Below are 72,089 nucleotides of genomic sequence, written 5' to 3'. Positions count from 1 at the left end.
GAGGATTCCCATGTCTCCTGCAATGGGTTCTCTCCAGGTGGAGGAGCCAATAATTCTGACGGGGATTCACACAGCTGTAGAGCATCCCTCTCCTGCAGAGACTCCTTCACAACCCGTCTTACTATTGACTCCAAACGCTGGTCTGCACCATCCCTTTCATCTGCAGCTTTGGAGAAGCAATGATCGCATAAGGATACGTCCGAAGGAACAGGCATCCTGCACCCCCAGCATGATTTTTCCGTACGCTTGCTGGAGTGAGCAGCAGGGGGGTGAGAATAATTCTTATTATGCTGTTCAGATCTTGACCTATGCTGGCTAGATCTTGAGGAGGATTTATGGCGGTGTGATCTTGATGATCCACTGCGTCTAGAAGTGTTAGGTTGTGGATCAGACCCAGAAGGGCTGTAAGGGTAAAACAGACAGAGAGAGAAAAGGATAAACAGTCAATCCTACCTATGCCAAACACTCTCTCCAATATATAAAAAGCATAAATACTAAAGACCTACCTAACATGAGCGGGCTGGCCACTAGGAGGCAGTAAGGCGTCCATATTCACAATAAACCCACAGTTTAAGAAACACTGCAACCAAAGAGAAAAATAAAACACACATTTTTTATTTTTTTTTATTTTTTTTTATAAAAGCATTTCCCCAGCCTAAGGGACATGCTCTTACCTTAAACCGCCGCGCTGACAGCCCCGGGAAGTCGCTGCGACCACTGCAAACATTCCCAGGGTTCTGACAGCTTCCAAAGCCTTTTAAATTTGGCGCCCGTGATGTCCTCGCCGACGTCAGACGCGAGGCGCTCGCGCGCATGCGCGGGAACCAAGCCTCGGTCTCATACCGGGTTCGCACATGCGCAGAACGCCTGCATAACCCGGAAGTAGGAGAGAGGTTTGCTGGAACGCGGAAGCGAACGCAAACGGCATGGAGGAGACCGCAAGACAAACAAAAGAAATACACACAAATACAATGCTGCCATGGATAGATAAAAGGCTCACCACTCCACCAACGATCACCTGGCCGAACGGACTGGAACACACACACCATACCTCCAGCAGATAATGGTCACCCATAGCAATGGGACACAGACCGTGCGCACTCAGGTAGGAAATCCTTTCTTCAGCGCTACTCTGCAAATACTCTCCATACCCTGCTTAACAGTCAGGGCCTATCGGAGGAAAAATTCTCAGTCAATCAGCCAATCGATCGTCGTGAAGTTTTATGTCCAGGAAAGAAACCATCTGGTCCTACTGGGGAGGACAAAAAAGGAACACTGATAGTAGCCGGGAGCAAAGATTTATGGGAGTTGGGTCCTATTGGGTAATCGTGGAGGCGGGGCTACCCACACGTATGCTGCCATGGAGCCTTTCAGGAAAGAGGGATTTGAGGTCTTTTACACCCCCGATCCCTCCATAAAGACTACGTGTCATGGCCTATTACTGTCACAAGGGATGTTTACAATTTTCAGTCTGCAACTCCGATCTAGGTAAAGTCCCCATGCGCGTCGTTCTTTTTCCATTTATATCGCAAAAAGTAAATCCACATTTCTGTCTTGCCCTCTTCATTATCCCAATATACGCCGTAACTAATGAAATAATAACAGCACAGCTAGAACAAGGACATGTTGAAAGGCTGGCCGTAGGGGGGGGGGGGGCGTTTTCGTCCAGCCATCCATCCTCCATCACACTCTCCCCACTGCTTCGTGTGGCCAGCATGCAGCCCGCCCGCTTTTCCTGGCGGTCGTGCCGGGGGTGAGTGGGGGGGCGTTTCGTCTAGCCATTCATCCTCCATCATACTCCACTCATAGCTCTGTGTGGCCCGCGTGCAGCCCGCCCACTTTTTCCCGGCGCTCATGCCGAGGGAGAGTGGGGGGGCGTTCATCCGGCCATCCATCCTCCATTTACAATCTCCCCATAGATCCATATGGCCGGCGCGTGGCCCCCCCGCTTTTCCCGGCGCTCATGCGGGGGGGAGGGGGCAGCTGTTCGTCCGGCCATCCATCCATCCACGGATCTCCCCACAGATCCGTGGGGTCAGCGGGCAGCCCATCCACTTTTCCCGGCGCTCATGCTGGGGGTAGCGGGGAGGGGGGGCTGTCTGTCCGTCCATCCATCCATCCATTTCACGATCTTCCACTTCCACTTGCCCAGCGTGCTTGCCTGGTGGGGGGGGCTGTCTGTCCTTTGATCAGTCCATCCATCCATCCCACTATCTTCCCAGTTCCACCTGCCCAGCGTGCTCGCCTGATGGGGGGCTGTCTGTCCATCCATCCATCCATCTCACAATCTTCCCAGCTCCACTTGGCACGCCTGGTGGGGGGGGGGGGTCGTCCACCCGCCCGCTCCTCTCCTCATGTATGTCTGGCTCATGAGGGGGAGTAGGCCGTTGTTTTTTTCTCCCGATGCTCACGGGGGGATGGGCAGTCTCCCGCCAGTCGCTCTTTTCTTCCCCATAACTGGCATCTCTGTAGCGGTGGGAGTGGTTATCTGACCACCCACAGCGGCCATGGCAATGGCCAGAGGCAAGGCCAGGTTTGTTGCTTGTACTTGTTGTTGTTACTGTTTTTGGTCAGTGTTGATATCGCAGCCAGCGTTCTGTCCAGCATCTGTCTAGCGTTTCTGTCCAGCATTTCTCGTCATAGCGTTTCTGTCCAGCATTTCTTGTCATTGCCTTTCTGTCCAGCATTTCTGTCCAGCATTTCTCGTCATTGCATTTCTGTCCAGCATTTCTCGTCATAGCATTTCTGTCCAGCATTTCTCGTCATAGCGTTTCTGTACAGCATTTCTCGTCATAGCGTTTCTGTCCAGCATTTCTTGTCATTGCACTTCTGTCCAGCATTTCTCGCCATAGCGTTTCTGTCCAGCATTTCTCGCCATAGCGTTTCTGTCCAGCATTTCTCGCCATAGCGTTTCTGTCCAGCATTTCTCACCATAGCGTTTCTGTCCAGCATTTCTCGCCATAGCGTTTCTGTCCAGCTTTCTCCATCATAGCGTTCTGTCCAGATTTCTCTATCATAGCGTTCTGTCTAGCATTTCTGTCATATCGTTCTGTCCAGCATTTCGGTCATAGCGTTCTGCCCAGCATTTCTGTCATAACGTTCTGCCCAGCATTTCTATCATAGCGTTCTGCCAGCATTTCTGTCATAGCGTTCTGCCAGTATTTCTGTCATAGCGTTCTGTCCAGCATTTCTGTCATAGCGTTCTGTCCAGCATTTCTGTCGTAGCGTTCTTTCCAGCATTTTCTGTTGTAGCATTTCTGTCATAGCGTTCTGTCCGGTATTTCTGTCGTAGCGTTCTGTCCAGCATTTCTGTCCAGCATTCCTGTCGTAGCGTTTCTGTCCAGCATTTCTGTCGTAGCGTTCTGTCCAGCATTCCTGTCGTAGCGTTCTGTCCAGCATTTTCTGTCATAGCGTGCTGTCCAGCATGTCTGTCAGTGTTTCTGCCCCTGGATTCCTGTCATAGCGTTCTGCCCCTGGATTCCTGTCATAGCGTTCTGCCCTTGGATTCCTGTCATAACGTCCTGCCCCTGGATTCCTGTCTTAGCGTTCTGCCCCGGCATGCCTGTCTCAGCATTCTGCCCCAAGACTTCTGTCTTAGCGTTTTTCTGCCCCAGGACTTCTGTCTTAGCGTTTTCTGCCCCTGGATTTGTGTCATAGCGTTTTCTGGCCCTGGGATTCGGTCATAGCGTTTCTGCCCCAGGGTTGCGGTCATAGTGTTCTGCCCCAGGATTTCTGTCAGTGTTTCACACCAGGATTCTGTCACGGTGGTCCGTCCCAGCATTTCTGTCACAAGGGTCCGCCCCAGCATGCTGCCCCAGCATTTCTGTCATAGCATTCTGCCCAAGCATTTCTGTCTTTGCATCTTTACCCCGGTATTTTTGTCATAGTGTTCTGCCCCTGCATTTCTGTCATTGCGTGCTTTTCTGTCATAGTGTCCTGCCCCAGCTTTTTTTCTGGCTCAGCGTTCAGTCTCAGAAATTCTGGCTCGGCATTCAGTCTTAGCATTTCAGTCATAGCGTTTCTGCCCCAGGATTTCTGTCTTTGCTTTTCTGTCTCAGCGTTCAGTCTCAGCGTGTTTTCGGTCATTGCATTTCTGGGCAGGATTCTGCTGTTCCCTCGCTGTCTCAGTTTTTCTGTTGAATGAATTAATTAAATACTTGTATAGCGCACAATGCGAACTGAATCGCCTCTAGGCGCTGTGGCGAGATTTGATCATCTGCTAAAAGAGGAAGGTCTTGAGTTTTTTCCTAAAAGCCAGGTGATTTTCTTCCAGGCGGATGTTGATTGGTAGAGCATTCCATAGCCGAGGCCCTTGGACAGCGAATCTCCGATCCCCTTGGATTTATACCGGGCTTTGGGCACGAGGAGGAGGTTTTTGTTGGCTGATCGAAGACTGCGGTTTGGTGTGTAATGATTTATTTTCTCCATTAGGTATTGCGGAGCTTCTCTATGCACGCATTTGTGGGTGAGGCAAAGGGTCTTGAATGTGATCCGATTTTTTACAGTTAGACAATGTAAGCTCCTCAGCGAAGGAGAGATTGATTCCCAGGGTTTTTTTCCTGTTATCAGCCTTGCCGCCGTGTTTTGGATCAGTTGTAATCGCGCAAGTTGATATTGTGGTAATCCTATGTAAAGCGAGTTTGCGTAGTCCAGTCCTGAATTAATGATTGTTCCAACTACCACTGCTTTGTCATTCTTTGGGATAAAAGGGATGAGTCTGCGAAGCATGTGTAGCAGATGGTGAGATCCACTGACTACAGATCCTATTTGCACATCCATTGACATTTGTGTGTCTAAAATAACCAAGAGACTCTTCGCTTTGGTCTTTGGGGAGATAGTCTGCCCAAAGACGGTTGGTGGAGACCAGGAGGTTTTGGTTGCGGGCTTATGATTTGGGTGTAAGATAAGAAGCTCTGTCTTTGATTCATTCAGCTGGAGGGAGTTAGTGGTCATCCAGTCCTCTATTGATTTGAGGCAGTTTTCAAGTTGTTGTTGGTGATCTTTTTTTCCATTGATCCGGAAATAAAGTTGCGTGTCGTCAGCGTAAGAGTGGAAGCAGAGATCTGAGCATCTGATGATTTGGAGGAGTGGGCGAATGTAAATGTTGAAGAGAACGGGTGATAAAGGAGAGCCTTGAGGGACTCCGCAGGTGACTGCCCGAGTTTCGGAGAGGAATTTTCCTAGTTTCGCTGTCTGTGACCGATTTCCTAGGAAGGACGGGAACCATTGGAGATCTATGTCTTGGACTCCGGCTACTTCTGTGAGTCGGACGAGTAGAGTATTTTGATCTACTGTATCAAACGCTGCACTTAGGTCTAGCAGTATGAGGAGACACGGCTCTCCGTCATCTGCTGCTTCGAGGGCGTCATCCCAAATCTTGAGGAGAGCTGTTTCTGTTCCATGACCCGGGCGGAAGCCTGATTGCAGCGGGTCCAGGAGTTTCTGAGTATCCAGGTGAAGTTGTAGCTGATGTACTACAGCTTTCTCCATGATCTTAGAAATGGTGTTGAGGCTTGTAATTGGCCTACTGTTGTTTGGATCCTGAGGGTCCAGGTTTGGTTTCTTGAGTAGAGGTTTGACGATGCTTTGTTTGAGGATGCTGGGAACAATCCCTTCGTGGAATGATCGGTTTATGAGGTGGGTTATGGTTGGAGCCACGATGTCGGAGCATTCTTTCAGTCGTTTTGTGGTGATGATGTCAATAGGTGAGGTACTGTCACGCAGTTTATTAATGATGTTTTTTGCGGTGTTTACGGTATTAGGGGATAGTAAAAATTTCGGCGGTTGTGGTATGTTGGTGCAGACATCCTCTTTATGTATTTGCTGGCTGAGGTTGGATGTTTTCTTCTGACAAATTGTTTCCCTGATGGTTTTGACTTTATCAATGAAAAAATCCGACAGTTTGTCACAGTAATCCTGGGATTCGCTTTCTGGGGGTTCTAGGCACACCGGATTCATTGATTGCTTAACCAATTTAAACAGTTCCTGTGGTTGGTTTGCGGCCGTTGAGATTGTATATGAGAAGTGGTCTTTTTTGGCTTTGAAGATTGCTTTCCGATAATTCTCTGTGAGACCTTTGTAGTTAAAGTGGTTTTCCTCTGTGGTATTTCTTCTCCATGTTCTTTCCGCTCTTCTGCGTTCTTGCTTTATTACGGCGAGGGAGCTATTAAACCATCCAGAGCTTTTCTTCCTGATGAGAGCCCTGCGTTTTGGTGCTACCGAATCTGCTGATTGCAGCAATGCCCTGTTCAGGAAGTTGAGTGTTTCCTCCGTAGAGTGGTTTAAGGTTATTGTAGTTATCTTGTTGGACAGAGTGGATTTGAAGGATTCGGAGTACAGTTTTTTATGCAATCTGGTCCAGTGCGTTGTTGTTACAGGTTTCCGTTTTTCGTTGGTGATGTTGGTAGCTATTTTGAATTTGATGGCGTGGTGATCCGTCCATGGCAGAGTTATGTTGTCGAGTATGTTGACGTCAATGTTCTGTTTGAAAATGAGGTCCAGGGTGTGTCCTGACCCATGCGTGGGAGTCTTTATCAGTTGCTGGAGACCCAGTTCTTCTAGTTGATTGATGCAGACAGTCGCGATGGGGTCTTTAGGCTCGTTTGCCCAAAGGTTGAAATCTCCGAGTGCCAGGAAATTTTTGAATTTTAGGGTGTGCATTGCAAAGGATTCCGTGAGGGGTGAAAGAAGATTGGACTTTGGTCCCGGTGGTCTGTAGCACAGTAGACTATGAGTGGTGTCATGGGGTGTTGTTTGAAGATGTAGCGTCAGGGTTTCCATAAAAGGCACTGGGTTCTGAGATGATGGTTTAGTGAGATCCAGGTGACCTTTAAAGATCACTGCTAGGCCTCCTCCTTTTTTCCCTATCCGGTGTTTGGTTAGGATCCTGTAGTTTTCCGGCACCAATTCGGTGAGGATGGTGTTGCAGTCAGAGGTTAACCAGCTTTTGGTGATGAAGAGGCAGTCTACATTGTTCTCGATGATGAAGTCGTGTACTTCCAGTCTATGTTTGACTGCAGACCTGGCATTAATCAAGGAGCAATCTAATTGTAGTGGTCGAGTAGATGTATTCCTGTGGTTGGGAGCTGCTTGTCGTCTGGTTTTTAATAGTTGTTCTCTTTGAAGTATTTTTTGTATGGAAGATGGCAATGTGGTGTTGATGTTCCTTAGTCTGTGCAGAACTTCAGCTGAGTATTTGAAGTAGCACATGGTTTGTGGATGCTGTTGATGGTACTATGGGCCTAAGATGATGATCCTGATCAGGGTATTGATCCTGAGGAGGGGCTAGGTATCAGACTTGCCGCCGTGCTTGAGGCTATTAGCGCGCAAGTTGATCAGGGGATGCCTATATGGATGCGGAAGGAGTTGTTGTATTCGGTTGCTGGCTGTTCCGGCTACCTTTACTTAAGGTGAAGGTCTCCGCTCAGAAAAGAAGTCTGGCTGTGATCTGGAATAGTCGTCCTAGGATAGCGTGAAAAATGGAATGGAGGCCGGAGGTAGGGGTATGCTAACCTACGGTTGTTCCTGATTGTTCCAGAGGAAGGCGAAAAAACCCCCTGACAGTTGCAGCCAAACGCACCAGTGGGGCAAAAATTCCTTCCTGACCCCCGTAGGCGGTCGGACAGAGTCCCTGGAACAATCACTGGGGGGGAGTGGAGGTGCGAGCTTACCTGGCTGCGGTGGTCCCCGTTAAACACTCTGGTTCCGGTGAATCTGGCTTGCTGTTAGCCTGACGTTTCTGGAGAGCGGTCTGGTTGCCCCTTGCAGTGGGATCTTTAAAATGGAGGGGAGGATGGAGGTAGAATAGAGGTTAGAGACTCCTGTCTTAACTCCTGGTTATTAACTCTCCACTTTAGTTCAAAAAATCCACTTGTGTTCACAAAATCCACATGCACATGTTATAGCGTTTCTGCCCCAGGATTTCTGGCGTTGCATTTATGCCTCAGCGTTTCAGTCTTGGTTTGCTGTCATTGCGTTCTGCCCCTGGATTTCTGTCTCTACGTTTCTGCATCAGCATTAAGTTTCAGCGTTTCTGTCATGGCGTTGTCTCTGTCATAGCGTTGTTTTCTGTCATAGCGTTGTTGATGCCTTTGTGTTGCTGCCCAGTATGTCTGTCATAGTATTTCAGCCTTGATGGCATACTCTGGTAGTCCTTTTGTCTTCATTGTTTGTCATGTCCTATCGTGTCTGTGTCATGTTTGTACCTGGGTCAGGTAGTTAGGGCTCACATGTCAGGATCTGTCACGTCTACAGATCCATATGGGCTGAGGTTTCGTTTGTTAATTGGTTGTTGTCCACAATCTTCTCGCTCGTATACCATACGTCATACGATGCATGTGCATTCACCACATCCATACGATTACCCACCACGGCCTGTGGGTACACTAGCCCTGAGTTTTCAGTTAATTACCTGTCTCTGTGCTGCAGGTTACTCAGGCTCACTTACCACTCACATGGGGGCAGGGGGGTTCATCGTCAGGTTCATTCACGCGCAGTGGTATTGACATTTCTGCTCATGTTTCATTCTTAGGTAGGCGGGGGGGGGGGGGGCATTGTTGTTCTCCTGTCTGGTTGTCTGTCATTTCTCTAGTTTGTGTTTCAGGTTGGGAGGTCTTGTCATCCATACCAATATCAACCATGCTTGCACTCACTTCCATCAGCCCGGCCGTTGTTGGGGGCTGGTTGATTGGTGCTGATGTCTTTTCGCCACTGGGCTCTCACCCTTGGGTCGGAAGCAGTCGTAATGTTTTCTTCAGTTGATGTTCTGTTGTGTTGAGGCCCTGGTTACCACCCAGGGATGTATGGTCTCTCGCAGGGTGTGTGCTAAGCCACGTCCCCATGACGGTCCTTGGGTGGTAGGTTGGGCAGATATCTGAAATCTGTCATGTCTATATCCATTTCAAAGCTAATTTCATGCTGGCTAATATTCAAGGCAGTCAATTGTACCCTGCAGATATTCAGACATATAAATACTTATAGAAAACTGTATCCAGGATTTTGTCATAAACATAGTGACATTCCGATAACCACCTCTTAGACCCGTATGATTGGTCAGATGGTATCTGTCAACCCCCCCCAATGTGAAAAGTTAAATGCAACCACATTGTGATGGCTCTCATTTTAACATAAAATCAATGAACACCTACCTGGACTTGAGAGAGCCACTGTACCGTTTTTGCTTATTCATTGGACTCTGCAGCCCAGGACATTGTTAAAGCGTTAACCATCCCCAAAACAAAAATCCTGTTCCCTTAACCAACTCAGCCCCAGAAGGATTTACCCCTTAATGACCAGGCCATTTTTTGTGATAAGGCACTGCATCGCTCTAATGCCGCGTACACACGACCGGACTTTTCAACATCAAAAGTCCGACGGAATAATTCCGGCAGACCGTTCGATCGTGTGTGGGCTGCAGCGGACTTTTGATTTGCAAAAGTCTGACAGACTTTAGAAATGGAACATGTTTCAAATTTTTCCGCCAGAACTCCGCCGGACCCAGTTCCTACCGAGAAATCGGCTCGTGTGTATGCTAGTCCGACGGACAAAAACCGACGCTGTTATATTCTTAATATCTAAATTTTAATTGGCTTTATTATACTTTATTTAGAATATGAATATTCCATACTGTGTGAAAGAAAACTTTGAATCAATTAATTCTATGTTATGACTTGCGATAATTGAAAAAGTAAACATTTAAAACCTGTCAGGATTTTGAGAAATATTGTATATTTTATATATATGCTTTTAGAAATCTATGTATGTAAATGAGAGGATGTTTAAAGTCTAAAGCTTTCCCTTCCCCCCTACATCCTGTCATTAGAATAACATATGGTAGCTTTACTATGGTAACCACTCATTAGCCCACACTTTTGTAAAGGAGGAGCTATCTTTCGGCGCGAAATTAGAAGCTTTCTGATATAATCATAAGATTGGAGAGCAGACTTCCTCTTGAACATTTCTGCAGCTAGAAGGAACATCTCAGAAACACATCTTAGCTAAATTCAGCATTCAAAGGGTTATTCCGCCATTATAGACAATAGAGGCCACATGGCATAACCTGAAATCTTCCATATACTAATGATTATTATTGTACTATTTTTGTAAGTATTCTTTTCTATTTAAATGTGTACAAATAAATGCACATTTTTGAATTACGCTGACTAAGAACTAATTAAGGAAATTGTAAATAAGCGTTGTAAAGTTTGGGGATACTAGCTCCGCTGGACCTAGTGCATAAACCGGTAAAAGGTGAAACCAAAAAGACCTTTGGGGTGTAGAGTGGTCTAGGGGTGAGTGGACCCTCGGTTAAGGTATCTGCCTAGAGTATTCTTCAAACCCAGCAGGCCTGGAGACCATTCTGATCAGGTAGTATTCAAACACACACACACACACACACCATACAGTTCTCAAAGTGGTCTGACAATTTATTTCCGGACTTCAGCTCATAAGGGCAAAATGACCTCACAAAGAAAGCCCAACATGCATAAAACAATATACACCCCCAAATTCATATAGAAACTGGCCACAGGAAAGGCCGGTAGAAAAAAATAGATGGTTCTCGAACATTTGTTCTCAATAAGAGGAACTTAACTTAACTCTTAATTTAACTCCTAACAGACTCTATTTGAATATTTATCTTAAAATGGATACTCATATTATAGGTTACAATATCTAAGATGGCAGGCAATAAGCTAAAACAAACATTAAGCTAAAATATCCCTTCAACCCCTGCAGCTAAAATGGCTTTCTAGCAACTCTCGTCTTAAATAAGATGTATTCAGCTGCTAACTTAGGGCAAAGTCAATGACCCCCCCCCCCCCCCCCTTTCAGGTGGACTAAACCTAACAATTTGGAATTTTTCCACTTGAACAAAACAAAATTAAAATAAATGAATGAACAAATAACAAAAACAGAAAAAAATAGCAAAATTAGAAGAAGAAAACAAAAAGGAAATAAAGGGGGAAAAAAATCCAGAGGCTTATCCTTGAAAATACTAAAAATACAACAAGGACCTCTATAATATTTCATACATTAAGGCCAAATCTCATAGCAAAGAAACATTAACCAGAAAGTTCTTACCATCCATGCGACTCATTAACCACTTCATTACCCACGTATAGTCAAATGACGTCTGCAGATGGGATCTCCCATCCTGGGTGGGCGTCGTATGTCGTCCTCGGCTTTCCGCCACTACTGCAGGTCCCTCGGGACACAACCATTCCCCGATGAGGGTAATGAGCAGGTGGCAGAGCTTGCGAAACAGCGTGACCAGCTGTATGCAGTCACAGCTGGTCACTATGCAGATTGCGGTGCACGCCGCATCGATCAGGGTTGAGGCTTTTCCCTCTGACAAAGCCTAGCCCCGATCAGGGTAAAGAGCCAATGAAAAGCTATTTATCAACAGGAAAATCCCTCTTCTGGTATAAGAAAGTCGCCATTTACTTTTTTCATTTAGCCATGTATAATTCTTTCATCATCTAACAAAAATCAACAGAAACACCCAACACCTTCCTAAAGTTTATTGAAGACATTGTCACTGCCCTGATATATCAACAAGTATCCCCCCAGAAAGCATTCACTCCGATTGTGCCGGCAGACTACGAGCGCCATTTTCTTGACCATATTCCACCATTAGGATCTGGAGAACGACACCAAAATAAATGTCAGGTGTGCACCAAAAGAGGAGTTAGGAAAGACACCAGTTTCCATTGTCCCCAATGTCCCTCCCAACCTGGCCTTTGCAGCGGACAATGCTTCAGACACTATCACACTCTTGTAAACTATTAGGCCATATTTCTAATAGACTACCCATTCCCCCGTTTTCAATATCTGTCCTGAATATTTCCCTGGTGCCTCAACCAACCATATAATTGCCTTCCATGTGAACTGACCCTGGCCTGTTTATCGACTATGCCTCTGGCTGCCGTCTGCATTGTTTAGCTAACATGTTTCTGCCTTTTACGTGAACTGACCTTGGACTATGGACTATGCCTCTGCCTACCGTCTATTTCTGCCTCTTACCTGCACTAACCTGGGCCTATTGACCATGTTTATGCCTGCCCCTTGGACTGATCTTTCACCCTGCTACATAGGGGTCTCACAAATGTGTGGGGCTCCAGAATAGTGTTCTGATTTGAGAAAAACAGTTTTTGTTTTTCTGTGTTCCCAGAATAGGGTCTGGCTTTCAAGAGGCTTCAAAGAGATTTGAGTGGGAGAAGCCTCTACCCCGTCCCCATTATTTCCTGACCGATGCCCTAAGCTTTTATGGTTCTGCCTGCTCCCTGGGAAAATACTTTGGCTGTGCTGACCATATCACTGCCTGCTGCCTATACTAACTTTGGACAGTATTCCTGCCTGCTGCATGGATGATCCCTTAGCTGCTGCTGACCCTGCTACCCTGCTCCCTGTACTTTGGCTGTGCTGACCATATCACTGCCTGCTGCCTATACTAACTTTGGACAGTATTCCTGCCTGCTGCATGGATGATCCCTTAGCTGCTGCTGACCCTGCTACCCTGCTCCCTGCCTGCTACCTGGACCAATGCTTTGGCTGTGCTGAGAACATCTCTACCTGTACTGTGGACAGTATTCCTGCCTGCTGCCTGGACCGATGCTCTCCTCTGTGGACCACTGTACTACTAAAACTGCAGGTAATCTTGTCTTTACCCTTTGTTCAGCAGACTGTATATTGGTTTGTAATTGGTATGTACATTACATGCTACGAGTTAGAAATATGAAGGGCCTTCAACAATGTAATAGTTTGTCAAGAATTTATGTGTGTAATTTATACTCCTAGAATGCCTAGAGGTGCTAGTTGGATGTTGGGCCTCTGTATGTGGCCAGGCTATGTAAAAGTCTCACACATCCCTAAGGCTATGTCCCAGGTATTTGGTGAATTTTACAAGAAACTTTATAACTGCTTAAGTTCAGATTCTACGTCCCAATTCTCCCAGACAAAATTTGATGATTTTATGTCCTCCATAGATCTACCCAAACTGTCCACTGCACAAAACTCCACGCTCAACGCCCCTATTACTGTGGATGAGATAGCGGAGGTGATTAAAGCCTTGCCGGCTCACAAATCCCCAGGCCCGGACGGGCTCCCTTATATTTACTACAAAATCTTTGCTCCAATTCTAAATCCCTACTTGCAGACTTTATTTTCCTCTTTGCTCAAAGGTTCCGTCCCACATTCACAGTTCCTACATGCACACATAACCGTCATCCCTAAACCGGGTAAAGATCCGTCACTCCCAGATAATTATCACCCTATTGCGTTATTAAATTCGGATTATAAGATCTTCACTAAACTACTGGCCAACAGACTTTCCCCACTACTACCGATGTTGATTCACAAAGACCAAGTAGGCTTTGTCCCAACACGACATGCAGGTGATAATACACGACGGACTATAGACCTGATAGATCTTTTGACTAAAACCAAGCAATCCGCCATTGTCCTAAGCCTAGATGCACAAAAAGCTTTTGACCGCCTAAGTTGGCCGTTTATGTTTGCGGCCCTTTCCAGATACGGATTCTCAGGACCCTTTATACAAGCCTTGCAAGCTCTATACTCTACACCTTCCTCTCAGGTTCAATTGTCCTCATACTTGTCGCAGCGGTTCCCCCTCACCAATGGCACTAGACAGGGGTGCCCTTTGTCACCCCTGTTGTTTATTCTAAGCTTAGAACCTCTAGCTTCAGCCATCAGGTCCCACCCAGACATCCGGGGGGTATCGTTGCGACAACAAGAATACAAACTATCACTTTTTGCTGACGATATTCTACTGACACTCACCCATCCCCTCATCTCCTTACCTTCCCTTCAGACAATTCTCTCCACCTTTGGTTCTCTCTCAGGGTTTAAAATCAGCCAGTCAAAAACAGAAGGCCTACCCATTAACATTTCACCAACATTGCTTGACACCCTCCAACGCACCTTTAGCTATCGTTGGTGCCCTTCTTCCTTGAAGTACTTAGGAGTTCATCTTACTTCCTCGTACGACTCCCTCTATCAAGCTAATTTTCCTCCCATGTTTGCAGAAATAACCCGTCTCTTAAATCTGTGGTCCCCTCTTCCTATTTCTCTCCTCGGTAGAATTAATGTCCTTAAGATGTCGATACTTCCTAAATTACTGTATTTATTTGAAACACTTCCAATCCCAGTCCCAATATCGCAATTGAAACTTCTCCAAAGAAAATGCCTCAAGTTCATATGGAATAATGCATCCCATAGGATTGCACGCTCCGTAGTCTACTCTTTAAAGTCTAGAGGTGGACTGGCGGCGCCAGATATCATTAAATACTATTACGCCTCTCACCTCCGGGTATTGACTTCCTGGATCTCTAGAAAGGCTCCGAGCAGGTGGGCTGAGATTGAGATGGGGGTCATTGTTCCAGTACATCCGTGCTATATGTTATGGCCTTCCTCTGCTAAATTTATGCCTCAATTGAGATCCTTATGCCTAGCACCAATGCTTTTCACCCTTTCCATTTGGAAGAGATGTGCGGAGCAGTTTTCCCTATCCTCTAAATGTCCCCCATTTCTAAAGGTACTCTTTAACCCGGATATACCCGATGGTCTGTCTTATACAAGGATGCTTCCCTGGACTCAGGCGGGAATCTTTCAGTTGCGACATCTCGTACATCCGGCTACACGTAAACTTATGCCTTTCTCAGACCTGCAAACAAAATATGACCTGCCTACCTCCCTTCTATACTCATACATACAGTTTAAACATTTCTTCCACTCTAACTCCCCCTCTCTATCTTTGGAGAAACCAACTGATTTTGAGGCCCTGTGTGCCAACGGCCCCTATGAAACCAAACAGATTTCCTCTATATACAAAATCCTACAGGAAACCCCACCTCTAACAGAACTCACTCATAATTACATGAAAAAATGGTCCCGCATACTGCAACGACCAATCTCTCTATTAGACTGGGGTAAAATATGGAAATCTACATCCAAAACTTCACGTTGTGTAGTGCAGAGGGAAACCGCTATTAAGATCTTGATGTTTTGGTACAGGACCCCAGACTTGCTGCATGCTCGCAACCCAGCCATCTCCAATATTTGCTGGAGATGCAGCGAGTCTATAGGTTCTCATTTCCATATATTTTGGGATTGCCCCTTTATTAGCCCTTATTGGACTAAAATTCAGGATCTTTTACAAAAGGTACTAATGACACCTATCCCTCTGAATCCCATGCACTTCCTTCTAGGCCTTCCTTTTCCGAGACTGTCTAAACCCTCGCGCAACCTGATGTCCTTTATCCTTCTGGCCGCTAAGAGAGCAATTCCTAGACATTGGCTATCCACCACTCCCCCCACATTCCATCTTTTTCTTTCCATAATGGCAGATATACGTAGGATGGAACACTTGACTGCTAAAACGGAAGATACACTACCCTCCTTTTATAAAATATAGAAGAAATGGGACGACTCTGAGTTCCCCCTTGAGTCTGCTAACCCTTAAACCTCCTTATTCCCATGATGCAAACGTCTGATTAAGTTGTACCTTGCTATCTTTTTCTTTCTTTTTTTTCTGTATTGTTGTTATTCGTAACTATATATCCTCTTCCGCTTTCATTTATCACATGATATGGTATGCTAATTGTACTTGAATGATCCATGGTTGGAAGATGCTTACTTTATGAACATACCTGTATGTACGCTCAATTTCGTACGTTTCTATATACATGGCTTTGTATTATCGAAAGTTGAAATGCTTTTTCTTTATACTGTATTGTACCTTTTTCTTTTTTTGGAAAAAACTTTATAAATAAACAATAAAAAAAAAAAAAAAAAAAAGTCTCACACATGTGGTATCACCTTACCTTACTTATTTATTGGAAATATCTTATAAATTTACAACTTTGTATTAAAAAAAAATGCGTTTTCATTTATTTTTTCCACATTTTCCAAAAACTTCTGGAAAAAAATGAACTGTTCAAAAGACTCATTATGCTTCATAGATTATATATTGGGGTGTTAGCTTTCCAAAACGGGGGCATTTTGTGGGCGTTTCCATTGATCTGGTGTGCCAGGGACTTTTGTGAGATGCTGTATATAATTTTATTTTTTTTTACAATCGTTTGTAGATGCAAAGGCGGCTTAACGGAAATTTTTAGATGCTGTCACGTTAAATCGTTCAGGAGAGGTTAAAAAATGTCCTGTGTACATGAACTCTAACCAGACCTCTAAACCTATGATCCCGACGTGGCCCTGAATGTCTAACCTGGTTCTAGCTTATCCTGGATATCAAGCCCCAAGCTAAAGTTAATTATACATTCCTAGAACAGAAGGGACAGGGCCAACTAGAATAGCAGAAGCTGCATATAAACAAGTTTACCTATCAATATACTGGTAGGTGACCACAAGACCTACAATATAAAATAACAACAAGGACGGGACAGGGGTAGATCCGGGGGGGGGGCAACGTGGCAATGCCCCCCCGAGAAATTAGATGTGGGTGGGTGAGAGTGCGGGCAGTCCGGTGCTGAACCGAGTACGTTTTCCACATCAAAATCAGTTTCCCCTGTCCTTGCTTTCGGTCTAGGCTGAGATCGGAAACCCAACCCCTCCAGCCCTCTACATCGCTGCTCCTCCTACTCTCCCCTGAATGCTAATCATCCTTCTACCGCCCCCGTGCATTTGGGGGACAGTAGGAGGAGCAATGGCGCAGAGGGCTGGAGGGGCGGAGTTCTGATCTCAGCCTAGAGCCAGGGCAGGGGAAACAGATTTTGATGTGGAAACCGACATCATCTCTCCCCCCTGCCCTCACTGTGCAGGCAGCTGCGGACAGCAGAGAGATTACATCATCTCTCTGCTGCCTGACTCTGGGACACAGCAAAAGACAATCCCTTAGCAGCAAGTGACACTCCGCAACTTGTGGCAGGTGATGTGGCAAGTGACAGTCCGCAACGCATGGCAGATGACATGGCAAGTGACAATCTGCATCTGGTGGCAGGCAAGTGACGTGGCAAGTGACAGTCCGCAATGTGTGGCAAGTGACAATCTGCAACCTGTGGCAGGTGACGTGGCAAGTGACAGTCCGCAATGTGTGGCAAGTGACGTGGCAAGTGAAAATCCGCATCTGGTGTCAGGCGACGGTGGCAAGTGACACGCTCAGGGCTCCTACTAATGCTGCATTATGGTGAGTTGAACCAATTCATTCTATATAACAATTTGATAATAAAATAATGCGCTTCAATCATCCTGACACCATAACAACCATGGTGCCGGGATGATTGAAGAGCCAACACCAGTCATTTCCCAGATATATTGCCTGCAGAAAAACGTATTTTCTGGTAGGGCACCTCCCGAAACTTGACTCTGAATCCACCCCTGGGACGGGGCAGAGATGCTCTGTCTGTCACATGGGTTTAGATATAGACTCAACAGCTGCAGATAAACTATGAGATCATAGGACAACTTGTATAATAGTCCCTATTGACTTGGGGTTTAGCAGCATGGACCGGACATGAGACTTTTTCTCTCTCCACTTTCTCCTTCCAGGATTTCACAGCTCAGGAATAGGAAATGTATACATCATTTATTTACAGTCATTTACAAATTCACACAGTAGTGGGCAACATATGCCTTCATGTGTTAATATACTTTGCAATAATGCACAAAAATGTGATTTGGCATTGAAAGCAGAGCTTCACCCAAAAAGGGAAGTACTTCTTTTCATCCCCCAACCACTCCCACCACCATATTTTGAAGTTTTTCCTTTTTTTAGGGAGCAGGTGCCTAATTTTCACCAGTACCCACTCCCACTTGGCCAAACAGAAGTTATCCCCCTTTCTGCCCTCAGCTTCCTGTGAGACGTCATGTCCCAGGAGGAGGAAGCTGTGGATCCATTCAGAAAGTGCAGTTGTGCCTCATGAATGTGCAGCTGTGAAGTTGCAGGAAGTTACAGCTGGATTCCCACAATTAAGATGGCAAGGTCGGGAACCCGAAAACTGGCACAGGACTATCCCTGTTGAGGACAGTGATGGATTCCTGGATTGGTAAGTGCATGTTTATTAAAAAGTCAGCAGCTAAAATAATTTTAGTTGCTGACTTTTTTTTCCAGACCAAAGATCCTTGGTCTGTGAGCAATACAATACAATACAACATTTCCAGCATGCTTATCAGCTGTTCCAATAAAATACAAAAAAAAAAATCTAAACTGTTAAAAATATTAGATTTACAGTGTGTGTGTATGTATATATATATATATATATATATATATATATATATATATATATATATATATATATATAATTAGGGCTGTGGAAATTAAAGATTAATTCCCTGATTAAGCGTTCATTTTTTTGATCGATCAAAATTATTTTGATCGATCAAAAAAATCACTTAGATCTTTTTTTTCTACCCATGACCCGGCGTCCTTGCTGAGATCTAAGGAGACATGAGAGAAGTTTAATGGTCCATAACCCTTTTGATACCCGCTTGCATGACCACCTGTTTGCACAGGGGTCCATGCCATAAGGTGAGAGTGATTAGTTAAACCAGAGGTGGAGGGATTGTCACGATACTGTGGAAAAAAAAATGACTTACGTCAGTGCTACAGTTTGAATTTAAAACGTATTTGTGTGAACTGTGAAGTTGTCATGGATTGTGGAAACTAACTAGTGTCGGGTTATTGTATATAGTGTATACCACATTTATCACTGACTAATGCAGAGTTGCAATGCAAGGAGATCAGCTAAAAGTAGTTGGATCTGTATGTGTATTATAATTACTCGAAATTAGTCGATTAATCGATTAAAAAAAATCGATTAATCGAACGCGAACATTTTAATCAGTAACAGCCCTATATATATATATATATATATATATATATATATATATATATATATATATATATATATATATATATATATATATGTATGTATGTATGTATGTATGTGAAGTCACACTGCCACTTCAAGGCCCCTCTGCAAAGTGTGGTCCCTAACTCTACTCTAACGTAATTTCCAAATCGAGACATTTATAGCAATAAATAAACTGAGCGTCTGAACTAGTTCAAGAATGTTGTTAAAAACAGAGGTTTTTGTTGCATATATATGCAATCATATGTGGTCTGTGCCTGCAAGGCTTTTTATGTGGGCAAGACCATCGGAGAACTACGCCTTGGAATGGGTGACCATCTATACTATTCATCTGGTGGGAAATTAACCTTGGTGGGACGTCATATTGGTATTTATCATATGTGAAGCCCCAAAGAGCTCCCAGCTTGGGACATGCTGCTATCATACAATGGTGAGCCCCACTGGATCTATCCTTATCATTTGTACTTGGTAACAGTGACACCTCAGGATTTCTGTGTCCCTTCAAAAATGTTTTCAGGGTTAATGCCTATGACTATTCTAAGTGTTGGGTGCTTGTAGAACTCAAAAATATTATTTTCACCATTTATTGTGAGAGTGATGTCATATTATTGCAGACAATGTTTTATTGCTGGTTTGATGCACATCTAATGCCAAAAGAAATAAAAAATACCAGCCTTCCACCTCCCCTTATAACCAGTCCAACACACACCTGAAAAAAGTACCAGCCTCCAACCTCCCATTTTAGCTGATCTAATACATGCCTTGAAAATACTGGCCTCCAACCTCCCCTATAGCCAGTCCAACACACGCCTAATAAAGGACCAGCCTCCAACCTCCCTTTTTAGCTGATCTAACATGCCCAGAAAATATATAGTCGATGGAATGCCTAAATAGATATTGATATCTAATGTTGGTATCCTCATCCTCGTTAATTATGTCAAATTTTTGTCCATTTAAATTGATCATCTCCTCTTTGTTATTACCTGAGAGCTATTAAATTGAATTTTTTCTGGATTAGAGCTCCTTAATTCCGTAAGCTGATTATAAAGATCGCTGTGCCCAATCTGTGGAACTGTGTTTTATTTGTTTTGTTATTTTTAATTGTTAATTTGTTTTTGATTTATCATAGATTATTCCATTATTATCTTTGGTGAGATTTTTTTCTTTGATACTCTGTGAATCACTACATAGAATAGAATATTATTCCTGGTAAACATTGTATCTGTTTAAGGAACGTATTTGTATAAATCCATCTGGCATGGCTGACATCGGGGATCGTCCACTAGCAGCTCACAGGCATTAGGAGTTAATCTCCCAGGGGCAGACATGCGCCTCTCCATCAGAACGGAGCTCCGCCCCCTGATTAGGGGAGGACCTGTCGGTGCTTCTGGCCCAGGGATGTTCCCATGGTTACCAAAAGCTGGTGCGCGCAGTAAATTCATGACGCATGCGCACTAGGAGTGGCGGGCCCCGCGACGTCACCGCTCGGCGCCACCGATAGTGGGTGATATACGCCGGGTTGGAGGCTTTAAAAGGGCGTCTTTCAGACTGCCCGTTCAGAGTAGGCACCCACCCCGGGGACCACGCCAGCAATCTCCATAGATACAGGTAATAGCTGTTTCCAATATGGCTAGACCTTTATCACTATACTCTCTATGCTCCATAACGATGGTTGAGAGGTAAAATTACTAACTCTAAGGCTTTCTACCAATAACCTCTATAGGCTTAACATTGCCTGACTGTCTTTGCTGGCTTGGTGTGGATGATCGGAGTGGTCTCCCTGGATTGGTCATTTTATGCTAGTCACTACTAGTATTCTATTTTTTTGTAACTTTATGGTATTGTCTGATACTTTCTCCTCCTTCTCTTCCCCAACCCCCTTCTCCTCCCCCCCCCTCCCCTCCTTTCTTCCCTTCCCCCCCCCCCCTCCTCCCCTCCTGTCTTCCTTTCCCCCTTCCCCCTCCTTTCTTCCTTCCCCCCTCCTTTCTTCTTTCCCCCGCTTTCCTTCCTTCCCCCTCCTTCTTCCTCCCCCTCCCTTCCTTTATTCCTTACCCCCTCCCCTCCCCCCCCCTTCCTTTCTTCCTCCAACCTCCCTTTTTAGCTGATCTAACATGCCTAGAAAATACTGGCCTCCAACCTCCCCATAGTGCTGATGGCACCTGTGGCCTTTGTATTTCTCCCCATCTGCTGCTTGTGAAAGAGAACCCACAATAAAGCTTCTGATCCTCTTCTGATAATTCGGTCTTCTGTTCAAGTTTGGCAGATTCTATGATTTTCTCCATTGGCATCTGTGTTGTCAGGTCTGCTGAGCACTGTGAAGAGAATAAACATTAGTACTGAAGAATTTGTGCAATGATGGCCTTTTTGTTATAAATGGTTATACACACTCAGGTGCTGAGAGAATATAGAATGCAGAGCATTGGACAATGCACTGCATTGGACCCATGTGTGGTCCATATACTTACCGTGCTCATGGTAAATGGTGGGCTTACTTCTCCAGCCTCCAGTTCCAACCAGTCTATGCTCTTAAAAAATGGGTGGCTTCGCAGATCTTTAACAAGAATCGCTCTTCTTTCTGGACATTTGCACAGGAGCTGTAAAAATATACAAAAATTTGATTATCCATGATACAAAGACAATAACTATGCTATTCCACTTTTATATTTATTCATAAAATAGCCATTTTTTTGCTGGCTATAGATGGTCTTTACTTACCTTCTCTATGAGGTCCTTGAGATCCGTATTAAAATCCTCAGGGAATCTTGGTTCATGGTTGCAGATTAAGTCTCTAAAGAACTCCTCCTCGTCGTATGATTCTGTTTCTGAGTCAGCATCTGAGTCGGCATCTGAAGCAGCATCCGAAACATCTGAGTTGGTGTTTGATTCAGTGCCTAGATTGTCGTCTGAGCTGGCATCTAAATCAGTGTCTGAATCAGAAGCAGTGCTTGAGTCAGCATATGAGTCGGTGTCGGAAGCAGTGTCTGACTTCGTATCTCTTCGTATCTCAGTATTTGACTGTTTGAATGGATAATTTGCAGTCACCATGTCATAGACTATAATTCCCAGGGAGAAATAGTCAGCAGCAAATCCATATGGCGTCTCCAAATAGATCTATGAAAATATCAAAAAGCGTAGAATGATCAGTACTGATTGTTTTACTGACAAGAAGAGAGGAAATCCAAAATAATCCAATACTCACTTCTGGTGCGATGTATTGTAAAGTACCGGCGAATGAAGTCAGGGTTTGGGATGCATGCACCTCTGTTGCTGATAAGCCAAAGTCAGCGAGTCTGACATGTCCAACACTATCCAGCAGAATGTTGTCTGGTTTGATATCCCGGTGTACAATCCCCCGGTTATGAAGGAACTGTAGGCCACAAAGGATCTCTGCGGTGAGAAATCTGATAGAGAAAAAATTATATATAAGAATACCATTCAAACAGCTTTATTTCATATAATAATCTAAGCCACAGAATAGCAAAACACTGATCCCATCGCTCCAAACATCATGAATAGTCATGTATGCTTGTAATAACTTTATCTCATTGAAAGAAAATATTATCAGTAACAGCAGAATTTAGCACAATACATAGCAATGTTTTACTGTATATGGATATTTGAAATTACTGAATTTGTAACAAATACATTTTGCAAATTCTGAGAAATATGATTGTATGTGATTGTACAGTCTCTCCTAAAGTGTATAGAAGACAATAAAAAAAACTTCCCCTCTTCATACAAAACTACAAAAAAAGTTTCACATTTACAATCAAACTTTATCAAAAATTACATTATACAAGAACGTGTCAGATATATATCAAATAGATTTTTTGGTAGAGCCCCCCCATATGATATAATTACTTGTAAATTAGAGAGGAAAAAGTTTAGAGATTGTCCAATCAGATGCAAGGTTGAAGGCTTCCACTGGATGATGAACTGGCCAATAACAGTTGGATAATAACAGTATGTATATGAACATACTGCATCTGTAGAGACATTGTGACAGTTCATTCTCGGGGTAAAAAAGAATTTTGCTAAGATATGTCCAGTGCCTGAGATGTCTGTTCGGTGTGTGATTGTACATGTATAGGTAGAGCTGTGGTAGGACAGATGTACTAAAAGTCAGACCTTCCTGCCGCAATCTTGTATGTAGGACAAGCCTACACTTTTGCCCTGTACATACGGTCGGACTTTCGGACGGAAAATGTGCGATCAGATCTTGTTGTTGGAAAATCTGATCGTGCGTGGGCTCCATCTGACTTTTTCCGTCGGAATTTCTGACGCACAAAGTTTGAGAGCAGGATCTAAAATTTTCCAACAACAAAATCCAATTGTTTAAATTCCGATCGTGTGTAGACAATTCCGACAGACAAAGTGCCACGCATGCTCATAATAAATCATGAGACGAAAGCTATTGGCTACTGCCCTCTTTTATAGTCCCGTCGTACGTGTTCTACGTCACCACGTTCTGAACGATCGAATTTTACGACGACTTTGTGCAACCATGTGTATGCAAGACAAGCTTGGGCAAAAATTTGTCTGAAAAAATCAGACAGATTTTGTAGTCGGAATGTCCGACCGTGTGTACAGGGCATGAGATGTGATCGATGTACAGTACTATGTTCTACCTTCATCCCTATTATCATGGTTCCATGCCTTACCTTGCTGTCTCAATATTTACTGGTGCCCTCTTCTTTAAGAAGTTCTCCAGGTCTCCACCACTTAGGTATTCCATGACGAAGAATGCAAGATTCTGTGAAGAGGAAAGAAAGATTCAGGTTATAGACATGATTCACTCCGTGAATCCCTATGAAGCTTTGGGTAGTTTGTGAGAAAGGTAAATGTCACAGCAGTATTCTGACAAGATTAACCATTTAACATCGACCTCTCCCAACAAAAATGTGAAGTTACTTACTTTTGTCTGGAAGGTACCATATGCATAAGTGCAGAATGGGCTGGCACAAGCTTCCTTCAGTATTTGGCTCTCGTTGAGGGTATCTTTGTAGAATTCGTTGTTCTTGGTCACGATTTTGAGAGCCAGCGGTTCATCACTGGAGGTGTGTGATGCCAAAACCACCTGGAGGAAACAGAGAGAGGGAAAAATTATAGTTGACAATCAGAGAAGTTCAATCACATTTAATACTTTATTTATGGGTCACCAATAATGGTAGAATCACCATAATGGCATTTTATTCATCACAGGGTCTACATTGGTTAAACAGCTGAAATTCAGGGCCCTTCTCCTACTCCTGGCTGGAGTCTCACTCATCCAGGTGTATTAAAATATTTGTCAATAAAGAATACAGCAAGAAAAGTTCATCCCATTCATTATTCCTTTATGGAGAAGCTGATGTCCTTCACCACCCTGATTCTTTCAATGCTATATAAAGTTAGACGTCCGATTGAACACTCAATTGAAATGAGCTAACTACATTGAAGATGCATCAAAATCAAATAAGAACAATATAATTTTTTTTATAGATTGTTTTCATTAAAAAGCTGCAACAACCTGAATTGAAAAGCTCTTCCTGTATCCCTGTCTCCCCTCCCCCCAAAGCAGTGGTCTTTCTACAGAGGTTTGACAGGTCCCTTTCTGAGTCATAGCCTAGAGCTCCCAAATCTGCATGGCTTTGCTGATTGGAGAGCTCTAGCTCTGACTCATCAGGGGGCATGTCAGATCACTGTAGAAAAATCACTGCTTCCCCGCAGAGAGCAAGTGCCCTGCTCTATAATATGTTGGCAGGGGACAGGTTTATCTACTTGGCATTAGCTGCTAAAGAAAAAAAATTCTATAAAAACAGTTTGTGCTAATTCATCTCGAATGAATTTATCTGAATTAAATGGAAAAATTTGAGCTTTAAAGTGTATGTCCAGCTCTGCAAAAGCCACACAGATAGAAATCAAAATACTTTGCTTAGCATAGGAGGAGGGTATTTCAGTCTATGTCCTTCTCGCAGATTTTCCATCACTTCCTGCTGAAACTAATGTTAGCAAGAGAGGAAGCTCTAATGTAGCCCTGGATGAACATTCTAATTAAGAGAAAAGATCTGATCACTTACCTTTCCGAAACTCCCCTGTCCAAGAAGGCGATGGAATCTGAAGCCATCCAATGTCATTGGGTTGACCTCCCTAGTGCTGGGGGACCTACGATCACATGTTGGTGAAGTCTCAATGTGGACTACACATGTTGGTGGAGTCTCAGTATGGACTTCACATGTTGGTGGAGTCTCAATGTGGACTACACATGTTGGTGGAGTCTCCGCGTGGACTACACATGTTGGTGGAGTCTCCGCGTGGACTACACATGTTGGTGGAGTCTCCGCGTGGACTACAGATGTTGGTGGAGTCTCCGCGTGGACTACACATGTTGCTGGAGTCCCCGCGTGGACTACACATGTTGGTGGAGTCCCCGCGTGGACTACACATGTTGGTGGAGTCCCCGCGTGGACTACACATGTTGGTGGAGTCCCCGCGTGGACTACACATGTTGGTGGAGTCCCAGCGTGGACTACACATGTTGGTGGAGTCCCAGCTTGGACTACACATGTTGGTGCAGTCCCCGCGTGGACTACACATGTTGGTGCAGTCCCCGCGTGGACTACACATGTTGGTGCAGTCCCCGCGTGGACTACACATGTTGGTGCAGTCCCCGCGTGGACTACACATGTTGGTGGAGTCTCCGTGTGGACTTCATGTTTGATCTCGCTCACTGGGGCAGGCCTGCTGTGTGAGCTGTGTCTGCGGTATACGTCTACAATAAGAAAAGGAAATCAGATATAGAACATTCACCTACATTTGATAAATGTATCTTTGTAGAAAATCGAATTATAGACACCAAAGTTCAAAACTCCAGTGCCAGGGACAATAAATCCTCCATGACAGGGATACAGGGATGACTCTTGGTTGTTTTAAAAATTCTGGTTGCCTGGCACTTATAATGACCCACTGGATATGATACTTACTACAAGTCAGTCAAAGTAGTTTGCAACAAGTATATTCAGTGGTGTGATGATAGACTTTAAAATGAGTGAGCTGATCACAAAGGAAGTTGTGAAGCTGCAACCGGAACTAGCTGTGTCACCTGCCTAGCTGCACATTGTTTCAGAGCTTGGTAAATCCAGGGCCGGTGCAAGGCCCTCACACCACCCACCCAATATGTGCTGGGCAGTATTGCTCATAAAGTGTGTTTATAGAAGAGAGGTAGCAGTGATTGTATCACAGTGCCAGCATCCTGATAGACAAATGCAAAAAGAAGGATTCCCCTTGGGGTAGGACTTTAACGGCACTCAAATAGTAGTCAGGAAGTTATATAAAGATAATCCTACATTTATTAAGAAAATACAAAGATAAAAACATGTCAACCATAACTGATATCGCAAGTAGTCGAAATAGATGGCAAGGAGTTGAATCCTTCACGGGACGCGTTTTGGAGTCTACAAGAGATACTCATTCCTCAGGGGTACATGTTATTAGCAAATACTGTTGTATTACAAAAATCTATTGAATAACTTACAATTGCAACCATCAGATGCCTATAGCGCACTCCATAAGGCAACATCAAAAATAGCACAATGGCCACGGGAGACCGCTATCACCCTTGAAGACCCAGTGTAGAAAAATATTCAGTATAAAGCCCAAAAATCAACAAAAGAGGGGCTCACTGCATGTGGGACATGAGAAAGGGACCAACTGAGGCCCATGAAAAAGATCCTACAATGAAAAAAAGAGAGATATGACAAAGATGTGGAGAGACACAGAGAATGTTCAAAGTATATTGTATACCTGTATTGCCTAGATGTATAAGGAGATCATAGGTTCATATGCATACCTGGGTATGTGCTCAGGGGCAGGTGTGGAAGACAGATGTCCTTCTTCTAATTATAGTAAAAGGGAGACACTGCAGGGACAGAGTATGTATATATATATATATATATATATATATATATATATATATATATATATATATATATATATATATATTACTACTAACACTGTACCGCTCATGTAACAACCTACATCAGCGCTATATATAGTTCCGGCTCCACCAGTGGGATGATAAATGCATCACACGATATTCAGAGCATATAACCAAAAATAAGTAATATATAGTTCAATAAAGTTAAAACAACTGTTTCTCCATAATAGTTATCCCATAACATGGGGTATGTGGACAAAAAGTACAAGCAACATCAAATCCAAATGTGCCCTGGAGTCCACAGAAATGGATACCCCACGCATAGAGGTAGACAAACATCTCAAAGATGAACCTCCAAACCAAAGGAAATCTAGCCCAAAGCAAAGGCAAAAACAACCAGGCTTAGCATTATATCTTCAAAACTGTAGAAGACCGGCTTGTGTCTCTTCAACTGGTCTCATGTGAACAGGTTGTATTTCTTGTTAAAAATCATTGACCCTATTTAAATAGTGTCTAGGCATGCGTGGCATGGCGACGTGATGGTCCTCGTTTGTGCTGATGGCGCCCAGCTGATGTTAATTGCTGGGCGCGTCGGCGCATATGCCTGGACACTATTTAAATAGGGTCAATGATTGCAAATAGGAAATGCAACCTGTTCACATGAGACCAGTTGAAGAGACACAAGTCAGACTTCTACAGCTTTGAAGGTATAATGCTAAGCCTGGTTGTTTTTGCCTTTGCTTTGGGCTAGATTTCCTTTGGTTTGGAGGTTCATCTTTGAGATGTTTGGCTACCTCTATGCGTGGGGTATCTATTTCTGTGGACTCCAGGGCACATTTGGATTTGATGTTGCTTGTACTTTTTGTCCACAGACATATTATTACATGTTATAGGATACCTATTAGGGAGGAACATTTGTTTTAACTTTATTGAACTATATATTACTTATTTTTGGTTATATGCTCTGAATATCGTGTGATCCATTTATCATCACACTGGTGGAAGCCGGAACCATATGTAGCACTGATGCTCATGTAGTTTGTTGCACCTGCGGTACAGTGTTAGTAGTAATGTAAACATATATATATATATATATATATATATATATATATATATATATATACTCTGTCCCTTCAGTGTCTCCCTTATACTATAATTAGAAGACGGACATCTGTCTTCCACTCCTGCCCCTGAACACATACCCAGGTATGCATATGAACCTATGATCTCCTTATACATCTAGGCCAGTGATGGCGAACCTTGGCCCTCCAGATGTTTTGGAACTACATTTCCCATGATGCTCAACTGCACTGTAGAGTGTTTGAGCATCATGGGAAATGTAGTTCCAAAACATCAGGGGTGCCAAGGTTCGCCATTACTGATCTAGGCAATACAGATATACAATATACAATATACTTTGCACATACTCTGTGTCTCTCCACATCTTTGTCATAGCTCTCTCTCTTTTTTCATTGTAGGATCTTTTTCATGGGCCTCAGTTGGTTCCTTTTTCATGTCCCACATGTAGTGAGTCCCTCTTTTGATGATTTTTAGGCTTTATATTGCATATTGTTCTACACTGGGTCTCCAAGGGCGATGACGGTCTCCCGTGGCCGTTGCGCTATTTTTGATGTTGCTTTTAATCTTATGGATTGTCGCTATAGGTATCTGATGGTTGCAATTGTAAGTTGTATTCAATAGATTTTTGTAATACAACAGTATTTGCTATTGACATGTATAGACATTTGATTGTTTGTACTCACCTTATAGAGTGTTTATATTCTGTGTACCCCTGAGGAAGGCGTATCTCTTGTAGAATCTAAAACGTGTTCGGTGAAGGAGTCAACTCATTGCCATCTAGTTCGACTACTTGCGATATCCGTTATGGTTGATATGTACACTCCATGATTCATGTTTTTTTATCTTTTATATCTTAATAAATATATGATTATCTTTACATAACTTTCTAACTACTATTTGAGTCCTACCCCAAGGAGAATCCTTCTCTTTTTGCATAAAGTGTGTCATATGTCATCCCTGAGATCAGACAGGAGATGGGTCTTCCACTATGGGGGTCTTACACCAGCCTGACACTGTGTTGATATATTATAAAAATAGTGTAGAGAGTAGAGTGTGGCATCAATAATTCTGCCAACATCCTAAATATCAATGGGACAAAATAAACTGTGCACAGATCCATTTGTTCTGTTGATATGTTTGTTTTTGGCAGGGAGAAAAAACAAAAGACTAATATAGTAGGAATATGTATGTATTGATTGCATATCACTGGTTTATAGATATTCATACTGTCCCTTTTTAGTGATCTATATTAAATTGGTATTTAACCCAAAAGAAAACCAATTGCAGCTTACCAATTCTTAGATGTTCTAGCTGCATTAGTTTTCTTTTTTAGGCTGTCATTCCTTATGTTTATTGAATTTCAATAGAATAAGCTGTCCTGCAAATGTATTCGTAAGAGCAGAATTTTTCTACCAGAAGTTCTCAGGAGTTCCACAACAGATCAACATTGTGGCAGATGTATATCCGCTAAATATTGTTTTCAATGCGCACTTATAGTGAGTACTATCAGCTTGCATTGATACCCGATGCCTCCTGGGAACTCAAAGGGTGGTGCTGGGAGGAGAGAGCAGGCATATGTTGCTGATACAGATGGCGTGTATAGAATGCTGTGCATGGAATGGGATGCCGTGTATGGGGTAGGATGCTGTATATGGTGTGAGATGCTGTGTATGGAGGGATATGCAGAGTATGGGGTGGGATGCTGTGCATGTGCAAATGTGTAATGAAGTTGCAGGACAGCTTATTCCATTGATGCTCTGTATGGAGGGAAGGGATATGCTGTGTATGGGGTGGGATGTTATGTTCACTGACAGTACTGAAACAAAATTAGATGTATATGCATCTGCCACAAAGTTGATTTTCTGCAGAACCCTGGATGAGAAACCCTGATTTAATGATATTTCTACAAATATTGTTGATATATCTACAGCTTGCTGATCACATCCAATGTTCCCTGAGCTGTAGATTTGAGTTCCACAAGATCTCATACTTTTTGCAAATGGTTCCTCCAAGATAAAATGTTCGAGAAACCCTGAGTTAAAGGGATGAGATAAACCATTTACCACTGGCAGGGGTGCTTACAATGATCAGCTTTTATTCATTTTAAACCTTTATCTCAAAAGGTAAAAAAACTGTTTCTGTAACTATTTATGTAACTGCAGTGTTAGTTGGAGTTTGGCTTCCATTTGTTAGTATATATAAATCTGCTAGTAATTCTAACACTGCCCTCCTTCCAGACTCGCAATGCTGCTGTCTGCTGTGCCCCCTGTGCTCCTTTATCCAGAGTGTAGGCACTCTAATACAATGGGTGTGTCACTGGCCAGAATACCAGGTGATAACAGAGGGGATAAAGCCTAGCCTGTAGTAATGGGCATGCAAAGCTTGTTAAAATAATAAAAGGTTGGTTGGCAGAGGGGTGTTCGGTGAGCGGAGGGGTTCCCTGTACACAGGTCTGATTGATGATACCCAACGCCAGGAATTGGGTATAATTATCAGCTCCATATTGCATACAGACTGTCAGGGGTAAGGCTATAGAAATTATGCAGGACACAAATCTCCACCTGACACCCCCTTCTGATACTGATCGTTGTGGATCTGTGGAAGAGGCTTTCATTGTTAGAAATGAACAAACATCATTCTACAGTCCAAGGAGACCAGAGAGCTGCTAACAGTCCTAATCATGTCCCAATGAAAAGGGATCTGTAGGGATCAGACTGCAGGGTTGTGTTTTGTAAGATCTACCATATGCTTCTCTTAATTAAAAACAATAATCTGCAGATTGGTGTTTACAAGACACAACCCAGCAATTCTAATGTGGACCAGGCTTGTCTCCTTCCAATTCACTATGTGATTTACTCCCCACACTGCTTGTTCCAATGTATGTCTATCCAGGACCATGTGTGCCAGTCACTGTGCCCTGTTCATGGCTATCCCTATACATATGTTCATATGGGAATGTCACCTGTCATCAATGGGGAAAAGTAGAAAATGAATCTAGCAATATTCTCAATACTCACCAGTCCAGTCTGTCTTCTGGTGTGGACCACACGCTTTACAGCTGACACAAAAGCATCCAGCGGCGGCTCTAAAGCAGCCACGGAGAAAAACTTGAGCCCTCTTCATTCTTGAAGGCTTCTTGATTGGGGTATCTGCAGGCTGTTCAATGATACCTCCTTCCATAGGTGGTCTTCCAGTGGTCTGTTTATCTTTGGTGTTATTGTGATAAACAGCTTTTTTACACTGAAAAAATCTCATTCTGAAGAATTCAAGCACGCTTGAAGGGTTCAAGAATGAAATTACAATACAATTGAATTAAAATGAAATCGCTAGTATTAAATCGCTAGGATATAATCGCAAGCAAAATATCGCCAGAGAAAACAAAACAGGTCTGCTCTGTTCAGTAAACACTCTAGGACTGGCAGAATCCTACTGAGCTCTTCCTTATATATAGGGGCAGCTGGCACTCAGCCAAGAGTAACTGACGTTCTATTTTTAGATCTCTGGCACTCAGCCAAGAATAACTGCCATTTTTTTAAAGGGACCTTTCATCTGGTGTGTTAGCATTGTGAATTCAGCCTCTAGGCTCAGTATACAGATCTCACATACAAAATTATTTTTTTTATTATTAAAGTGACCGTTATTTTAATTGATATTTAAAACGTACAATCCCATGGCTTAAATAAAGATCTTTATTCCTATGTTAGCACTGTGAAATTAGTCTTATCACTTTATACAAAGCTTTGCTACAGGTCAGATATTTTCATTTCTATCCTGCTTTTATTTTATCATTATTTTCTTTAACCACTTGACCTCTGGAAGATTTACCCCCCATGCATGACCAGTCCATTTTTTACTATATGGCACTGCGTTATTTTAACTGTCATGCAACGCTGTACCCAAATAAAATTTCCATAAATAGAGCATTCTTTTGGTGATATTTTACAACCACTGTGTTTTATTTTTTGTGCTATAAACAATAGAGACCAACAATTCTGAAAAAATATATATAAAAATAAATTTAAAAAAAATCCAATTTCTTCATAAATTTAGGTCCTGCTATGTTTTTGGTAGAAAAAAATCCCCATAAAGTAACGTATATCGATCCGTTTACTTGAAAGTTATAGCATATGAAAAATATGGGATATATTTATGGATTTTTTTTTTAATACCTAGTAATGACGGTGATGAGCAACTTATAGAACTATGATATTGGGGGTAACAATTGGTTACTGACACTTTTGATACTTTGTGGGAACCAATGACACTAATATAGTGATCAGTGCTAAAAATATACACTGTGTCACTGTACTAATGACACTGGCTGGGAAGGGGTTAAACATCTAGGGTGATCAAAGGGTTAACTGTGTGCCTAGCCAGTGTTTGTGTACTGTATGTGCTGCTTTTACCAGGGAAAGAGATGGATTTTAGTTCCTGCTTTGCAGGAAAACAAAATCCATTGCTCACCCCCCGTCAGAACAGAGATCTGCCTTGTTTACATAGGCAGAGCTCCATTCTGAGTCTCTGTGCGATGATCAGCGGATATTGGCAGACATCAAGTGACTGGGACCCACAGATCGGCTTCTGCTGTGAATAATCATACTCGAAGTAGCCCCGCTGGCAACACGCACATAGTGGAAGTGCAGGATTGCATATATAACATATATATATATATATATATATATATATATATATATATATATATATATATATATAATATACACAGTACATGATCCAGCTCAGAGCTGCCACCCTGTAGCAGTAAAACTGCTATAGGGCAGTCAGCAAGTGGTTAATATTTTTTCTTTTTTTTTTTACTCCTATTTACTTTTTTTCTGATCTTTCATTATTTATTAACCACTTCAGCCCAGGAAGGATTTACCCCCTTCCTGACCAGAGCACATTTTGTGATTCAGCACTGCGTCACTTTAACTGACAATTGCACGGTCATGCACTGTTGTACCCAAACAAAATTGACATCCTTTTTTTTCCCCCCTTAAGTAGAGCTTTATTTAGTGGTATTTGATCACCTCTTTTTTTTTTTTTTTTCCTCAGTTCAGGCCGATACCTATTCTTCTACATATTTTTGTTAAAAAAAAACTGCAATAAGCCTTTATTGATTGGTTTATGCAAAAGTTATAGCGTCTACAAAATAGGGGATAGATTTATGGCATTTTTATTTTTTTTACTAGTAACGGCGGCAATCAGCGATTTTTATCGTGACTGCGATATTATGGCAGACACATCGGACAATTTTGACACATTTTTGGGACCATTGGCATTAATACAGCGATCAATGCAATATAATTGCATTGATTACTGTAAAAATGTCACTGGCAGTGAAGGGGTTAACCACTAGGGGGCGAGGAGGGGTTAAGTGTGTCCTGAGGGAGTGTTTCTAACTGTCTGGGGGATGGGCTAGCAGTGACACAACACTGATGCTACTCCTGATGACAGGGATCAGAAGATCATTGTCCTGTCACTAGGTAGAATGGGGAGATGCTGTTTTTACACCAAGCTTGCGGCAGGCACGCGCACGGTGGGAAATTCAAAGTAATGTACGGGTACGTTACTTTGCCCAGCCATGCCATTCTGCCGACGTATATATACAGGCATCGGTCGGCAAACGGTTAAGCAGTCTCAAACCCCACCTCCTAACATCAGTCTGATTTTCTTTTTTTTTTAACTCTGTGTGCAGTCTAAACCTAAAACAAGCGTACAATAATTACCAATAGTGCCTGTAATATGACACTATTAAAGCTGCAGACAGGAGAAGCTGATAATGTAATCTTGTATAAATATTTTTTTCTGTCCTTTCCCGCTGTTTGCTGGCAGTTGGGTATGGATATTTCCAGTCTTCCTGATTTTAATTTTCAGCTGGTATGTAGGGGATGATGGGGACCTAATTTTAAAGTGTCTACAGCAGATTACACATAGTGCATAGTAATGTCTGCAGTCAACAGGAGCTGCTACTGCCAGTAAGGTGTAGGTGTGAGCATTCAGACCAATGCTGGTCAGTTTTAGTCTATTTTGATTAACCCCTGATGGGGAAAAAGCACCAGCTGGACGTATACAGTAAACTACGAGGTCCCATATCATAAGGTGAGAGCAGAACTGGTAAATGCTGGGAGTGGAGTCGAATCACAGTGGAGTGCACTGGTGAATTTTCAGTTTTGGGTGGAGTTGCACGCATTATTGAAGATAAATATATCAAAACATTGGGACTGAAAGTAAAAGACGAGGAACCACTGGGTGTAAGTGTGGACACTCATTAATCCTAGTTTTACAAACGAGCCATGTCCCAAGGTAATCTAGGAAACTAACACATGGAACTGCAATTAATGGACTTTATAGACGCAACCATCATGACCAATTGGACATATAATCTGTAATTAGATCTGTTGGGGGATGTGTACTAAGCCACCACCTTTAATGACTTGGGGTGTAAAATGCTAGTATGTTTTTAAATATTTTGAAGAACTTGTGTACAGGACACTTTCACCCCCTTTCTGCCCAGTCCAATTTCCAGCTTCGGTCATGCAAAGCTGTACCCAAGCAAAAAGTTTATCATTTTTTTTAACCACTACAATACAGGGCACTTTCGCCCCCTTCCTTCCCAGCCCAATTTTCAGCTTTCATCGCTCTAGCGCTTTCAGTGACAATTGCGCGGTCATGCTACACTGTACCCAAATGAAATTTTTATCATTTTGTTCGTACAAATAGAGCTTTATTTTGGTGTTATTAATTCACGACTCCGTTTTTTATTTTTTGCGAAAAAAAGTGGAAATTTGGAAAAAAAACAATATTTTCTTTTTTCTATTTTAAAAGAAATCCAATAAAATCTAATTTTGTCATAAATTTAAGCCAAAATGTATTCTGCTACATGTTTTTGGTTAAAAAAATTCCGTTAAGTGTATAATAATTGGTTTGTGTGATCACGGACATATGTACGCAAATGATCATGTACATATGTGTGCAGGTGATCACGTACATATGTGTGCAGATAATCATTGGGACATGTGATTTTAGTGGGACATATGTGGGGGACATGTTTTTATTATTAGGGACATGTGTTTTTATTATTTGGGGACATATGTGGGGACATTGTGTTTATACTGTGTGGTGTGTTGTGTGTTTACACTAGACTGATGATCAGTGAGTAAAATGCTGTAAAAAACAGCTCATACTCACTGATCATCAGCCGGCTGCAGCAATCTGCTCTCCTCAGCGATGACTTCTGTGTGAGGAGAGGAGGAGCCGATTGCCTAGCAACCAGCTGTTTGTTTACATCACATGACGGCCGTGATTGGACACGGCCGTCATGTGATCAGGAGGGCCAATCACAGAGCCCTCCTGCCGATCTGAGATGCGCCGTGTCCGGGTGACGCGAGCACATCAGGATCGCGCCGCTGCGATCCCGATCCTTCTGAAGGATGTTCCTGAATGTCCTATCAGAAGTAGACGGCTCCCACCCGGCCGTATATATGCATTGGCCGGATGGGAAGTGGTTAAAATTGACAGAGCTTTCTTTTGGTGGTAGTTATTCACTAATAAGGCTGAGCTCAGGCCTGTTTGCATACTCCACATGCAGAGCCCGCCAGGAAGTCGGCGCTAATCACAGGCAGTGAGACATTGCCCCAATGCGCAGCTGCAGAGATCGGGCAATTTCTCACTGCCTGTGATTAGCGCAGCGCTGTGCCGACTTCCTGGTGGGCTCTGCACGTGGAGTATGCAAACACACCTGAGCTCATCCTTATTCACTAGTAGGGTTTTTATTTTTTGCTAAATAAATGAAAAAGACCAAAATTTTTGAAAAAAACTAGTTTTTATTAGTGCTGTTATAAAATGTAGTAAATAAGTAATTTTTCTCATTCACTGATGTCCGCTGATGAGGCTGCACTGATAGGAACTGATAGGCAGCTCTTATGGACACTGATAGGCAGTACTGATAGGTGGCACTGATAGGCATTCCTGATGGGCACTGATTGGTGGCACTGTTGGGGCTGCGCTGATAATCAGGACACTTATATATCGACTGGCTCTCCTCTACTCATGTGCTGTCAGCATGAGGGGAGGAATGCAGAGAAATGGCATTTCCTGTTTACAGTGTAAATGGACACGAGACTACATGATAGGCTGTGTCCTAGAGACATGGCGCACAACCGATCACCACGCTGTGCGCCATGATTGGGAGGATGTCATATGGCATCCTCTCAGAACAAGAGTGCTTTCACCTGTCCGTCACTATATGGTGGATGGGAAGCAGTTAAACTCTCTTTTGCGCATCAATAAAGCTTTGTAATTTTCTTGTACTCTGGTTGTGCATATAAAGTCCATTAGTCAGTATATTTGATTTTTTTTTTTTTAAAGTGTAAATGCTATCTTTTTATACTATGATTTTACATTCACTTTTAAGGTATAAGAAACAGAACTAACTGTCATCCTAGTCCCCCCCTCCAACCCCTTAACACTCACCTGTCTCCTATCACGATTCAGTGCTGTCCCCTGGCTGCATAATTGCACCACTGACTTTCTGGTCTCACAGAAGACTTTGAGAGGAGCCGGAGCCATTAGCTCCTACTGCTTTCAGTCATAAGCGGAAGGATCAGGGCGGGCTATGTGTGTCTATGGAGATACACCGCTCGGATCAAGAGCGCGCTCACATAGGTGCCACTTAGCATCCAGCTTGCTGAGGGGGCACCCACAGGAAAGGAGGATCAGACAGAGCATACCTCCCAACATTTTGGAATAGGAATGAGGGACACCTACTAAAAAAACGTATGTAGACATAGGGCATGCCCCCGGCCACACCTCCTTAAAGGAGAATTAACCAAAAAAAATGTATAATTAAATCCACAAGTGTTTTTTTTTTTTTTAACACTGCCATTCCTTTATATTGGCTTTTAAGATGTACACATGCAGCAATTTAGAAATTGGATGAAAGGTTTAACACTGGGAAATACTTACTTAAAGATAAAAAATGCATTTTACAGTATATACAACCAGGCCTGGACTGGGAAAAAAAATAGGCCTGGGCATTTTAGACTGGGCAGCCAACTTTTCCAGGGACCGGGAGGGGGTTTTGGTAGACATTCGCAGGGCTGGCTGGTGTCGGTCCGCCACACTGTAATGTGCAGGGACACAGTAATATAAAGGGAACTGCACTGTAAAGGGGCACTGCAATAATTACAGTGCCCCTTTACAGTGCAGTCCCCTTTATATTACAGTGTCCCAGTCCTATTGTGGCCATACAAGGCTAGTACTGTCTGTCTCCTATTGTGCCCACACTGCCCAGTGACACTGACCTGCTCTCTTTTTGGTGGTGCGGTGCAGCGCGGTTCTCTCTCTGGTGGTGCAGGAACAGGATGGCTCTCTCTCTCTGGTGGTGCGGTACAGTGTGGCCTTCTCTGGTGGTGCGGTGCAGTGTAGCGCTCCCTCTCTGGTGGTGCAGCGTGGCTCTCTCTCTCTGGTGGTGCAGCGTGGCTCTCTCTCTCTGGTGGTGCAGCGTTGCTCTCTCTCTGGTGGTGCAGCGTTGCTCTCTCTCTGGTGGTGCAGCGTGGCTCTCTCTCTGGTGGTGCAACGTGGCTCTCTCTCTGGTGGTGCAGCTTGACTCTCTCTCTGGTGGTGCGGTGCAGCGTGGCCCTCTCTCTGGTGGTGCGGTGCAGCGTGGCCCTCTCTCTGGTGGTGCGGTGCAGCGTGGCCCTCTCTCTGGTGGTGCGGTGCAGCGTGGCCCTCTCTCTGGTGGTGCGGTGCAGCGTGGCCCTCTCTCTGGTGGTGCGGTGCAGGGTGGCCCTCTCTCTGGTGGTGCGGTGCAGCGTGGCGCTCTCTCTGGTGGTGCGGTGCAGCGTGGCTCTCTCTCTCTCTCTGGTGGTGCGGTGCAGCGTGGCTCTCTCTCTCTCTCTGGTGGTGCGGTGCAGCGTGGCTCTCTCTCTCTCTCTGGTGGTGCGGTGCAGCGTGGCTCTCTCTCTCTGGTGGTGCGGTGCAGCGTGGCTCTCTCTCTCTGGTGGTGCGGTGCAGCGTGGCTCTCTCTGGTGGTGCTGGGGCTATTCGTTCCCCAGCACAGTCCTCTCTTTCATTTTTTTATGTCTCCTGTAGTAGCTGCTACAGGCACTTCTGCTTGTCTCCAGGTTTTTATCTCCCTCCTCCCAGCAGTGTGCATGCTGGGGAATGTAGTCAGCTCCCTGCTGAAAACAATTGGGCTACCTTTCTCTGGGACTACATTTCCCATGATGCCCCTCTAGGTCTCCGATTGGCCCTCTGTTGTGGGCAATGGTGAGGGAAGCTTTCTCCTCACATGTGCTGCCGACAAGAGAAGGGGGGGGCGCGAGCGGGCGAAACGTTTTGACAGCAGCCCCGCCCCTTGCCTCACCGTGCAGACACCCTGGCTGGAGGAGGAGGAGCAGCCCCTGTGAGCAGAGAGCGGAACTGTCAGCGCGGTGCTGAGGCTGAGCTGTGTGTGAGAGAGACACACAGCTCAGCCCATGCAGCCGCCAGTTCCCGCCAGAGGAGACACGGAATGGCCACATAGCGGTAGCAATGGCCTGTGTTAACCATGTTCAGACCACGGTCGCCGCTTACCTCCCGCTGTGCGGCCTAAACATCAACATTCTATGGAGCGGGTGGCCCCGGCCCGCCAGGAAAATGCCCGGTCTGCCCTATGGCCAGTCCGGGCCTGCATCCGTTTATGTGTAGCTCTCCTCTAAAAACATCTTTAAGCGTACTAAGTTATGCTATGCTATTTCTGGAATATTTATTTGATTTTACCACCTGATACCTTCACTACCTTCTTAACTTTTTATATCCTTTCTAAACTACTGCCATATGGGTTATCTATAAGGATATACATGCCTCCTGCATGTATCTTTACCTTTCAAATGTCTCCCCTCTGTCTGCTATGAGAACTGAAAAACTGCAGATTCTGTGGGTGGGTCTGTTGTCTGGAGCTCGGTGGGTGGAGTCGTGATGTCAGTAGACTCCCTGCCCCCCTCTACACTCCCCTTGTCAATATGCATTTTCTCCTGTGTATTTCTTACACTGAACTTCTGCTATGATCTCTAACATCCAGTGAAAAGACAGGAAAGTCACCACATGACTTCAGCATGCCCAATTATGCTGAGGTGGGGAACATCCAATCCTGGCAGAGCAGCAGAAGAAAGGAGAGGGAGGGAAATTAAAAATAATGCATGTCTCTTAGGCTAGTGCACAAGGTATGTAAATCACCTGTCACTCACAGGATGGGGGGAGGATTTGACAAAGTTTTTCTCTGTCAAGGTTTATCTGACTGAACAATAAAAGAGGATTGCTCAGAGATGGAATAACTCTTTGTGGCAAGACTGGGCTCAAATGACAGGAAATGTTATACTCTACATTATGACATAAAAAAAAAAATCGGGTTTACATCCACGTTAAATCTTCTGTGCATGTCGTTTTAACTTTTGATTGTAAAACATTTTTTTTTCTGCCAGTAAATACCTTATACAACCCAATTCCTGATTCTTGTCTGGTCATTAGCCTAGGCTTAAGACATCATGCACAACTCTCTCTCTCTCACTCTTGTGAGAGTTTGCCAGGAAGGGAGGGAGGATGAGTCATAAAAGATCCAATTAGAGCTGCAGAGCTGGAGTTGTTCCTCTGTGTTTGTTTTTAAATCCAGAAAGTGAACAGGCAGCAGCTTCAGATAAAATGGTTACAGCCAGACTCAATGGAGGGAGATTTCTGCCGAATATTTGGCAAGTACAGAATGACAGTATATATAAAATAATATGCAAAGTGGCTGGAGGGAAGCTTCAGAATGGCAAAGATATTTTTATTACAAATTATGTGAGCAGACTGCAGTTCATCTTTTAGAAGCCGTCCTGTAGCCCCATTCCCTTCCAATGCCTTTGTAATTGGTCAGTGAAGCTGCCTATCATATTGATGGGTTACAAGTTATGCCCAGTAGGGGACAGGGTTAAATGTCCATGTATTAGCTAGTGTCAGTACTTACCGGTCAAAAATTGCCAGGTCTGAGATTGTGGACTTACATACATCTGTGTTTGGCATGTGACTTCACAATGTCCTGACCCAAACATAGCGTATGATATTTGTGCTACATCTGTGCAATGATTTATTTTACTTTCCCCAGCAGGTCTCCTATACAGATAATGAACAGAATTTTGCCTGATTAGCACTGGTGCTGGAGGATTTTCTGCATTCAGCAAATCTCTTCACATGGTAAAAAATGTATCTCTGTGCAAATGATCACATTATTTGTAAAAAAAAAAAAAAGGTGAGGCACTTTGACTTTTACTGATGTCACTACTACCTAATGCATGACGCCCCCCCCCAGTACATGGCATGTGATGAGTAAACATACTGCAGAACTGCAAAAAGAGTATTGAAATACATGGTATGGACCCGTTTTGAACAAAAAAAGAGGACACATGAGTCATGTACTGCTTTATATTAAATTTATTCAAGTTGTGATTAGCTTTGATCTAAACTATTTTAGTAAAAAATGTCAGTTATTTCCAGTCGGAGTGGAATTTCGCTGTTCTTCCTCTGAAATGAAAAAAAAAAAGGTACATGTCAATAAATTATTTCTAATGGATCTGATTTCAAAGTGACAGTTTTATTTTTGACCATTCAACTAACATTATTCAGTTTAGCTCTACTCCCTGACTTAAAAAAATAATAGTGGTGCTTTTTGCAATGTAGGGTAAAGCAAGTTTCACCCAGCTATTCTCTCCCCAGCTACTAAAGCCCCATACACACTCAGATTTTCTGCTGATTTTTTTCCATCAGATTTACCAAAACCATATAATAAGAGGTCAGACCTTAGGAGTTCCAAATTGTATGCAATCAGGCAGGCCCTTGCACTACATGGTTTTGGTAAATCTGAAGATAGAAATCAGCAGAAAATCTGATAGTGTGTATGGGGCAATATACTGTCCTTCTCTAATCTGTTGTTAGTTTCACAAATGGGCATGCAGAGGAGAAGTCTGATCCAAGCTCCAAATTGCTCTGGTCAGAGCTTACACTGGGGCTAGGTACTCTCTCATTGCCCAACCTGACCATACTGGTTCCTGTCTTTGGTCATTTAGATATTCAGATGTGTAACAGAAAGGAGGTGTGTTCCCCAATGCACTTTGGCCAATGGTTTAAAAAATAACCTTTATTAGGATTTTTCAATCAAATATGTATATAAATGTGTACATTTACCCATTTTAAGGGAGGTTTAAAGTCTCTCTTGGGGTAGGGTATAGGAGAGTATGCAGCGGTCACTTGTCTTTAGATATCCAGCACAGTTTTGTGAGAGTAAAGTGAATAAGTAAACTGGTATTAAACCCAAAAATAAGAAAAAATTACTAAATTGCAGCTGAGCTTATCAATTCTTTGATGTGATGGCTGCATTCATCTTCTTTTGTTAGGCTTTGTTCCCCTTTTCACCTGGTAATTCAGCCAATAAGCCTGTTATTTATCAACATATTCCCTCCTCACCGTCTATCAAACACCTCTGAGTTTTTTGATCGCTTTTCATAGGAGCAAAAGCCACATATGAACAAGACCTAACAGGCTAAGCTATTCAGATAAAGTAGCAGTTAGAGGGTTGAGACTAACCATTTAACACTGACAAGGGTGATTACAATAATCACCACTTATTCTTTATATAAAACCATTATCCCAAAAGGAAAAAAAAACAGTTTCTGTAAATGCTTACAAAGTGTTAGCTCAGCTTCAATTTGTTAGTCAAGTCCATTTAAATCTGCTGTCTAAAGCCCCGTACACACGATGGGATTTTCTGCTGATGTTTGTCTTCAGATTTACCAAAACCATATAATATGAGGTCAAACCTTAGAAGTTTCAATGTGTATGTAATCAGGCAGGCCCTTCTACTACATGGTTTTGGTAAATCTGAAGACAAAAATCAGCAGACAATCTGATAGTGTGTATGGGGCTTAACACTACCCTCTCCCTAGACAAATAATGCTGCTGTCTTCAGGTGTCTGCTTTAATACTTCATCCAGGATGCAGACACCCTAAGACAGGAAGTGTGATACTGGCAGGATCACCGGGTGAAAAAAAAGGGGGAAAAAACATAAAAAGGAAACTAGCTGACCACCACATCTAAGGATTAGTAAGCTGCTGCAAGTTAAATTTGTATTTTTGGGTTTAATACCACTCCCCCCTTAAACTGCTGCCCCCATACATGGAATTTCCACTTATCTGGTTCCTCCCCCCCTCCGGTGTCACATTTGGCACCTTTCGGGGGGGGGGGGGGAGCAGATACCAGTCTAATCCAGGTATTTGCTCCCACTTCCTGTGAAAGAGCGCTGCAGAATCCATGGCTATCTACACCATGTCCGGCCCCTCCTCCACAGGAGGGACAGATCAGCAGATCGTGTGAGGACATCGCGGGCGCAATGGACAAGTAGGGGTCCTTAATTTATAAGTCATCAGCTGCAGTATTTGTAGCTGCTGAATTTTTATTTTATTTTTTTCGGCGGGACTCCGCTTTAAGTAATAATGTTAAATAATACACACCTGAAAAACACCCACATTTGCCAATCAGCTGGCTAAAATGTTCTGCCATATACCATACCGAGACCTGTCACCTCTTGCACTTACCTGTCTCATCTAAGAGTCTATGGGACATACTGGGGGGGGGGGGGGGGGGGGGAATTCAATAAAGGTGCTGCGCCACTTTCCTGCCATTAATCCCTCTTGTTAATATATTGTGCCAAATTCATAAAGGATTTCTGACACCTTTAGTTCTGACAGCGACTCATGCACCAAATTCAGGTAGTTCTAAAATGTGCCACTTTTGCATTGTGGCGCAATGAATGCAACAAATTCAAAATAAAATGTAGATACTATGGGGTTGATTTACTAAAGGGAAAAAGACTGTGCACTCTGCAAGTGCAGTTGCTCCAGAGCTTAGAAAATGGGCAGAAACTCTGCTGACTTCCATCATCCAATCATGTGCAAGTAAAAATGCTATTATTTTCATTTTTCTTGCACGTGATTGGGTACTCTTTGCAAAGCTAAGCCTTACCTCATTTACTAGTTTCTCGAGCAACTGCACTTACAGAGGGCAACTGCACTTTGCAAAGTGCACAATCTATTTACCTTTAGTAAATTAACCCCTTTGCATCTTATGAAAGTGTGAGTGTCTTCCATGCATTCTAAAAGTGGCGCAGAATGCGTTGAATTTAAGTACAAGTTCTAGACAGGTACATGAATTTGGCACATTCTTCTCCACTTCTAGAATGCATGAGAGACACTTTCGCAAAATCTATCTGGGCCAGTCTTTATGAATTCCAGGGACTGTATATAACCACAAGGCAGTGTTTCTTGAAGGTGTGTGTGTAAAGTACAGCAGCAGCATTGGGTGAGGGTGTGCCAGGGAGAAAAGACAGGTGAACAATGGGGAGACAGTGACAGAGATCGTCACTCTGTAACAGAAAGTGCCTAAGGGCTGGTTCACACTGCGGGCGATGCGAGGCGACACGACTTGCCTCGCCGCAATCTGACAAGTCGCCCCCGTTCTGTACAATGGAATTGTTCTGAGAGGAGCGACTCGAGTCGCTCCGACTCAGAAAAAAGGTTCCTGTACTACTTCTGGGCGACCTCGGGGCGACTTGCATTGACTTCTATACAGAAGTCATTTGCAAATCGCCGCTGAGGTCGCGGCAGGTCGCGGCGAGGCAAGTCGGTGTCGCCTCGCATCGCCCGCAGTGTGAACCGGCCCTAAACAAACACTTTCACCAAATGTTATTTTATTAAAAGCTGAAAATTTTTTAAAAATTCAACATTTTTAAATGACTTTAACAGGTTGCATTTATATGAGCTTATAGTAATTGAATTTCCATGGACTTTGTTTTTGACGGGCTAGGGAAAATGGTTGTATTCTGCATTCAAATGCTGTAACACAATAATTAATACATACTCTGAACCATCTGTCAAGTATTGTGACTGTTTACCTTTTACTATCCCATAAGTGATCCAAGAAGTCCTCCAGATTGTCCTCCGCCCAAAAGGCCTCCAGTGACACCACCAAGTAATCCCCCTGAGCCTTGTCCTTTATTCCCTCCTAGAACCCCTCCAGTAAGACCTCCAGCCAAGTTAGTTACACCACCAAGTAATCCATTACCTCCATTAGCTCCCCCAAGCAACCCTCCTAGCATTCCATTTTCTCCTAAAACTCCTCCAGTAAGACCCCCAGCCAAGCTAGTTAGACTATTAATCAATCCACCATTGGCTTGTCCTTTACCTCCCCCAAGCAAACCTCCTAGCAGTGCATCTCCTGCACCACCTCCTACTCCACATCCTTGACCCCCCCCTAACAAACCCCCCAGAGCGCCACCTAGTAAGCCACCTTTACCTCCACCTACTATTCCATCCAGCAACCCACCATTTAGCAAACTAAATACGCCACCTTGATTCCCTCCTAGCAATCCCATCAACCCATTACCTCCTCCTAACAAACTATTCGCTATGTGAGAAACTGGAGATAGTACATTTCCAACTGTTCCTCCTAACATCCCTACAACATTTAGCAATGGAGAAAGGTTATTTAGTAAATCTAACAGGCTGGTAACCCCTCCAAGTGCTCCTCCAAGAGAGCGGGTGAGTCGTCTGTGCCCACTTGGGCTGGAAGTTTCTTCTAAGGTAGCAGCTGCATTATTTCTCAGGATATCCTACATGAAATAAAATTAACATTGTTGTACTGGTTTTATTTTTTATCAATACATCACAACAATTCAGAACAAACAAAAAATCGTCTAAGGCTCTATTCGCACCAATGCATTTTTTCAGGGCATTTCTTTAACATGTGTTCCTATGGAACACATTCACATCAATGCATTTTTGTGTCTCTGTGTTTTTGAAAAGGGTCAGGGACTTTTTAAAATGCAAAATTGTGCTTTTTTTGGTAGATAGATTTCAATGGAGAAGCTGCAGAAAAGCATGTAGTGCATTGTTACAGCAATTTTGCTGCGACTTGCGTTTTGCATTTTTAAATCTGCCCAAACAACAAATTTTCCAAAAAAAAGCATAAAAAATAACGTACACACTATTACCAAAAGTATTGGGACGCCTGTCTTTATATGCACATGAACATTAATGGCATCCCAGTCATAGTCTGTAGGGTTCAATATTGAGTTGGCCCGCCCTTTGCAGCTATAACAGCTTTAACCCTTCTGGGAAGGCTGTCCACAAGGCTTAGGAGTGTGTCTATGTTTGAGCATTCTGCCAGAAACACATTTGTTAGGTCAGGTACTTATGTGGATGAGAAGGCCTCGCTCGCAGTCTCTGCTCTGATTCAGCCCAAAGGTGTTCTATTGGGTTGAGGTCAGGACTCTGTGCAGACTAGTCAAGTTCATCCACTCCAAACTCACTCATCCATGTGTTTATGGACCTTGCTTTGCACTCTGGTGCACAGTCATGTTGGAACAGGTAGGGGCCATCCCCAAACTGTTCTCACAAATTTGGGAGTATACAATTGTCCAAAATGTCTTGGTATACTGATGCCTTAAGAGTTCCCTTCACTAGAATTAAGGGGCCAAGCCCAACCTCTGAAAAACAACCCCACACCATAATCCCCCCTCCACCAAATGATTTGGACCAGTGCACAAAGCAAGGTCCATAAAGATATGGATGAATGAGTTACTTGACTGACTTGCACAGAGTCCTGACCTCAACCAGATAGAACACCTTGGGGATGAATTAGAGTGGCGACTGTGAGCCAGGCCTTCTCGTTCAGATGAGTGCCTGACCTCACAAATGTGCTTCTGAAAGAATGGTCAAACATTCCCATAGACAGACTCCTAAACCTTGTGGACAGCCTTCCCAGAATAGTTGAAGCTGTTATAGCTGCAAAGAGTGGGCCAACACAATACTGAACTCTACAGACTAAGACTAAGATGCAATTAAAATTCATGTGCGTGGAAAGGCAGTCATCCTAATACTTTTGGTAATATTGTGCACGTTATCTGTGAATTAAAGAACAAGTCCTGACAAGGTGGAGCACTGTTTAGTAAGGATAAACTACTTGCAGTGTTCCATTTACTCCTTGCATGTTGCAGTGTGCACGTGCTGGGGTTCAGGAACAGTTGTTGCAGAGCCTTTGATAGGAAGTAGCTTATGTTCAACAATGCTCAGTAAACACTTTTAATAAAATTGAATATATCATATGTGATAGATGTACAGACGTGGAGACACACTGACATGTGAAGTAGTAACTTTCACTTATAGTTCACTTCAAACCAGACTCCAACAACCTACCTAAAATCCAACTGCCTCTGGCCTCCACTTAAAGAGGAAGTAAACCCTGATGGGTTTACTTCCTCTTTGTCTCCCTGCAATGGTAAAGCATAATGGGCTACTATGCACCGATGTCACCTCTGTCCCCTGTAGCACGGAGCGTCCACCTTCTTCCGGGTATCGTTGCTCCGGCCACTCACATCGCCGGAGCAGCGATGATGTCACTCCTGCGCATGCGCACGGGAGCCACCACTAATGGCATATCGCCATTAGCGGCAGCATACTCAGTGCGCCTGCGCGCCGCTGTCTACAGCGCATGAGTCGTAGACAGCGGTGCCTGTCTTTTTGTAAATATCTCCTAAACTGTGTAGGTTTAGGAGATATTTATTGGACCTACAGGTAAGCCTTAATCTAGGCTTACCTGTAGGTCAAAGTGGGTTGTAAGGGTTTACAACCACTTTAAGTAGCAGTGGCCCACTTATGTAGGGTTGCCACCTCATCCCTTTAAACCTGAAAACATATTGATTACACAGGTCCTGAGGCTAATTTAATGCAGATAAGGCACCAAAGAGTTTAATTACCACCTTAATCAGCCACAGAATCTGTGCAATTAATATGTGTTTGGGTTTAAAGGGATGAGGTGGCAACCCTATTTACAAGTTACTTTTAGGATCCATTGGACCCTAGAAGCGCCACTCAGCCCAGGGCTGATACACTTAACCCCCCTAGCGGTAATTCCGAGTCTGGCTCGGGGTAGGAATATACTGATAGGAGCGGTAACCCCGAGCCAGACTCGGGATGGCTTCGCTCGATGCAGGGGAGGACACAGGGATCGTTACTCACCTTGTCCCCTGGATCCAGCGATGTCCGCCGCGCTGTGCGATCGAGCTGTCCTCCGCTCGATTCACAGTGCCGAATGCCGCCGAGCTCCGTTCCCTGCGACGTTACGGCGCACGGGAGCGGAGAACGGCGGCAAATTCAAAAAAGTTAAAACACACAAAACACACACAGCACTGTAATCTTACAGATTACAGTGCTGTATTAAAAAATACACAACCCCTTTGTCCCTAGTGGTCTGTGCAATGCCCTGCATGCACTTTTATATTATAAATACTGTTTTTTACTGCCTGGAATTTGGAGATTGTCCATAGCAACCAAAAAGTGTCAATTTTTCAGTGTTTTAGGATTTTATTACATTATTGAATAAATGTTATTATTCTTTATTATATTATAAACTTTATCATACCCGGGATGTCCGCTAGACTCTGGTTTGAACAGATTTAAGAGCGTTATTCCTAAGAATTACAGGACTACAAAATAAAAGCCAGATTTCCGTGCAAAATAATTGTACCGCTTTCAGCACCTAATTTCAGACTGAATCATACCGCCAGGAAGGTTAATCTAATGCCCTGTAGTGATGGCCGAACGGTTCGCCCGGCGGTCGTTTCGCGGCGAATTTCCGACATTCGCGGTCCGCACGTTCGAACGCCTTTTTCCGTCGTTCGCCGCGGCGGACTTACGTGTTTAATGTATACAAGAACTTTAACCTTTGGTGACACGTTTATCATGTGATACAGGACAGCCAATTGAGACATGACAGCACATGGACACTTGTACATTCCCCCTAACCTATAAATACACCCGATCCGGTGGCCATTTTACATTCTTTCTTCTGTTAAGATAGGGACAGGTTCCTGTGTGGAGTAGGGAGAGATAAACCACTAGCTATTTGGTACACAAAAGTTCTTTTCAGGACTGGTATAGGTGTTAGGTGTTGATAGGTTTGCTGTGCTGCTGATTCTTGCAGCAGCCTGAGTGTCTTTTGTTAGTTTAGAGAAAGGGAAAGGACGGTGTATGCTACAGGGACAGCCAGATTAGTCTTTCATCATCATCATCATCATCATCATCATTAGCTGTTACTATCAAGGTCCACAAAAGAGCTGTTCCAGTAACCACTAATCGTTCTCTTTTTTTGCCAATTTGTATAGGGACAGGAAGGAAGCAGTGTTGTCAGGCAGTGAGGGTAATTTTAAAGACTTGCTGTTATTATTAGTTCCACAAAGGTTCTTTTCAGGACTGGTATCAGTGGTACAGTAATAGGCTTGTACATGTATAATATTCTTTCTTCCAAATATAGAAAGGATATTATACTTGACTGCTGCCCTTCTGCTGCAGTCTGCTAAACATTCACAACTCACTTGTTCCACAAAAGTTCTTATAAGGACTGGTAACTTGGTATAGGGTGCTACGGTACATAGGCTTGAGTGCGGTACAGTCTGCTGTTCTGTAAGGACCGCTATCGGTCCACAATAGATAGGGTTGACGTGCACCACTGCTGACCGCTGCCCTATACTGCAGCAGTCCTTCAGCGGTATAGGGACTGACGTACAGTCTGCTAATCACTAACACACAACCTGCTTGTTCCACAAAAGTTCTTATAAGGACTGGTAACTTGGTATAGGGTGCTACGGTACATAGGCTTGAGTGCGGTACAGTCTGCTGTTCTGTAAGGACCGCTATCGGTCCACAATAGATAGGGTTGACGTGCACCACTGCTGACCGCTGCCCTATACTGCAGCAGTCCTTCAGCGGTATAGGGACTGACGTACAGTCTGCTAAACACTAATACACAACCTGCTTGGTCCACAAAAGTTCTTATAAGGACTGGTAACTTGGTATAGGGTGCTACGGTACATAGGCTTGAGTGCGGTACAGTCTGCTGTTCTGTAAGGACCGCTATCGGTCCACAATAGATAGGGTTGACGTGCACCACTGCTGACCGCTGCCCTATACTGCAGCAGTCCTTCAGCGGTATAGGGACTGACGTACAGTCTGCTAAACACTAATACACAACCTGCTTGGTCCACAAAAGTTCTTATAAGGACTGGTAACTTGGTATAGGGTGCTACGGTACATAGGCTTGAGTGCGGTACAGTCTGCTGTTCTGTAAGGACCGCTATCGGTCCACAATAGATAGGGTTGACGTGCACCACTGCTGACCGCTCACCTATACTGCAGCAGTCCTTCAGCGGTATAGGGACTGACGTACAGTCTGCTAATCACTAACACACAACCTGCTTGTTCCACAAAAGTTCTTATAAGGACTGGTAACTTGGTATAGGGTGCTACGGTACATAGGCTTGAGTGCGGTACAGTCTGCTGTTCTGTAAGGACCGCTATCGGTCCACAATAGATAGGGTTGACGTGCACCACTGCTGACCGCTGCCCTATACTGCAGCAGTCCTTCAGCGGTATAGGGACTGACGTACAGTCTGCTAAACACTAACACACAACCTGCTTGGTCCACAAAAGTTCTTATAAGGACTGGTAACTTGGTATAGGGTGCTACGGTACATAGGCTTGAGTGCGGTACAGTCTGCTGTTCTGTAAGGACCGCTATCGGTCCACAATAGATAGGGTTGACGTGCACCACTGCTGACCGCTGCCCTATACTGCAGCAGTCCTTCAGCGGTATAGGGACTGACGTACAGTCTGCTAAACACTAATACACAACCTGCTTGGTCCACAAAAGTTCTTATAAGGACTGGTAACTTGGTATAGGGTGCTACGGTACATAGGCTTGAGTGCGGTACAGTCTGCTGTTCTGTAAGGACCGCTATCGGTCCACAATAGATAGGGTTGACGTGCACCACTGCTGACCGCTCACCTATACTGCAGCAGTCCTTCAGCGGTATAGGGACTGACGTACAGTCTGCTAATCACTAACACACAACCTGCTTGTTCCACAAAAGTTCTTATAAGGACTGGTAACTTGGTATAGGGTGCTACGGTACATAGGCTTGAGTGCGGTACAGTCTGCTGTTCTGTAAGGACCGCTATCGGTCCACAATAGATAGGGTTGACGTGCACCACTGCTGACCGCTGCCCTATACTGCAGCAGTCCTTCAGCGGTATAGGGACTGACGTACAGTCTGCTAAACACTAATACACAACCTGCTTGGTCCACAAAAGTTCTTATAAGGACTGGTAACTTGGTATAGGGTGCTACGGTACATAGGCTTGAGTGCGGTACAGTCTGCTGTTCTGTAAGGACCGCTATCGGTCCACAATAGATAGGGTTGACGTGCACCACTGCTGACCGCTCACCTATACTGCAGCAGTCCTTCAGCGGTATAGGGACTGACGTACAGTCTGCTAATCACTAACACACAACCTGCTTGTTCCACAAAAGTTCTTATAAGGACTGGTAACTTGGTATAGGGTGCTACGGTACATAGGCTTGAGTGCGGTACAGTCTGCTGTTCTGTAAGGACCGCTATCGGTCCACAATAGATAGGGTTGACGTGCACCACTGCTGACCGCTGCCCTATACTGCAGCAGTCCTTCAGCGGTATAGGGACTGACGTACAGTCTGCTAAACACTAATACACAACCTGCTTGGTCCACAAAAGTTCTTATAAGGACTGGTAACTTGGTATAGGGTGCTACGGTACATAGGCTTGAGTGCGGTACAGTCTGCTGTTCTGTAAGGACCGCTATCGGTCCACAATAGATAGGGTTGACGTGCACCACTGCTGACCGCTGCCCTATACTGCAGCAGTCCTTCAGCGGTATAGGGACTGACGTACAGTCTGCTAAACACTAATACACAACCTGCTTGGTCCACAAAAGTTCTTATAAGGACTGGTAACTTGGTATAGGGTGCTACGGTACATAGGCTTGAGTGCGGTACAGTCTGCTGTTCTGTAAGGACCGCTATAGGTCCACAATAGATAGGGTTGACGTGCACCACTGCTGACCGCTCACCTATACTGCAGCAGTCCTTCAGCGGTATAGGGACTAAGAGTTTTGTCACAGGGTCATTTAAAAAATGACATGCAGAGGAAGAGGCAGGCCCTTCCGCAGGGGTGGTAGGGGTAGGGCAGGAGCAACAGGCTTGAGCCAAAGTGGGAAGTTGCAGAAGGTGCGTTCAATTACTTTAAAGGATGCACCAGACTTGGTTGAGTGGCTCGCTCAGCCTTACTCTTCTGCACCCTCCTCATCCTCTCGATCTGCACCCTCTTCTTCACTCTCTGCTATGTGCACCCCCAAAGACACTACCACCAACAACACGACCACCACCACCACCACCACATACCTTCCGCTTGAGTCACTGGAATTATTTTCCGATCCATATCAAGAGGACATTTCTGATGCGCAGCCACTCTTGGTATTGGATCAGGAAGAGGAGGTAGCAACAAGCGCTACTCAGCAGTCTGACGCCAGTACCCAGATCAGCCCAAGGAGGAGGTTGGTCCCCGGTGTTGCTGCCTACTCTACTTATAGCGGTGGGGAAGGTGACGTTGATGATGACGTGTCTAGTGATGTCACGTGGGTGCCCACAAGAGAGGAAGAGGAGGGGAGTTCAGAGGGAGATATGGACCAGCAGATAGGGAGGAGAAGCAGCAATGACTTACATTGCACAGCAGGGACAAAGCAGACTGCAAATGTATCAGGAGCGAGTCATCGACCATGTACGGTCACATCTGGCGCTCCCAGGACACCGGCACATGGCTCCGCAGTGTGGGCTTTTTTTAACGTGTCCGCTGCTGACAATAGCGTTGCCATCTGCAATCTTTGCAGTCAACGCGTTAGTCGCGGTAAGCCCAATACTCACCTAGGGACGACCGCCTTAAGAAGGCACATGAGCAGCCATCACCGAGCCCAGTGGGAGCAACGGAACACACAAAGCCACACTGCAGGCTCTCACCGTCCAGCCTCGTCTTCTACTTCTCCTTCTCCTCTCTCCTCACAATTGTCCTCCACTCCACCTTCCATCACGCCAAGCTCACATTTTCCTGCAAAAAGGCAGGCTTCCGTGGGCCTAATGTTTGAGCGTAAAAAAATGATGACGCCGGATAACCCTCTTGCCCAACGGTTGGCGGCTGGCTTGTCAGAACTCATAGCCCGCCAACTACTGCCATATAAACTGGTGGACTCGGAGGCCTTTCGCAAATTTGTGGCCATTGGAACACCACAATGGAAGGTCCCAGGAAGGAAGTATTTCTCAGAGAAGGGCATCCCAGAGCTATATGGCCATGTTCAGCGGCAAGTGAATGTATCTCTGGCACACAGTGTCGGTGCCAAGATACATCTGACCACAGACACGTGGTCTAGCAAACACGGGCAGGGAAGGTATATCAGTTTTACTGCCCACTGGGTGAACCTTCTGACGGCCGTCAAGCATGTAACCCGTGGCACCCGTGTAGATTTGGTTTTACCGCCACGGATTGCATGCAGGCCTGACTCTTCTTCTCCTCCTCCTACTCCATCCTCCTCCCTCTCCTCCTCAGCTGCCTCCTCCTTTTCCGCTGCTAGCGTCTCTTCCACTGCACCGCCCAAGCTCCCCAGAACCTATTCCACATGCCAGGTGAGACGTTGCCATGCCGTGCTGCGTCTGTTGTGCCTGGAAGCAAAGAGCCACACTGGCCCGGCACTCCTTTCAGCTTTGCGTTCACAGGCAGATGAGTGGCTAACACCGCTCAATTTGACAGTTGGTAAAGTGGTGTGTGACAACGGTGCCAATCTGCTTAGCGCATTGAAACAGGGCAAAATCACGCACGTGCCGTGCATGGCACACGTCTTAAACTTGGTCGTGCAGCGATTCCTTGTCAAATACCCTGGGGTCCAGGACATCTTGCGGCAGGCAAGGAAAATCTCGGCCCATTTCAGAAGATCTTACACGGCCATGGCTCGCCTTGCTGACATTCAGCGGCGACACCATCTGCCGGTCAGACGTCTTATTTGCGATTGCCCGACGCGATGGAACTCAACCTTCTATATGCTTGATAGGCTGCTCCAGCAGAAACGTGCAGTTAACGTCTACCTGTATGAACTCTGCGAAAGAAACGGTTCTGGGGAGCTGGGTTTTTTTTCACCGCGCCAGTGGCTGCTCATGCGCGACACATGCAGACTTCTGCGGCCATTTGAGGAGATCACCAAACTGGTCAGTCGCAGCCATGGCGCCATCAGTGACATGGTACCTTATGCCTTCTTTCTGGAGCGTGCATTGCGTCGTGTCATTGATCAGGCTGTGGAGGAGCAGGAGCGGGAAGATGAGGAAGTCGCAATGCTGGATGAATTCCCAGGGGGGGCTACTCTATCTGAGACAAGTCAACAACAGGAGTCTGATGAGGAGTCAGAGGAGGATGGTGCCGGGGCGGATGAGCAGGAGCAAGAAGAGCATGCTTTAAACCTTTCTGGGATCCCTGTTGTGCGAGGATGGGGAGAGGAGAATGAAGAGGACGACATTATCCTGGATGATGAGCAGGAGCCAGGCCACCACACCGCTTCCACTTTAGTGCAAATGGGGGCCTTCATGCTCCAGTGTTTTAATAGGGACCCCCGTATAAAAAGCATGAGGGTCAAGGACCAGTACTGGGTGGCAACGTACTTAGACCCCCGGTACAAACACAAAATGGCGGAAATGTTACCGCCGTCGCAGAGGGCTGTCAGAATGCAGCACTTCCAGGCCTTGCTTCGAGAAATGCTGCATTCTGCTTTTGCGTGCGCTGGCAGAGGAGCAATTCCCACTCCCAGAGAAGGATTTGCGGGTACCAATCCAACAGCGCCTGCAAGAAGAGGCCGGTTTGAAGATGTGTTGGTGACTTCGGATATGAGGTCATTCTTTCAGCCGACCCATCGACAGGTGTCATCCGGATCCAGCATCAGGGAACGCCTAGACCGTCAGGTGTCCGACTACATTGGGTTAACGGCCGATGTGGACGCTCTGAGGAGTGATGAACCCCTAGACTACTGGGTGGGCAGGCTTGACCTCTGGCCAGAGCTTGCCCAATTTGCAATCGAACTGTTGGCTTGCCCCTCATCCAGTGTCCTGTCCGAAAGGACGTTCAGCGCAGCAGGGGGGATTGTGACCGATAAGCGTACTCGCCTAGCTCACCACAGTGTTAACTACCTCACATTTCTAAAAATGAATGAGGCATGGATCTCGGAGGAATTCAACACATGTGATCAGTAGACCATGTATATGTCTATAAACAATTTTTGGAATCAAGCACACAGACCTTCTTAATTCATTTGGCTCACTTCCCTGACCCAAAAAAGCACACCGTACTATATGCCCCTACCCTCCTCTTTGAAGAGGTTGAGCGGTGTCATATTTCTACTGGGGCTGCTTATTATGAGGGGTTCCCACCATCCCTGTGCTGTGCTGACTTCCTCCTGGGTGTTCTTATTATGAGGGGCTCCCACCATCCCTGTGCTGTGCTGACTTCCTCCTGGGGGTTCTTATTATGAGGGGATCACACCATCCCTGTGCTGTGCTGACTTCCTCCTGGGGCTGCTTACGGTGCTGCTGTCAGCGCTGTATGTCACGGAGCTGCTGTCAGCGCTGTATGTCACGGAGCTGCTGTCAGCGCTGTATGTCACGGAGCTGCTGTCAGCGCTGTATGTCACGGAGCTGCTGTCAGCGCTGTATGTCACGGAGCTGCTGTCAGCGCTGTATGTCACGGAGCTGCTGTCAGCGCTGTATGTCACGGAGCTGCTGTCAGCGCTGTATGTCACGGAGCTGCTGTCAGCGCTGTATGTCACGGAGCTGCTGTCAGCGCTGTATGTCACGGAGCTGCTGTCAGCGCTGTATGTCACGGTGCTGCTGTCAGCGCTGTATGTCACGGAGCTGCTGTCAGCGCTGTATGTCACGGAGCTGCTGTCAGTGCTGTATGTCACGGAGCTGCTGTCAGCGCTGTATGTCACGGAGCTGCTGTCAGCGCTGTATGTCACGGAGCTGCTGTCAGCGCTGTATGTCACGGTGCTGCTGTCAGCGCTGTATGTCACGGAGCTGCTGTCAGCGCTGTATGTCACGGAGCTGCTGTCAGCGCTGTATGTCACGGAGCTGCTGTCAGCGCTGTATGTCACGGAGCTGCTGTCAGCGCTGTATGTCACGGAGCTGCTGTCAGCGCTGTATGTCACGGTGCTGATGTCAGTGCTCTGTATTACGGTGCTGCTGTCAGTGCTCTGTATCTCCTGCACCCTCTTGTTTGCCTACCCTGGTCCCTGACCTTCCCTCTCCTCCATTGCCTTCATTAGCTCCATAGTCCTGAATTGTCAGAACAATTTCCCAAATAAAAAAAAAATGCTTGTAGTTATCGATCCCAAATTCACCTCATACATGTATTATGCTATTGTCCAGGTGGTGGGACTACGTGCTACCCCCTAATAATTACCCCGTGGCCGCAAATTCGACCTAAAGGTTTGCGAAATTCGCCTCCCATTGAAGTCAATGGAGCCCGCGGCGAACGGTCGTTTTCGCGAACGTTTGTGTCCGTTCGCGTTTCGCGTTCGCGAAACGTCCCGTCGGAAGTTCGTCCATCACTAATGCCCTGTACACAAGGTCGGACATTCCAATGACAAAATACGTCAGATTTTTTCTCATGGATTTTGGCCCAAACTTGTCTTGCATACACACAGTTGCACAAAGTTGTCGGCAAATCCAATTGTTCAGAACGAGGTGACGTATAATACGTACAACGGGACTATAAATAGGCCAGTAGCCAATAGCTTTCGTCTTGTAATTTCTTCTGAGCATGCGTGGCACTATGTCCGTCGGAAATTGTCTACACATGATCGGAATTTAAACAATTGGATTTTGTTGTCGGAAAATTTTAGATCCTGCTCTAAAACTTTGTGTGTCGGAAATTCCATCGGAAAAAGTCTGATGGAGCCCACACACGATCGGATTTTCCGACAACGCGATCCGATCGCACATTTTCCGTCAGAAAGTCCGACCGTGTGTACAGGGCATTACACTATCTGTAATGCCTTCAGGTTTTTGCACACTTATATTTATGTTTAAGGACAAAAAAAACAAAAACAAAATGAGAATGAAAACTTAAAAATACCAATCTTATCTCTAGGCTTTACCAATACTTACAATACATTTCAGAAACAGTTACACATGTTTTGGACCCATTTGTCTTCAAGATATACTATTTGTAATAAAATTACAGTAATCACCCACAACATAATGTATGATTGTACAGAAACCAGTTAGTGTTGATACAAGGAAAGCTTACCAGAAGTTTACAGAAAGATATTGGTATTTCAGTTTTATGTAGATGTCTCTGCAAAAAGAATACACTAAGTTAAGCAGAAGGATGACACTTTATACAGGAATAATTACCAATATATTTGTAACCTGCATTGCTTTGAAACTTCAGTAAACTGTGCTATAGTACAATGGTCTCCAAACTGCGACCCAGGGGCTGGATGCAGCCCTTTACCTGCCTTTATCCAGCCTTTTCCTCCCACTGGTCATATGAAGCTTCAATACAAGGATTTTTGGAAGTGCAGCCGCCCGGAATTATTTCCTTATGATACATAGAATGCGAGCTGGGCTAGCACCTGGCTAGTGTGTGTGGGCATTAACCAGAGACTCACCTGGAGCAGCTTTTTTTGTAATAATGGGGTATATCTGCTGTTACTGACACCAACGATGGTGCAATATTCCTCCCACTGACATCAATGGTGAGACACTATTCCTTCCACTGACACCAAGGATGAGGCACTATTCCTCCCACTGACACCAACAATGGGGCACTTATCCTCCCACTGACACCAACAATGGGTCACTATTCCTCCTACTTACACCAATGATGGGGCACTATTCCTTCCATTGTCACCAAGGATGAGGCACTATTCCTCCCACTGCCACCAACGACGGGGCACTATTCCTCCCCTAATGCCAAAGATGCACTATTCACTCCCACTGACGCTAGGACAATTTCAACTCCCAATGGCCACAGTCCAGCCCCCCTAAAGTCAGAAGAACAGTAAACTGGCCCTTTGGTTAGAAAGTTTGGAGACCCCTGCTATAGTATATGAATATACAGTATGCTATATTACAGTTTCTGGATTCAGCATGCTGGAAGGAAGACATTTTTCAGGGGTTACCCACTTTCAATGAAAAGGGGTAGACTACTTTTAAAAGCTGTGAACTGAAGAACTGAATCTGCAGAATTGGAGCTTTAGAATCTGCTTGATTTCATCTAAAGGCTGTACCTAGACAGCAATAGAAAGCTGAAAAAAGGTCCTTACCCTTTCCCAGTCTATCCAAACTGGAAAGGGGTTTGAATGGAGTTAAAGCCCAACTCATAGTTACATTGTTAGTCTGGTTGAAAAAGTCCATCTAGTTCAACCAATAAAATGGGAAACTTTGTTTTACAATCCTAAATACACAATCCCATACCCACACCTAATTCAGAGGAAAGCATCCCCCCCCCCCCCCCCCCCAAGCATATAAAGATCCAAATTGCTTCAGTAGGTGAAAGAATTCCTTCCTGATCCCCCAAGAAGCTATTGGAAATTCCTTTGCACATGTGCCTGCACTGCAAGGGTTAACTGCTTATTTAGTCGAGGGCTGCAAAAACATTTTTACTTACTTGATCCACTGCTTCTCCGGCAGACAGCACTCCCCACTACTCTGACACTGGACTGTCCCTCAACGTCAATACATCCAATGCAAGGATATGGACCCTACATGGATCTTGATAATGTCAGGACCTTAAACAACTGCAGCATGGGGAAGAAGACTCTGCAGGGACCAGTCCAGTAGTGCAGAGGAACAGAGGATCGGGTAAATTAATCTATTTTTCCATGCCCTCTACACCCAAATTAGCAGTGAGCCCATCAAGTAGGGCTGCAAAAAGTCCTGGAATTCAACTTTAAACTTATGTCACAGTATTTTTATTCCTGTGCTTATTCCCTAATAACACTTTACAGTAGTCAATACCACTGTAAAAAGGCCTGAGAAATTTGGTCATTCGCATTATTGAAAGTTGGTTTTACCAGAAGCTGCTTCGCTTTCAGTGTCAGCTTTTGTAATGCTCCTTCAAGGTCGTTGTCTAGCTCCTCCTGCTAAAAGTAAACAAAACACCAATTAATAGGAATATATATATATATATATATATATACACACACACATATATGCTGTATATGCATGCATGCTAAATATATCAGAAAGCTTGAAAAGTGAGGTCAATTATAAAATTGATTCTCTTACTATATTTGTGTCCGGTCCCAAAAAGTCACGTTGGGTGCAACCTGTGATATTCTAATGTAAGAAGTGAAAGATTAATCACAGTCAGAGTTGTTCAGAACTTCAACATGGTAAAACACAACTAAATACCCTAAAACTACTTATAGCATTATATATAAACAAAGAACCAGTTTTAAAGCATGCAGGTAAATGCCTGTTTGAAATACATACTGCAAATGTAACTAAGAGCAGCCATCTGGTCATGCAGGTATTTCTTGGACCTGGGCTAAAGTAAAATTTTCCTAAGAGAAACAGGTACCCCTAGCCAGATAGCGTAGACAGGTCCTGGACCTGGGTTAAGGTACACCTTTTCTAAAAGAAACAGGTAGCCCTGGCCAGGCAGCCTGTACAAAAAGGGTAAAGAAAGAGGTACCTTCTAAGTATGGACTGTAGAAACTTTATGGTACAAAAAATAAAAACAAACACTCACATTGAGGTTAAAAAAACTATCAGCATGAGCAAAATCCTGCAGCGGTGCGTCTTCTTGCTCGCTGGTTCAACAGGCTGTGTCACTCAGGAACCCATAGAAAGCCATCTGCCAGCTCTGTACACTCTGTGGCTCAGATGGTAATACAGAGGAGTGATCTGAGATGCTCATGGACAGCATGCTTTACAAAGGAGCACGCCTGTCCATTCCACTGACAGTGCGCAGGCTCGGAAATGGCTTTGCAAACACTTCCGGTGACGTCAGACACCGATGCGGTCCATCAGCACCTCAGACCTCTCCTCTGTATTACCATCTGAGCCACAGAGTGTACCGAGCCGGCGGATGGCTTTCTATGGGTTCCTGAGTGACACAACCAGTGAGCAAGGAGATGCACCAACTGAAGGATTTTCCTTATGCAGATCTTTTTAAACTCAAATGTTTTTTTTATTTATTGCACCATAAGGTTTCTACCGTTCATACTTAGAAGGCACCTCTTTCTTTACCCTTTTTCTACATGTTTTGGAGTGAGCTTCTGCTACCCTGAAGAGGCCTGTCCTGAATTATGGACCCTTTCTTCTTCACCCCTGGATATCACCATCCATCTTGCAATCCTGCACGGTTTGTGTTCTCCCCTGATCCATACCTGTTAAAATAACAGACTCAGGTTCTCTAGCATCAGTTGAACTACAGTTTGCACCAGAACCACCCCCATTCAGACAGCATGTACAGGTCCTGGACCTGCAGGGTTAAAATGGACCTTTCCCAAGAGAACATTTCAGATGCTAATGTTAACCTTCTTTTGGGAATGTTAGTTGCTCAGCTGTTATGCTTCAGTTATGACTAGTACAGCACTAGTCAGTTTACAGTTTAAAAACAAGTATGCAGCTCAAAAGCATCATAGTAAGGTCAGAATTTATTTTTCCACATACATGCTCTAGGCCAGTGTTTCTCAACCTTGTCAGTCAGGCCACCCATTAAAATGCTGGACAATCTCAGTTTCAGCACCCCATTTGAAAATGTAAAACATGAAACTAATGGTTTTACATAAACCAGCAACATCCACACATGTAGGACACCCAATGTGATTTATTTTTCCAAAGCTCAGGTTCTTACAATATATTAGCTATATGTAAAGATGTATGGACATATCTTCAAAATAATATTAGACTGTTCGTAATGATCATATATTTCATATTTCTAGTTTGCAACCTTGTCTACATTTTAGACCAATATTATATAGCTGTCATAATATCTGATGACAGCTGGAAACCTTGCCAAAGGACAACACATAATGGGGTTGATTTACTAAACCCGGAGATTGTAAAATCTGGTGCAGCTCTGCATAGAAACCAACTTCCATTTTTTTTTTTTCACCAAAGCTTTATTGAACAAGCTGAAGTTAGAAGCTGATTGGCTACCATGCACAGCTGCACCAGATTTTGCACTCTCCAGTTTTAGTAAATCAAACATATATCTTTTTAAAATAAGCATTTTCTTTTTAGCCAAATGAAAAACTTAAACAGTGTATAGTGCATTTGAACAGTGTATAGTGTAAGCTGCCATCTACGCTTCTAATAATGAATATAAGTATTGTTCCTTACCACAATTTCTTCGACGAATTCAATTAATTCTTCTTTGTTTTTTGGAATCTAATAAACATGTTTTAATAAGTTAAAATTTGTTTACTTAATGATCCCTAATAAAAGAATGGCCAACTCCCCCACCCGTACAACCACCATTAGCCAAAATACTCAGCAAGTGACATTAAAATTTGTTTTTACCATGTATTTGGGCCAAGTACACAGGAAGTCGACCAGTACCATTTTAGCATCATCCTTCCTTGCTCCCTAAAATGTAATAGGAAAGTAAAACTAAGCAGGTGTGTACAGCATTTAACAGCTTACGTTTGTCCAAAGGAACTATACATGAACAATATAAAAAGTTTAGCAAATATGCCCAAAAAATACAATTCGTCTCTTCATTCTGTACATACTGTAGGATTAAAAAGTGTCCTTATCATGTCCTTATCCCACCAACCCATCTCTGCTGGTAACATTTCAGTTGACTACTGTATATAAAATTGGGCACTGCAACAATTTATAGAAGAGAGAAACAGAGAGATGTCTAGGAATTGATACTTTAAGGGGTTGATTTATCAAAGACAAATGAACTGTTCACTTTGCATGGAAATGTTCACTTTGTATGGGAAATTTCCCTTAGGTTAGTAATTGTGGTGAACATTCAATTTTCAAAAAATACCCAATAAAGTACAGAAAAAATAAAAAACGAACTGTAATTTGCTTGCACGTGAATGGATGATGGAAGTCAGCAGAGCTTCAGCTCATTAAACAAGCTAAATTAATTCTCTTACAAAGTGCAAATCTCTTTGCCTTTAGTAAATCAGCCCCCTAGGCTTACTCACACAAAGTTTATACGTAATTAGTTTTCATCAACGTACTTTAATCTTTAACTTACTGTTAGCGTTGCCAGGCAACTAAACTTTCGGGCAGAGTTGTCTTCATCACTGTTAGCATGAGGAACGTAAAGTGAGGTGCCAGGGGCTGGAATACCATAAATATGCTTATAAAGTGGGTGATAAATTCAGCTTGTTATTGTGATAATAATACTTCTAGTTATAGTTCATATTCCTGTAGGCTACAATTGAGGGCCTAGCTTAGCAATGACAAACATTTTATTATTATTGCCCTGAAATAAAATAATTTTCAGTGGAAAACTAGGCTGTCTTTAGAAAGAAAGGTGAATAAACTAGTGTTTTTTTTTCTAACAATGGCACATTTTGCAGCACATCGTTTCCACAGTACAGAAGCTTAATAAAAGAAAAGAAAATTACACATACCATTTTGAGACGCAGTTTGTATTTTCCACCAGTGTCTGTTCTTTTCGTACTGTATTTCTATTTCCCAACCATATTCAGTATCATTTACCAAATATAGATTGTGATTCATTAAGGTGCAATGAACCCTAAGCCCCCCAAAAGTGTACCTAGCGCTTACTTAGGTGTCCTCTCAATATTATTACATTTTATTTTAGCATGCCTTTAGATCATGTTATAAGCATCAGTCAAGGTGAACTAATTACAGACAGTCATAATCCTATACCTTTCATTTCAATTGTACCCTTATTTTTTTTTAATAATCCAGAATAAATGAAAACATTGGTGATACTCAATGTTTTCAACTTTGCTAAAAAAAAAAGGACTCCTCTCTATATATTTAATAAAAAATATTTTGACCTCAGAGTACCTATTTCAAAATGAACAAAAAGGTGTTCTGTTGTGATTAACATGACATTATGATTGGCTACACGTTTTATGTGTATCTGCATTTTAGAATATATAATCACTGCAAATAAAATAAAGAAAAAGATGATCTAGCAGATTCTAGCTCAAGTGATTTTCAAGCAAACTGTATAAGAAACTTACTGCTTGGGTGGAAGTAACAATTTTTCACATGACTTATTAGGATGCATTTTTTAGCAGCATTGTAAAATTGTTAAAAAAGCAGATAACGACCAATTATCAGGTAAAATATTAATCTTATGTAAGCTTCTGTTTCTTGTAAATTACTTAAAATAAAAAACATAATTAATTTAGTTATATTATTCATTTTATTATAACCCTGGAAAATTCTGCCATATTGTACAGAATAAATAGTTAGTTACAGCCAACCACTGCCCCTGAAGAGACTTTCTGCAATCACAGACACACCTATTTGGGTCAAATCTGGGTTAAAGGTAGGTAACCTGCCAATGTATTTTTGGCTTATGGATGGAAATTGAAGCACCCAGAGGAAAATTACAGAAACACGAATAAACATACAAACACCATGCAGATAGATTCCAGATCAACACCACTGCAAAGCAATAATGTACTTACCATGACACTTGGTCAATATAATTATTTTTTTATTAAAATAATTCTATTTTTATGGAAATTGAATTACATATATTGCATTTATTGAATTGTTTATATATTGCATTTAAAGCATGCCAATAAAGTTACTCAGTTGGTACTTACCAAAACAGCAGGTGGCAGCTACCAACAGAGCTGCGAAAATCATCTTCATTTCTAGTTAATCTGTAGTATGAGTCTTCAGTAGAACTACCAGTTAATGATCTGTACTACAGTGGTAGAGCTTTGGTCAATTTATATGAATTTCAAGCTTTAGATCATATAATACTAAATAAACATACCTAACGTGGTAAGATAGTGTGACAGCTATTTGGAAATATAAGAAGTTGTATTGTTAATCAAAAAGCTAACTTTCCACAGTGTGCCATGATGATCACAAAATAATGCCGTCATGTTTACTGTTTCTATTAAGTAGAACAAATCAGATGCTATCTTTAAAGTTTACCTGGCAGATTAAAGCTGGTGAAAACATAGTTTACTTCCAGGGTGTTGAAATTGGTAAATAGCAAGTCATTTTGGGGAAAGACCTAATTAAAGTGCACTTTTCTCATGCAGTCATACCAAATTAAGGCAGGTTAGGAAAAATACAAAAAAGCTGCCCAAAGACATCAGATGGTACTAAAGTCTAGTAAACACCATTTTTTTTTTTTTATGTTCGTTAGAACCCAACGGGTTCTGGTGGACCGTCTCTCATGCACATAGGCTGAATGTCGGACGATATTCAGCCTGTGAGTACTAGGCTTAAGAAGTGAAGGTATGATCTGAGTGTAGAAAGATCCTTCCATAGCTTGAGGGACATTAATAGTGATTAGCTGGGAAATCCTAATATGTGAGATTTTTTTCCTTGGAAGTGGTCATCCATGGATCTATAAAAGTCATAAAGTATTCATAACATAATTCATAAACATATTGCGCAAGGCTTGTGTAATAATAGCGTGACTACAGAAAAGCAGTCGGATCCTCCACTCGCTGTAACTAGAACAGCCTTTCTCAATCTTCTTACCCTGGAGAAAACCTTGAAAAATAGTTTGAGATCTCAGGAAACTATAAAACAGTGGCACAAAAGTTTCTGGTAGAGTCTTTTACATGTCCAGGTAAAAGGATCCTATAATAGGAACCCATAATCCCTGAAGGCTTGCACAACACTGCCCGCCGTGATGGGTGAAGTTTGGAATCTGTCTGTTTTCAGCAGTTCCTGCGACGAGGGCACTTAAGTGAAGATAATCCTATATATTACATATTGTGGGTTTCTTCTATGAGTAGTTGTATGTCTTACCTGGTTTCTGCCACTAGAGAGAGTAAGAGGCAAAGCTGGTGTATACTTACATGCCATCCAGGATACACGCTCAGTGAAGTTGGTTTGCCAAGCAGCTCACCTCCTCTGCTGCAGGCTCTGACACATTTCCATATAAAAGGGGGTCCCACGTAGTCTCACGGTTCCAAGAAAGGCCAGGCAGCGCCTCTGAGTGGTCCTCTTCTCCCTCTCTGGTTCTCGGCCTCCACCATGACAGTACTGCGCATGCAGGGGGTGCGGTTTTACGGCTAGTTCGGTGGGAAGGAAGGGGGGAGGGGTTGCGGCGCCATGCACGGCACACCAGTGCACAGGCACCAGGCGGCAAGTTTGAAAAGCCCAGAGCGCCAGAGCTCCTGTAAGCAGAGGACATAGAGCTGTGGGCTGTGAGCTTTCCAAGTGATTGGATCCAGGCAAACCTAAGACACCTACAATGCATCAGGTTGTGCAGTATTAGCATATATTTCATATTGTGAGACTATAGCGCAACAGTGATTGCATATGTACTAGTACCTCTGCTTTGAGCTTAGGACTATATTTCCTCGTAAGAGACTCCAAGAGATCACTGCCTATGCTAGGGGTACTAAGAATGCCTGCAGATAACCATCCCCCCCCCCCCTGCAAGACTGGAGCAAGCCTCACAGTGCCCCTGTCAGGTTTTGCAGCCTAAACTACTCATTATCAGTTTGTGCAGACTAAGCTAATAATAATATTGTAAGGCTAGGCACAATAGTGATTGCTTTATACTAGTACCTCTGCTTATGAAAGCTTAGGACTACGTAAGAGGGCTTCAGGGGCAGGTAAAAAATCTCACCTTGATCTAAAGGTTCTATTCCCCTGAAAGACTGGAGGCAGCTGCACAGCATAAGCTACTTCCCCTGGCAGACTTGCAGTCTCTCCCAAAATTGCAGCCCTGCATAGGCCTTCCAAAGACGGTTGTTTGAATTGCAGTGTGGGGTGTACTTGAGAGGTTAACTGTTTATCACCCCATCCTTTCAAAAAGGGAAAAAGATTGGGATAATTCCCCTCTCCCTGCCCTAGATCCTCAATCAAGAGGATCTACAATCAGCTTTCAGGGATTGGTGTTTCTGGTGATGGGCACTCATCAAAATAAACACTACGGCTTATTGTCACTTCGTCAGTCTTTGGGTGTAGGATTCTGTAACCCTTAGTTTGCTCGCTGTAGCCAACTAGAGTGTCCTCTATGGCTCTGTTCTCCAGCTTGGATTGTTTTTCACTTGGAATATAGGCATATGTTTTACATCCAAACACCAAACACTCTGATGTGCCCTATGCTAGGCTTTGATCCATACCACATTTTGAATGGAGTACTATTAATGGCTCTTGAGGGTAGTCTGTTCTGTAGGTAAGTTGCAGTCATTACTTTTTCTCCCCTGTAATTGTGAGGTAGGTTGACATTCGACAACATGCACCTGGTGATTTTTCCTTTCTGCTACACCGTTTTGTTCAGGAGTGTATGGTGTGTTTCTCTGGTGTACTATTCCTTGTCTTTTCAGGTATGAGGCTACTTCTTTGCTTATGTATTCTCCCTCATTGTCGGTGTGTATTATTCTTGGTTTGCGTTGGAATTTGTTGCTAGACATGGTAGCAAATTGAATTTTCTCAAATTTTTCATTCTTGTGTTTCATCAGATAAATAGTTGTGCTCCTGGAAAATGCATCAATGAAAGTCAGTAGATATCTGTTCCCGCCTGACGTGGGAGTTTTCATTGGACCACATACATCACTGTGTATGAGCTGCAGGGGGTGGGTAGTTTTTCTTTGAGATGCTTTTGGAAGGGGAGCACATGTGGCATTCTCTTAAATACAGCACTTGCATTTCATGAGCACTTTGCAAGGCATTATTGACAAATCTTCTGATAAGCATCTCTTTATAATGTCCTGTATAGCTTCTGGACTTCTGTGCCCCAGCTGCCTGTGCCATAAATTAATATGTTTGCTGTGTAGGTTGTTAGAGACTATATTGGCTTGCTGGTCTGTGGTGATGAGACTGTATAGGTGATCATCCAGTTTTCCTTTTGCGAGTAATTGCTTACTATTGTGAATTGTGCATTCATCACCCTGGAACTTAACTGTGAGACCATTGTTTTCAAGACTTTTCACTGATAGAAGGTTGCCTTCTAGTTCTGGAATATACAGCACTTTCTTTACAAGGATACTTTGCCTTGTGGTGTAATGTAATTCAGGAAGCCCTGGTCTTTATCTTCAGCAGTGATGCTTTTCCTGTTTGCTCAGAAAACTTTGTCCTTTGCACTGTAATCAACGTTTGTGAAGAAGATCTCATCGCTAGTCATGTAGCTTGTCGCTCTTGAGTCTATGAACCAGCCGATGCATAGTAGTCCATTATGCTTCACCTTTGCATGGAAATAAAGAGGAAGTAAAATCCATCAGGGTTTATTTCCTCTTTAAGAGCTTTGTCATCATGGTGCATATTTTCTTTCCTTCTGTCATATTCATCGATTCATTTCCCTTTGACATATTCCAGAGTGAGCTCCTGCTCAGGTCTGGTTTCTAAAGTGTTAATAAAAGCAGTATATGTCTCTGGAAGGCTGCAGAAGGGAAGGGCAACAATATGATTATCTTTGATGTCCTCTCCGATGGCACGCAGCTGCTCTATGATCTCTAGCATGGCATTCACATAGTCACACATTTGCTGGCCTTCTTGTAGTCTCATCTTGTACAACTTTCTTGGCAAAAACAGTTTACTGTTTAGACTTGAACGCTAATGCAGATTCTGTAATGAAGTCCACATACCTTTGGCCATTTTCTCTGTTCTTATGTGGATAAGCTGGCCATCTTCCACTAGTAAGCTTATAATTGCTTTTGCCTGTCTATCCCTCCTATCCCAATCTTTCATCTGTCCGTCTGTGGGTCTGTCTGTATTCAGCACTTGCCACAAGCCATCCTTGTGGAGAAACATTTCTAGTTTAAACTTCCATGTTATTGCAAATTTCACATCTGAACCACTTGTCATCTTTCAGTATTTTGCATACAGTACTCACTGATTCACTGTAGAATTAATTCCTGGGCTTGTAGTATCCTCTCCATTGGGTATTCTTAGCAAAGTGAAGTTTCACCACATTCACTAAGCTTTGGAGAAAAATTTCTTGCAAAGTGAACAGTGTACTTGCCTTTAGTAAATCAACCCCTCTGAGGTTACCTAGCAGAATACGATGTGTATAGATATAGAGAAACAGTAGCATGAACTTGTATGCACCGTAATAATAAATTCACTTAAAATAATCTTTTAGTTTGTTGGTTCTGAAACCAAACAATAGGTTAAAGGCAAGTTGGACATGTTTAAAGCCCAACTCCAGAATTTTTTTTTAAATAGTCTTCCAGCAATGATAGAAAACAAAAAAGAAGCATTTTGTCTTCAGTCTTCAAGGCTGAATAATGTGCAGCATCGTTGAACCCAGAAGACTGAGGACATATGCCCCGTACACATGGTCGGATTTTCCGACAGAAAATGTTCGATGGGACTGTTTTGTCAGAAAATCTGACCGTGTGTAGGCTCGAACATTTTCCATTGGAATTTCCATCACACAAAATTTGAGCTCTGGAAATTCCGATTGTGTGTACACAATTCTGATGCACAAAGTTCCACGCATGCTCGGAATCAAGTAGAAGAGCCGCACTGGCTATTGAACTTTTTTAATTTTTCTCAGCTCGTTGTACTTCACTGCGTTCTTGAAGTTCGCAATTTCCGTCTAACTTTGTGTGACCGTGTGTATGCAAGACAAGTTCGAGCCAACATCCGTCAGAAAAAATCCATGGATTTTGTTGTTGGAATGTCCAATCAATATCCGATCGTGTGTACGTGGCATTACAGTGAGGGAAAAAAGTATTTGATACTCTGCTGATTTTGTACGTTTGCCTAGGGCCGGGTTCACACTGGTACGACAAACACTCCAACATTGGGAGCTCATGTCGCATGACGTGTGAAAATCAATGTTTCCCTATGGGAGCCATCTTAACTGGTCCGACACAAGTCGGTCCGACTTTGAAAATGCTCCCTGTATTACTTTGGTCCGACTTTGATCCTACTTCAGCCTATTGACTATCATTGAAGTAGGATCAAAGTCGGATGCTTGTCCTAACCATCCGACTTTGGCATCCAACATTGTGTTATTTCCTGCTCCCTGCTGTAGCCTCTCCCATTGTGTGTTAGTATGACTTGTCCTTTGATCAATCAAAACTATCTGAAAAGTCAGATCAAAGTAGTATCCTGTTTGTGAAAGTCGGATGGATGTAGGACTGATGTCATAGAGCAAAGTAGGATGAAAGTCGTACTACTGTCATGTAGTATAGTGTGAACGCGGCCTCAGAGAGTGCACCTAATTTCAGCTCGTTACCTGTATAGACACCTGGAAACCAGAAATCTTACTGATTGATAGGGGATCAAATACTTATTTCACTCATTAAAGTGCGTTATTCTGGATATTTTTGTTTTTATTCTGTCTCTCACAGTTAAAATAAACCTACCATTAAAATTATAGACCGATCATTTCTTTGGCAGTGGGCAAACAAACAAAATCAGCAGGGGATCAAATACTTTTTTCCCTCACTGCACTGTAAGTGCAGGGTGTAGGGCTTAAAGTGGATGTAAACCCAATGCCATCCTTTGTAAACTACTGCCATAGGGGTTATCTAGAAGGATATATATGCCTCCTGCATGTATACTTATCTGTCAAATGTCTCCCCTCTGTCTGCTATGAGACCCCAAAAACTGCAGATTCTGTGGGTGGGTCTGTTGTCTGGAGCTCGGTGGGTGAAGTCGTGATGCCAGTAGACTCCCGCCCACCTCTACATTCACCTTTTCAATATGAATTTTCTCCTGTTTATTTCTTACACTTAACTTCTGGTATGATCTCTAACATCCAGTGAAAAGACAGGAAAGTAACCACATGACTTCAGCATGCCCAATTATGCTGAGGTGTGGAACATCCAATCCTGGCAGAGCTACAGAAGAAAGGAGTGGGAGGGAGTTAAAGTGGGGTACCCCCTAAAAAAAAAAAATTAAAAGTCAGCAGCTACAAATACTGCAGCTGCTGGCTTTTAATAATCGGACACTTACCTGTCCCGGGTTCCAGCGATGCGGGGGAACGAAGCCCCCCCCTCGCTCCCCGCTCCGCTCGCGGCGCCGTCATGCATACTGTGGGCACCCGGCTGTGGCTTCACAGCCGGGCACCCACTGCGCATGCGCGAGCGGCGCAGGGCGCCGTGATACGCCGTACAGTCACCTGGGACACGTGACAGGTCCCAGGTGAATGTGCGGCGCGAGGGGAAGTGATGTCACCAGCCCGGGCAATGAAGAAGGCAGACTACGAGGGACCCCCTAGCAACCGGTATTTAGAGGTGAGTAAAAAATTTTTTTTTTGCCAATTATTTTTTTTTGATTTTTTTTAAGATTTTTAAGTGGTTTTATTTTTTGGGGGGCAACTCCACTTTAAAAAGTAATGAATGTCCCTTAGGCTAGTGCACGAGATATGTAAATCACCTGTCACTCACAGCAAGGGGGAGGATTTGACAAAGTTTTTCTCTATTTGTCAAGATTTATCTCACTGAACAATAAAAGATGATTGCTCAGAGCTGGATTAACTCTTTGTGGCAAGACTGGGCTCAAATGATAGGAAATCTTTTTTACTCTACATTATTACATCAACTAAAAAATAAAAAATAATTGGGTTTACATCCACTTTAACCACAGTGCCCTAAGTTTAAAGTGTAGTGATGTAGAAAGCAGCACTGATGTCATCATGTCAGCAAACCTCTCTGCATCATTGAGGACTGCCCACCATCAGAGAAGGTCAACCATTTGCCTTGATAAGTCAAAACTAGAGCTCTCCAATTGTTAGGGACATGAACTATGCTGATTGCAGAGCTATAGGTCTGACTTTGTCTTATTAAATAAACAAGAGATTATCAACTGCTAAAGATTTGACTCAACTGCAGTGGCAAAATTCTGCCACTGTAGGGGGGCCTGCCGGGATATTACACTCACTGGTCATGCACAGGCACATAGCCCCCACCTGCTCCACCCATCCTCTCCACCCATCCTCTCCGTCCACACTTACGGGCACACTGCACAGTCCTTTCCTTTCTGCCCTCTATCACGGGCACAGTCCCCACCCATCCTCTTCGCCTGCTCCACCCATCCTCCCTGCCCCCACTCACGAGCACACTGCACAGTACCTGCCTGCTCCGCCCATTCTCTCCGCCCTCCCTCACGGGTACAGTCCCTGCCCTCTCCGCTCATCCTCTTTGCCCGCTCCGCCCATCCTCTCCACCTTCCTGCATGGGCACCTTCCCCGCCTGCTCTGCCCATTCTTTTCGCCCGCTCCGCCCTCCCACAGGGGCACAGTCCTTGTACGCTCCGCCCATCCTCCTTGTCCACTCTGCCCATCTTCGCCAGACGCACTCACGGGCACACTGCAAAGTCCCTGCCTGCTCCATCCTAACTCACGGGCACAGTCTCCGTTCCACCCACACTCATGGGTACTCACAGGCCCCGTCCATCCTCTCTGCCCGCACAAGCAAGACCTAGCAAGGAGAGGGAAGCAAGTGATCTGCGAGTAATCTGCAAGTGAGTGGCACTGATCCCATCCCTAATATCAACATTGCTACTGATTCCCCCCTCACACCACTACCACTGCTGCCACTGATTCCCACCACTACTGTCACTGATACCCCCCACCACCACTACTGCCACTGATTCCCCCCCCCTCCACACCACCACCACTACTGCCTACTTTGCTTCTGTCCATGGGAAATGCCTGGGGCAGCATCTCAAAGTATACCTTAACCTGGTTGAGAAACCCTTTTCATTGGACTGAATGGCCCCCACATTGATGGGGAAGCAGAGCGGAACCAGACATACCTCTTATAGAGCTAATACTCGAGGCGGGTGCTTACACAGAGACTGGAGCAGTAGCAGGGATGGCCTGCAACACAGGTTGTACAGAAACAGCCACAGTGGGAGATTCCAGGTGAGCCGTGCAACCCAGGAGCGTTCGTAATGCCATGGCAAACTGATCCATGCGGTGATCCTGCTCATCCAATCTGGAAAAAATATTACCAACAATTGGATTGACTGCATCTTCTGAATTCATGGCCATCGCCTACTGTCAGAAACCATGAATCAGACTGAGACAGAAATACAGTTAAATCACACTCATTTAATAATAATAAAAAAGTTAAACAGAGTAAATGTAGTCAAAATCAAAGTTCAGGAACCGGAATGGATAGTCAGACAGGCCAAAACATCAGGGAGCCAGAGATGAGCGTAGTAGAACAGCAAGCAGGATCTGGAGCCAGAAAGAATGTCAGCCAAGCAAGTCTTAAACAAGAACACAAGAGAGCGTCTCTAGAGATGTGACCAAGGCAAAGGCAGAGATCATCTGGTCTGGACGGCTTAAGTAAGCAGGACTAACGAGCAGGATGTCATCAACAAGTGAGTCACTGTGTAGAGATAGGAGCTGGCAATTAGCCAACAGATGAGCGGCCAGCTTTGAGAAGGAAGCGTTGAGCCCAGCCCTGACAGTACCCCCTCCTCAATGACTGCTCCACCTCGGGGGACCATTAGGCTTGAGGGGAAAACGTCTATGGAAATCACGGAGGAGAACAGGGACATGTATGTCCAAGGATGAGACCCAAGAGCGTTCCTCCAGACCATACCCTTTCCAATGCACCAGGTACTGTATGCGCCCATGGAACCTATGGGAGTCAACAATGGACTGTACTTCATACTCCTCATGGTTCTCAATCTGTACAGGTTGAGGACGAGGCACCGAGGTAGTAAAGCCGTTGCTGACCAAAGGTTTTAACAAGTAGACATGAAATACATTCGAAATATGCGTATTAGAAGGAAGGTCTAATGCGTAAGCCACTGGGTTAATCCTGCAAAGAATACGGAAAGGCCCAAAAAACCAAGGTGCGAACTTCAGAGAGGGAACACGAAGTCGGAAGTTGTGAGATGACAGCCAGACCCTGTCCCCTACCTGGTAGGAAGGTGCAGGCAGGCATCTGCGGTCAGCATGGAGTCTGTACCTATCATTAGCATGTTGCAAAGCCTCCTGGACTTGTGCCCAAGTGGAATGAAGTTCACGGAGATGCTCCTCTAACGCAGGAATACTCTGCTGAACAAATGAGTCAGGCAACATTGAAGATTGGAAACCTTAGTTCCCCATAAAACGGGGACAATCTGGAAACAGAATTCAAGGCATTATTGTGAGCAAACTCCGCTCATGGTAAGAGGTCTGACCAGTTGTTTTAGTCAGATAGTCAGAAAT

At 44.0% G+C, this 72,089-nt stretch overlaps 2 protein-coding genes across 5 annotated transcripts; both read right to left on the bottom strand.

The window, feature by feature from the left end:
* Window positions 1-11,575: 11,575 nt before the first annotated feature.
* Window positions 11,576-22,840, bottom strand: LOC143962080 (protein kinase C delta type-like). Its single transcript, XM_077471411.1, has 6 exons — window positions 22,824-22,840; window positions 22,042-22,243; window positions 21,558-21,953; window positions 21,308-21,436; window positions 21,002-21,154; window positions 11,576-11,638 (listed from the first exon to the last, which is right to left on the bottom strand). The coding sequence occupies exons 1-6, from the start codon at window positions 22,838-22,840 to the stop codon at window positions 11,576-11,578; spliced, it is 960 nt and encodes a 319-aa protein (XP_077327537.1).
* Window positions 22,841-40,261: 17,421 nt separating this feature from the next.
* On the bottom strand, window positions 40,262-62,750 carry LOC143962892 (uncharacterized). 4 transcript variants are annotated; one of them, XM_077472382.1, is made up of 9 exons: window positions 62,593-62,750; window positions 61,032-61,117; window positions 60,338-60,403; window positions 60,158-60,205; window positions 58,094-58,144; window positions 57,880-57,948; window positions 56,109-56,156; window positions 43,797-44,513; window positions 40,262-40,374 (listed from the first exon to the last, which is right to left on the bottom strand). In XM_077472382.1, the coding sequence occupies exons 1-8, from the start codon at window positions 62,639-62,641 to the stop codon at window positions 43,803-43,805; spliced, it is 1,128 nt and encodes a 375-aa protein (XP_077328508.1). In that variant the 5' UTR covers window positions 62,642-62,750; the 3' UTR covers window positions 40,262-40,374; window positions 43,797-43,802. The 4 variants fall into 4 exon arrangements, with proteins under 4 accessions (XP_077328508.1, XP_077328509.1, XP_077328510.1 ...); XM_077472383.1 differs by having other exon boundaries at window positions 57,880-57,945; XM_077472384.1 differs by lacking the exon at window positions 60,338-60,403.
* Between the last annotated feature and the right edge of the window lie 9,339 nt (window positions 62,751-72,089).

The sequence above is a fragment of the Lithobates pipiens genome, unplaced genomic scaffold (genome assembly GCF_037356315.1).
Source record: "Lithobates pipiens isolate NorthernLeopardFrog02 unplaced genomic scaffold, aLitPip1_a1.2 Scaffold_8, whole genome shotgun sequence".
NCBI lineage: Eukaryota > Metazoa > Chordata > Amphibia > Anura > Ranidae > Lithobates > Lithobates pipiens.
The sequence above is the reverse complement of the archived record's forward strand: the minus strand, read 5'-3'. Positions and strand labels throughout refer to the sequence as shown.

Bases quoted from the DNA above. Each gene is read 5' to 3' on its own strand.
- LOC143962892 (XM_077472382.1), bottom strand. From the start codon at position 62,641: ATGAAGATGATTTTCGCAGCTCTGTTGGTAGCTGCCACCTGCTGTTTT. The intron at 57,949-58,093 runs GTAAGAGAATCA...GTTTACTTTTAG, and splicing joins TGGGACCGGACACAAATATA to CAGGAGGAGCTAGACAACGA. The intron at 56,157-57,879 runs GTAAAACCAACT...TTCTTTTTGCAG, and splicing joins TGAAAGCGAAGCAGCTTCTG to AGACATCTACATAAAACTGA.
- LOC143962080 (XM_077471411.1), bottom strand. The intron at 21,437-21,557 runs GTAAGTAAAGAC...ATATTTTTACAG, and splicing joins TCAAGGACCTCATAGAGAAG to CTCCTGTGCAAATGTCCAGA. The intron at 21,155-21,307 runs GTAAGTATATGG...TTCTCTTCACAG, and splicing joins CACCATTTACCATGAGCACG to TGCTCAGCAGACCTGACAAC.